This window comes from Phymastichus coffea, unplaced genomic scaffold (genome assembly GCF_024137745.1).
Source record: "Phymastichus coffea isolate CEN01 unplaced genomic scaffold, Cenicafe_Pcof_1.1 PCOF00040, whole genome shotgun sequence".
In the NCBI taxonomy this organism is placed as follows: Eukaryota; Metazoa; Arthropoda; class Insecta; order Hymenoptera; family Eulophidae; genus Phymastichus; species Phymastichus coffea.
In genome coordinates, this window is record NW_026706851.1 from 1,592,448 (window position 1) to 1,664,536 (window position 72,089).

General features: G+C 41.5%; 1 long non-coding RNA gene across 1 annotated transcript; it reads left to right on the forward strand.

Annotated features, from left to right (window-relative positions):
• The first annotated feature begins 18,839 nt into the window (after positions 1–18,839).
• On the forward strand, positions 18,840–21,039 carry LOC131664111 (uncharacterized). The gene is made up of 5 exons (XR_009301912.1): positions 18,840–19,095; positions 19,412–19,521; positions 19,589–19,769; positions 19,932–20,101; positions 20,164–21,039. It is a non-coding gene; the product is annotated as an uncharacterized LOC131664111 (long non-coding RNA).
• Positions 21,040–72,089: the final 51,050 nt, after the last annotated feature.

Below are 72,089 nucleotides of genomic sequence, written 5' to 3' on the forward strand. Positions count from 1 at the left end.
CGCTCACAGTAGATACTTCATATAGCTTAATCAAAAATTGTATGTCAACTGTTACTCATAGAATTTTTTCATTTTTTATATTTGAAATTTTACATGTCGTAGGTATCAATCTTCATTATGGAAGTTATTAACGCTGTAGCTCATACCCCATCCTACTTGCCAACGAAAAAATTAAAAGAATTCAATCCTTCAATCCTCTACACAGTCACTAGCATGAAAAAAGTTCAAACAAAATTCGGAGCAAGAGTTGTCGTCGAACTGGATGCTGAGTTTGACATTTTCCTTCCCAGCAAACTGAGCGAACATTTCATTGTGAACCCGGAATCGTACAATACTCTGCTCGATCAACTTGAAAAAAGAATTGTTAAGATTAAGTATCTTGGCGGCAGCTTATTAGAATTTATATAAGTTACAATAATTCAATAAATATAAAAAAACTTAAAGAAATTAAGCATTTTCAATTTACTATTTATCATCCATTCATTACCTTTTTTTATTTATTTTAACAATGAGCATTGATGTGTTTGGACGCAAGCTCAGAGGAGCTGACGAACTAAATTTGAAAACTTCACATGAGATTCTTTTAACAGAGATTGAAAATATTAAAGATTCTATTTTAAAATTGAAAGCTGAATTAAAAGAAACTTATACACTGATTGATCTTCATCGAGAAAAACTTGATATGAAAATCATAGAAGTTTTATCTGACATTCATAAGTTAAATGAGTCATTTACCCTCTCCAAGACGCAGTTGCCGTTACAAAAGGAGTGCCATTCATTCGCTGCAGCTTATTTGCCATCTGCAGCAGCATCAGACACATTATGAATTCATTAAGTACCAAAACCGTACAATATGGATGATTCTATGATTCAAACAACGATGAATTATGTACAGTCATTCATTGACGAAGGTGCGGACCTGATACATTTTTCTAACATTTTCAACCTATCAACGCATGATCTCATAATAATTGAATATTCTATAGCCTTATTGAAAGGTATCTGGTACATGACAAAGGATAAGAAAACGAACAATTTATCTGAATATTCAATGGGTCTTTGTCATAAATTTACTCAGGAAGATATTCCTAGTTCTAGAACTGATAGGTTAGCTACAAAAGTAGTGATCAATGTTAGTCATTCCATACTAAACGTTTTTATAGAATATGTTGCTGAATGTGTTCGCATCACCATTGACAATTATCTCCGAAATGAATTGGTACTGGATGTACATTTTATATTCACAGTTTTATATCTACATCGTGAATATACCAATTCCAATCCCAAATTCAAAGTTAAACTTTTCAAAGTGAAATATATTCCTGTTTACTCGGCTTACACATATCGAAGATGGTTCTGCATAAAAGTGCTACAACCTCTGAAAACCATGATTGAAAATTATCAAACACAGAATCCAATTTACACTCTTGGCTGTGTAACTAACGTAATTGTCAGCTGTTATAAATAAGACAACGCAAGGATCAGATTATTCATCAGCCAGCATTCGAATAAAATGGACATTATTATATATATTGACGTTATCCGTCAGTCAAGTATTCGCGTCTTCCCCAAGAAGACTCAGATGAAAATAAAAAACAATCTACATGGAAACAAGTCACTTCCAAATTTTCAACCTACACTAGTCAATTTCCAGAACAAAAAGGCTACGAACAGTTCGACAATGAAAAGAAGAAATACAAATAATCAGATTACAAAACTTGTATAAGTATTATAATATAATAAACATGTATACTTTTTTTATCAAATAAATGTTTTTTTAATTTTAAACATATACAAAATTTCGATGATTTTTTGTTAATTTTTCAATGATAATAAACCCTATCTCCCACCTCATTCCATGAGATATACCGACTGGGCGCGTCATGCCTGTACGCCACCGTCGATAATATTCCCCCCACTTAATCATATATCTTTTTTTCGATCAATCTGACACATCATCGATCGATCATCGGGAGGGGGATATGGGGCAGGGGGCCTGCGGGGGGGGGGGGGGGGGGGGCATCACCCACGTCGACAACTACCGACCGGCCGAACATACACACACATGCACATGCACGTGCACATGCTCGGTCGGCTACAATGCAAACCGTCGATACAAAATCGGCTGATAAAACATTTTAGTGGCCGGTAATGCAGGATTAATCATGTTACCGACTGCTGGTAAGGGAGGAATGAATACTCACCTGGTAAAAGTGGCTTAGAACCCTTATAGCCTATACTACTTGCCCCATTTCGGACCGAGTTCTCGTTTTCAACTTCCCCCGGTCGGTAGGTGCTGTCCTCGCAGGTAGCCACGCGATCGAGACGGTAGCGCAAACCGAACGTTTACCGTCACAATATATATAAGTATTTAGACGCTTAACTTCCACCTCGCGTTGTCTATTATTTTTTATTACATAAAAAAAGTAGTACTCACTTTGTATTAATAAAATAAGTATAATTTGGTCCAAAGTATTATTTGATTAGTTTGTGAGTATGATCTTTTTTCGAATCTAGTGAAATTTACTGGTCCAATATATGTATATATTTTTATTCAATACTGTAGCAGTAGATCAGATAGGGATGATTTCTATAATCTTCGTTTATATAAAAGAAAGAAATTATCTAAATGATTGCACTCAACACCTTTTTTTAATATTCTATTAAAACTCAAACTCAAAAACTTAAACTCTGATAAACTCAGTTAAAGATTTTATTTTTGTAGGAAAAATTGCAGCCTTCTTAGTTGGGCACTCACTCCTAACTACCGGGTTTTGCTCTCGCAATTCGTCTGTGCCTTTTACCTCTCTCATTCCTCATACTCCATCTCTCTCTAATGCATGCGTTTTAATTGTTTCGTATTACTTAGGCTAGAACGCTGAGTGCAGCATGCTGTCGCAGCATACCGCAGCTCAGCGTCTCCCACTCGCTGCCGCCAAGGCGCGCACACGAGTGTGTGTGTGTGTGTGGGGGACTCCCGAAAGCGAAAGCCTAATCAATCATACGGTTGCACAAAAAAAAAGTAGAATGGTCCGTCACGTAACATCCTTCCCACCTTAGAATCGTTGCCGTCCACGGTAATGTTTAGGAAGGGTCCAATTAGGGTAGTACAGGAAGAGAATAGAAAATAATAATAATATATATAATAATAATAAATAATAATAAATAACGATAATAAATAATAATAAAAATAAATAATAATATATATGGTCCTCTTTATTTATGTATATAAACAAAAAATTAACGGAGAGAAACAAAATTTTATAGTCATGGTCTTGCTTTTCATCTGCGCAAGGCAAGTTGGCGGGTATCTTGTCCAGCTGTTAAGTCTAACCCCTCTAAGTCTTGTAGATAGGAAGTTTGATATTGTAGTAGTAAATCCTGGTCCTTAGATTTGGTTGAGGGATTTTGTAAAAATAATGTTAACTTGATGTTCTCTTCCCTTGTGTAGGCCGATGTAGTTGGTTGTGGCGTCAATTTTACAGGGTCTATTTTCTCCTCCTCTTCGTCCTCCGTAAAAGGGTCGTCTGTATTACGAGGAGAAAATCTCCTACGGTGTACGGGAAGAATTTCAGGACCGCAGCAAGGTAATCATCTTTTTGAAGAAATTTTATTATAATTTCTCCTTGCTGTGGGGAAAGTGAAGATAATATTGTTGTAATAGACCGTATGGTCCCCACAGTACCAAATAATTTAATGACCGCAGCCTCTTGTCGAGAATCATCATATCTGACTCGCAGTGCGGTAGAACAATCATTTACTGGTCCAACAGCTCGTAGGCGAATGCCGTTAATTTCTTCCATCCTAAGGTAAAATATGGTCCAGTTAGTGGCATGGTCGAGGGAAAGAAAGGTACATAGGTTTAAGTGTTACGTCTCGTGCATAAACTACGAATAGCAAATGTGCGAAACGTACCAATATAGTACTAGTGGCTGATTGAGGCTCACAAGTAATGAATAATATACGATGTATGAATAAGAATGAATGTGTTTATTTATTTTGTTGTATTTACAGTTTCTAGAGTACTTTCAGTATCGTAGATCTCGGAATTTGGATAGGTTCAATAATGAATTTGTACGTTCTCACTTTTAATGGATCGTGTATTTATTGAGATCAAATAATGTAGTTTGACAGGTAATAGTTGAATAATTAGCCAAATTGTCGAACAGGCTTGCACGCGACTGTAGCGTCAATACGTAGAGTTTATTCGTCAATTGTCGAACTGACGTGTACGGAGTAACGATAATTGCTGATCACCTTTCGGGTGGTTCATCTTATATATATAAATTTGTGCTCAATTAATCGCTGATTTTTCTGTGTAGTTGAGTAACTTTCCTTTTGAGTTCAATGTGCGTTGTGTAATGCTGAGTACGGTCTTTGTGTTTTGCTGCCGTATCGTTTTCTGGTGGACGTGTATATAGTTTTGATTTTACGAAATTCGGGATTGCACTTTTAAAGAATGTAAATGAATAAAGATGCGTCTTGAGACGTAACACCTCGGGGCATAAGATATTGCAATTAATATGTATTGATTGCAATGGTTGGTTTTCGGTGGAAAAGATTATTTCATTATGTGCATTTCCGAGTTTCGGAAGTTTTGGAATTTGATTGCGTCGGTGGGATCATTTTTCTGCAAGGTGTACAAATTATTTGGTATATAAAGGCTGCGTCGCTTCAATAGTTTACAAAGTGTTCTCTGCGCTTGTGACGAAAATACAGAATTCAACATGTATGGTTTCTCGAGAAAACGCCATTTGATGGTTTGCGTAAGTATTTTACAATTTGATTTCTTATTCATTGTTATTATTATCATTATATTTCTTTATTCTAGTTTGCGGATTGGCAGTATTCCCGTGCGGTAAAGAAAGCCAGACGGGAGGGCTTGCCTTTACCAGTCGCACCTAAGCCCGGGACCCGAAAATATGTGAGAATAGATGTAAGTGTTTTACAATGTATGTTTGTATATTGGTATATTGATATGTCTGATTAATTTGTTTCCTATTTGTTTGTTAGTTTCAGAGATGGCAGTTAGTGCGTACTCTGAGGCATTGCGATCGAGTGACGCAGACGGCCTTCTTCTTTGGGGAGTATGGTCCAGATGAAGATACTTGGAATCTGCGCGAACTATTTTTTTATGATTTGTTAGTGTATTGTAATGGTTTTCGTCGAGTATGCGTGGAGGTTTTTAGTGAGTTTTACAATGTAATCATAGGTCCAAGTGTAGATCATCGATACAATTGTAATTGTATATAAGTGTAATTATATTTGTAAACATAATTGTAATTTTGTAAAAATATATTTTTCTTTTGTTTTTAGATAAGGAATTTGTTTTTAATTTAGATTCCTAAAGCGAATATCTCGCTTCCCTCCCCGCTTAAAATGTAGCAACATTTGAGGAGTGTCATGTTTGTATTAGTTTAATTCTAGTGAAAACAAATGTTTATGTGTAGTTGAAAGAGCAGTTTGATTGTTGAAGGTAAAAGGTGGTCTGTTTGGTAGAGGAGGTGGTGTTATGCATCTAGGTGTTGAGATAGGTATTGTGGGGATAATCTTGATTTCTTGCAGTTCTATGTGTTTTTCTTTGTCGTTGTCTGTTCTGTTATTGCTTGGTTTCTCGAGTTTGATGAAGAGGTGTGTAATAGAGCTGAAGATGGCTCCGAGTAGGTGGAGCGACCAGCCGTAGATTGCGTGTAGTGCGTATCCTCTAATTATTGTATCTATTATTAATTTTATTGTGTTTATTAAGATCAATGTCATAATTATAACTGAAGAGATTGATCCGCAAGTGATCATTTTGTTTATGATCATATTCCAGGTGCTGACTGCAATGTTTTTTATGGTATTTTCTGAGAAGATGCTCCCACTCGTTATCACGTCTCAAGACGTATCTTTACTCATAAAGAGAGAATCTCGTATAGATTTCTAACCGATTTATTAACTCAAAATATATATAAGGGAGGGATTTGCCGAGAGACTTTCGCACGCTGTTTCGGTATAACAAATCGAACGGGGAGAGAGAGAGTAAATCTCGCGGACTATTCGCTCGCATGCTTTTAACAAATTCGCCGCGCACGCTGCGCGGGATCGTACGCTAAAAACAAATCGACAAAAGTGCTGTGCACCTACCGCTAAGTTAACGGGGATACGGTGGCCAACCGTATCCGATTAAAACCGTTGCTGATGAACTGCCTCTGCGGCTGCTGCTCCGCGGTTGTTGTTGCGTGGCTGCAGGAGTTGCAGAGGTTGAGCTCGCTGAAGCCGAGGTCGCACACGTTCAGCAATGCGCGCACTCGGCACTCCACTCACAATTGTTATTATCGGCGACGGTATCACACACGTTGTACGGTGTGTGCACTCGTCCCACCGCACCGATTGTTGTTGTCGGTCGTTTATGCACACGTTGCGCAGTGTGTATTCCCACCTCACAACTCGCTAATAATATACACAGCTCCCTGGATCTCACTCGTAAATAAAAGGACTCGTTGTTGCCTCTGACTCGTCGATCACGATGTAGCCGGACTGAAGAACACAGTCATACTGGCTAGCTAACTGTCCCCTCCCGGTCATTGCCCCTAACGCGCCCTCTCTCTCTCTCTCTCTCAAACCGATCGCGGCTGTTACGCTCAGCCGCTTAGTAACCCACGCGAGTCTAAACGATTTTCGGCAATCGTTGCACAAAATATTAATTATTAATAGTTAATAATATATACCTATCGTTTATTAATAATAATAAAAAAGTAAATTCGTCTATTTCACAGAAGGGAAATATTTTGCAAACGCCCACATCAAATTTCAACGATCATTCATGAAATAATATCCCAAAGAAATTTTGCTAGGCCGCGTTTCAAATTTCACGTTACCAATACTAGTCGGTCAGCTAAGCACAAAATGTGGGAACGGTAGAAGCACGCACTCGATCTCAGAACCAAAAACTCTAATTACGCTTACGCGACCAAAACGAAACTCCGCTGAATTCCAGAGCGTCCGATCGTATGAAAAACAATTTTTCCACGTCTCCGGCGTGGCCTTTAGCCTGCTTGGAGACGAGCGTCTTATTCACCCGTATCGCACTTCACCAGCACAAGAAAGAAATTATATTTTTTTTCAATCGCGATTGTAATTAAATATAACCTAAATATTAAATTAAAGGGAAAACAATATATGAATTAATGAATAAAATAAATAAAAATAAAAATAAATAATATTAATAATAATAATAATGACAGCGGATTAATTAATATGTATTAATAGTAACCAATATGCGTCAACATATATTAACACTACGTAAAATATATATGTATATTTCACACATCAATCAACACGTATAGTGTATTAATACCAATTGCATTAATACACGTGCTACCCAATATACATATATAAATAAATTTATAAGGTCATTCGATAAATTATTGAAAATGTCATCAACGCGAGGGAAAAGTGAAAAGACCAAGCCTGATAACCACGCTCTGCTACCAATTGATAAGTGACAGTTCGCGCGAGCCGAACTTATCCCGTGAGTAGGCCTTTTTAACAGCCGAGCGGCCTTTGTTTCGGGCGGCAATCAGGCTCTCGGGCACCCCGTCCCGTTCCCGCGTCGATAACGAAGTCTTTGTAAATTCGAATCCGGGCTCCCGATATCGCGATCGTGAGATATTCGTTCGGACGTAATCGTATTTATTTATCCGTACTCGGTTATATGTATATAATAAGCAATAACGGGGAAGCATATGGATACACTTAACGGGCGTTTAATAGTACGTGTTAGATTTATTTTATAAACATTAAGTACATGAATAAATGATAAAGCGGAGATAATAAAATGATTAGAGCTATATAGACGCGTGTACTTCGCTTCGCGTTGTCTATTATCTATGAACAATATGGTACTTACTTATTTTTTGAAATAAGGTTATTGACAATCGGTCCTATATGTATATATATACGGTTCTATTTATCGGTCTTCTCTCCTGTCTATTTCAAATTAAATCGTATGGTCCGTTATTTGTATATATCTATATATACTATAATTAAATATCCAGTACTTTCAGATAGCGTGCACAAGAATAACGACTTTGTTTCCTGGACTTTTATTATTACTATATCTCTGCAGATGTGTACTGATTTAAGCTTTTCAATTAAATTTTAGTTTACTAAAATTATGATTACTCCGAATATTATTTCAGAATAATACTGCACGAACGGATCAAATTGAATATACTTCAAACGGTGAAATGAATTCAGTACTGCGGCCTAGTAGCTCTAGCGCTCAGCTCTGACTGACTAATTCTAACGTCGTTGTTTTCGCCGGTTATATATCCTTTGTCCCTTGCATCCGTCTCTCTCTCTCGTGCATATGCTTTAGACGTTTACGCTTCTCGTATCGGCTCGTCTTACCTAGCTAAGCACGCTGACCGAAGCATGCTGTCGCAGCATGCTGCCGCAGCGTGAATCAGCCTCTACCGCTCATTCTTACCGAGTCGCGCACACGAATACTGCTAGCTATACTATGTCCAAACGGAAATCTCGAGAGCGAAATATTATTCGATAAAATACAATTATAACACAATGAAGCGTCACGTAACACAAATATGTTGTAATTTTTAATGTATATTTTGGATAAAACAAATTGAGTTGCTGTACGAATTTAAATGCTGTTAATAACTCTCTAATTAATAATAATAATATAATTTACTTCTACACATAAAAAAGTCTAAAAAAGTTTATCTCGATTCTCACAAACATTTCTTACTTATTTTTGCCGAATAGTATCATCACCGTCTGAACTGTATGAAGAAAGCATCACTAGCGAGAGCCAGCGAAGGCAAAAGAAAAATTCTATGTTAATATCTGAAAAAAGACTTCAGTGGATAAATAATATTTGGGCCTCTCTTGTTATGATGAGAGTCCTTCTGTTCCATACGATCGAGTATAGTTTAATCGTGGATTGCTTGACATGAAACTACGATGCTTGTTTCAAAATCAAAATTCGTGCCGACGATGACGTGTGCCTGAATGTCTTAATTTTCATAGTGTGTTTCTATTTCAAATTTTTCTCTCTTTGTCCCACGATTCATAGCCAATATACAATACAAATATACAAAAACCGATAAGGCCTTCGCTCTCGAATTTACGACTGTACGATCAAGTGTCGCCGACACTCGAAAATTCTTTGGAGGAGAAAACAAATTGAAACGAAATGTACATGATTATGCCATTTTTTAATATTTGTCTCTGCGTCTTATTAGATTAAGTTTGGCTTGTAAAATGGCAGGTTTTTTCCTCTCAGACGGCGAGGTTTTTTATGCCGGCCATTTATTTAAGTTTAGTTTAATTTTAAACCTTTTCACGTTTTCTCTGCGATTATATAACTTGTGATCTTCGTAAAATTAATCAACTAGATATAAGCTAAACGAGCGAGCGCAATCATAATTTGATTTACAAAAATTGTTATAAACCGAGCGATTGAAATTATACAGAATGATGCCAGCCGATGCAAGTCGAATTATAATAAACATAGTGGAGAATTTGATCGAAAGGAGAATTGTACAATTGCCACATGTCAGTTTGAACAAAAAATACAAAAAGCTACTGTCACTTGCTCTCAAGCTCGCAATTCGAATCGCATGCACATCCATAGATCGGATGGGAGCCCTGCATACCGCAATATATGCAACCTCGAACATTTATCGTGCACAGGCACACCACCTTCGAATATTTATCGTGCAAAGGCACATCATCGCTGAATATTTATCGTGCAAAAGCACACTCTCATTAAGCATTTTTAGCGTGCAACAGTACACCATTATTTGAATGTTTTGAAAGACCTTGCAAAGGCACACGATCAATTTATAGAGCTAGCAGTATGGTGTGTTTGGCTACGCGTATAATTTCAATGATAAGCTAAAAACGAAAACTGATGCTTTCCACCTCGAGATCCCTTTGAGGGGAAGAAAAGGATGGAGGAGAGTAACGTTTTGGTTGCTCGGCTCATTCGGCAGGCATCATTCATGTATAGTCAGAAAGCTTTTGGCTACCAGCGAGGCAAGTTGTCATTTTGCTATTACATCGACTCACGCGTAACTTGTAATTTCCGATTGTCTAAAGATATTGTTTATTTTATAATTTGACTTAATTTGGTTTTATTTATAATCAATAAATTATAATAATTTTATTTATAGTCATAATAAATTAAATATATTTTTAAAATAATTTTTTATTCACACTAAATCTTATTGTGAACAATTTGGTGCCCCGGGTGAAGAATTTGCGAATAAAAGTGTGTATAGGAAAGCGTTTTTGTGAGTTTAAAATTTAATTCTGATTGATTTGTATCTCCGTTGCATCAATGGCTCCAAGGAAACGACAAGCATCAGTGACAAGCGCGGTTGCCAGCGGTAAGAGAGCCAAGCAACCACGCGGAAGGTCGGCGGTACCCCGTGGACGAAGCAGGAACACACGCAACGCAGCACGTTCTGCACTTACGAGCCAAGTCGCAATAGGCCAACAGAAAGTTTGGTATCGTTTCCGTCCATGGAATATCGTCTGTGGCGATACGATGGGCCCCTTTCCAAGATCGCCTCACTTACTCATCTTCATGGATATTTTCACGAGATGGATAGAGTGTATTCCGATCCGTAATGCCAATGCCAAAACGATCAAGAGAGAGATCAATCATCGCATGTTTTTACGTTTTGGAATCCCTGATAGGTTTCTATCAGACAATGGCACGCCCTTTAAAAACTCGTTAGTTGACTCTTTCTTAGAGGCCCATGGCGTCTTTCATGGCACATGCGCTCCTTATTCCCCCAAATCGAACCCGAACGAGCAAGTGAACCGCTCCATTAAAACTATGATCGCGACATTTATTGTAGACAAGCATAACAAGTGGGATGAACATATTGGCGAATTTGCCTTCGCCTACAACACTGTCATCCATGTGATCACTCGCTCAAGTCCAGCCTTCTTAAATTACGGACGGAATCCAGAACCACCGTATAACGTTCGACGCAAGGAAGAGCACGCTGCTTTACAGCAGCTAGAAACTACGGCTCATGAGGAATGGTACTCTCGCATGCAAAAGCTCGACGAATTACGAGCCGATACCCGCGAGAGGAGTGAAGTTGCTCGGTTGCGACAAAAGAGGTACTACAATTAGAAACATCACAACATAAATACGCTGGCCTTTTTGTTGTAATATCTCGCCTCGGTATAAATTCTTATCAGCTTCGGAATAAGAATGGAGTCGATATAGGAAAGGTCGCCATCTGCGACATGAAGCCCTGCTTCGATGCCGAAAAATTCCCTTCGGGCGCGACACATGACGAAGGTGACGTCTCGTAAGGGGAAAACTTAGAGTTTTCTATCAATGAAAGTGCTCAAGCTGATCCTCTACCTGTGGTAGATGAATCACTAGTAGTAGCTTCTTCTGCGCCCGTGAATGCCGACACGAAGACTCAGCTGAGTTCAAGCCAAGCTCCTCTGGTACCGATGGCTGTTCCCCTTCGGAAAAGAGGCCGACCATGTGGCACCAAGAAAGCCGTACCGCCACCGGTAGCGACCTCGTCTCGGCGGCTGCGCCCTAGAGGCAAGCTTGACGCTTAACTTACTACTCAATCACACACGACACCATAACAACACTATCTTACACTACACGACACCATAACAACACTGAGCCTACGCCATACTCTTGAAGACCTTTCACAGTCTCTTCTGCCCTTGGCTTGCTCACTGCCTTGCTTCCGCTTGCGCCTTACCGCTTTCAATTTCTTTCCTCTGATTGCCCCTATTAATTTCGATGAATCCTTTACAGAGAATACTACCCGTCAAGAAAGCCAGCGAGGAGTCCGACGTAGTCCAAGTGACTATCCCCCGAAGCCTGCTGGCCCAATTCGGGGAGGTCGCTTCCGAGATGGCCAGTTCGCAGGTTTCGCTCTTGGGCAGAACGCTACGACGCCAAGCGTAATCCATTACGTACTTATGGTAAGGAAGTAAGGCATCAACCACTGTTTCAATTAAATTTAAAATTATTGCTAAGAATGTCTACAATATTCCAGAATTACTAAAAACAATTATTTATACACATTCCACAAACTTCAAAATAACAGATCAGCAAATCATTACGCTCAACAATAAATGAACGATTTATAGAGATAGAAAATCCTCAAAATTGATCGATTTTCATAAAAATTAGTCTGCAGAGGTTTTTTTTTATTTTTTCATTACTAATTTATCATTAGACTTCAAAAAATTGAAGATTGACAATCCAATATGGCGGCAAAAAATTATTAAGATTTTTTAGGTCGTTTATTAGATATACTTGTTATTTGATCAATAATGTTTCGATAATTTTTGTAAATCCGTATTTTAGCCGTGAAATCACGTTGTCCAGCTCTCACCACGTGGAGGTAAAGGAATAATAGAGAATCTCTCTTTTTTTTTTTTTTTCTTTTTTTTGTTGTTTTTTTGTTCCTTTTTTTCTATTTAAATCTTTTTTTTTGTTTCCTTTTTTTTTCTGTTCTTCGAAATCTAGTACAAGAAAAACAAATAGGTACAAACGATATTGCTTTGGAACTTGCCAGATACTACCTTGCAAAGTCAAACGTAAATATATCACATAAATCTGTCACAGTAAAGTCAAAGAAAAACTATGAAAATTTTAAAAAATGTGCGACGAGAACTCAAAGAATGTGTGAAAGCTGCAATGTTTATTCTTGTTCTGCTTGCTTCCAAACTTTACATAAGTAAATAAAAAGAAAAAATATATACGCGTATCTATTATATATTTATTTATTCTAGTTATAAATAGTGAATTCAATAAAAACAAATAAAAAAAAGAAAAAAAAGAAAAAAAAAAAGAGATTCCCTATTATTCCTTTACCTCCACGTGGTGAGAGCTAGGCAACGTGATTTCACGGCTAAAATACGGATTTACAAAAATTATCGAAACATTATTGATCAAATAACAAGTATATCTAATAAACGACCTAAAAAATCTTAATAATTTTTTGCCGCCATATTGGATTGTCAATCTTCAATTTTTTGAAGTCTAATGACAAATTAGTAATGAAAAAATAAAAAAAAAACCTCTGCAGACTAATTTTTATGAAAATCGATCAATTTTGAGGATTTTTGGCCGCCATATTTGATCCGCCATTTTAAATTTTCAAAATCTGACAACAGATTCTTGATCAGCGATCAACAAAACCCCCATATACGAATTATCATAAAAATTGAATAATTTCGAAAATTTTCAGCCGCCATATTGGATCCGCCATCTTGAATTATCTAGATCTGATAACAGATTCAATATCAGCAACTCAAAAAACCTCCGAAATGCAACTTTAATAAATTTTAGAGCATTACAACTAAGTTTATACACATATATCTAAACGAACAAAAAAATTTTGGCTTCTGGCCGCTATTTTGAGTCCGCCATCTTGGAAAAAAAAATTTTCTACCCCCACATTTTAAAGGTGGGGATCCATGGACGCAAAAAATTCACAAATTAGATAAATCCACAAACATTTTCGATGTGAAAATAAATAATTAAAAACTTTTACCGTTCGAAATTTCATGTTTTTTGTTAAATAAACAATCACAACTTTTTTAATAATCATTTCTTCAAAATTCTGGCTGCGCCAATCAAAAGAGCGGACAATTTTACGTCGACTATGACTATTCCTAATTTTTTTTGCAACCGATTTTATATTAAATAAAATCGTTGAAAAATGTATAAAAAAAACGTCCGTTTGGGCGGTAATGGATTAATGTGCATTTATAGCGTGTAATGGGGTAGTTAATCCGTTTTTTTATTTCGTTATTTCGCGTTTATTAGTCGGAGAGCAGAAGGGGACATGAGTCAGTCAACCAACTTACTACTAATAACAATGACGACCGTAAAATTATCGTTTCGATCAAGCGTGAGTTAGTTTATTTTCCAATAACTCTACAAGACGGTTGGCCCGCGTGTTTATGTTTATGCGGCGCGCGCGCGACAATAACATGCATCGCCAGATCGTTCGCAGATTTTTGTTCGCAAAGTTAGTTTACATGCACGCTACCGATTTTTACAGAATCGCCGGTACAAAGGAATAGTAATTAAGCGCAGTCATACATTAGAAATCGCGGTATTAAGCTGGCCAGCTTACCTTAATAAACGGTCGTACTATCGGGGGGGGGGGGGGGGGCAGGTTCGTATTGCCGCTTTCGGTATCTCAGGTTATTTGAAAGAGGGAATCCGCGCCCTCGATATCGTCTACGATGGCAAAACTCCACACCCACACACACACTCCAAACGGTAGCGACGAAGGTATAAGTTTCGGTAAGAACTATCAGCTGGATCACTTCCGCACTCTTGGAAAACTCGTGTTGCCCTTGTAGGCAGTTGTATGTTCGGATTGCTAATCCTCGACTGGTTCTTTCATATTCGCTCGCGTTCCGTCCCGTCTCGTACCGAGTTCCTTTTTTCTATTTTCCTCAACCGGTAGGTGCAGCCCTCGCAGGTAGCCGCGTGATTGAGACGGTAGCGCAAACAAGACGTTTACCGTCACAAGCGCTAGTCATTAAATATAATATAATATGCATAATAGTTCTGTAATAATTGGAAAAAAATTGTCTTTTAATCAAAGATACAACGTTATTATTTAATTTTAGTAAATAATTTCTTAAATTTATAATAAACGCTTTTGATGCTAAAATCCAAGTCGATACAATTTTTATAGATTGAAGTAATTCTTTTGACTGTGTTAACCATTCTCTTCTCTCTACTAAACTATTCTTTTATGGTAATTTATATCTTATTTATTAAATCGTAAATATTCTGTTAAATTCCAACAATTTATCTCATATTCATATAGCGTATTTTCAGGAGTTCCTTAAGCTTCACACACGGGTCTATTATTTTTTATAGTTTTCATAAACAATTTAATAACTAAGATTAAATATTCAAAAAATTCTTTCTATGCTGATGATACCAAACTATTTAAAACCGCTGTCTCTTCTAGGGATGCTCCAATGGGATCTTAATTGTTTCTTTCAATGGTGCTTTAACAATGGCCTTTCCCTCAATATCGCTATCAAATGTGCTATCCTTCTTTTTCCTAATCGAAAAATCCTCTCCTTTTTAATTATTCTTTCACTAATTTTAGGATTAGTCGTGTTTTAGAATTTAAAGATCTAGGTGTTACTTTTCATTTGAAACTCACTTTGGTTTCTCATATTAGCTATTCATGTCTCTCTGCATCTAGAACCCTATCCTGTCTTCAAAAATAATCATAACTTACAACGCCCAGGTACATTGATAATTTTATATTAGGCCTTTGTTCGTTCTAAACTTACTTATACTTTTGTAACGTACCACTTTATAGAGTCTATTTATCAAGACTAGAGATTATCCAACATCGCTTGATACGTTATATCTTACTGATAGATTTGGTATCAGAATGGATAGGTTTCATCATGACTATTCATTGGCTGCCCAATCATTGAGCATCTGCTTTATTCTTCTTTCATTAAATTACATTCGGTATTATTTATATATAAGATTGGTCAATGCCTCATTGCTTCCTGCTACGTAACTAGTCGCATCTTTTATTCTGTGCCTTTTCGCCTTCTTCGCAATAGTGTTAAAACATTTTACATCCCCACCCGTAAAGATGGATTGAATCATCTTTTTGTTATTGAAGGATCATGCGAAATCATAAATGGCCGTAAATTACCTCTAGATATTAATTTTATTTCTATTGGAAACTTAAAAACCATTGTAAAAGTGCAGACATTATCCTACACTTAGTCATTATTAGCTGAATTAATTAATTAATTAATTATAAATCTATATATTTATTTTTATTGTTTTACTGCTTATTGTTAGACGTTTATTTGCGTATTATTTTTATTATTGTTTCTATTATTTTGTTTTTCTATTTTTTAGATGAAAGTATTCTCCTGTATAACTAATAAAAAAAAATTTTTTTTAAATGAACTTACTATTCAAAATATATTTATATTCCTACAAACTTTTAAAGAATCATAAATTTTCATGGTGAAATTTTTTTTTATTTGAACAGAATATTTATATAAATGTAATAAGCTTATAAATGCATATTTTTTTAAATCCTATATGAGATCACAGAGAATAATTCATTTTTTTTAATTCCATGTAGGATCTTATATGGGATTCAAAAGGCTTAATAATTTTAAATAATCCAATGTGGGATACTATATTAGTTTTCATAGAAAAAACTCATTTTTTAGGAATCCCATATGGGATTTTAGATTATAAATTTGATGAAATTCCTTTAAGAAATACTATATAGGTCCCATGTGGGATCTCACGAGGAAATTTCTAATAGGGTATTCATTCTATTGAGAATCTTATGTACTAAGAGCAAATGGTAGTCGAAAGACGTACTAGGTAATTTGTCGTAGCATCTGAGTATAATACATCACTGGCTATCCGTACCAAACATGTTGAGTAGTTCCAGGACGAAATGGGATCATCAAGACCAGAGCATATATCTGTTGATGAAATAATTCATTAGGACATGAACAAAGATAGGTATTATGCAGAATGAAAAGTACAATTAATATAGCATAAGAGGATATTAATTTGGTTAATTAAAGATGAATGCAAAATAATGACAATTGAGAATCTAGGTGAAAATGTATCAAGAGCAGTGTGTAAGTTATAGATGATTGAAAATTCGAGGAGACAGAGGGAGAGAAAGAGAAAGCGAGAGAGAGACAAACAATTTCGTTTATTTTTGGTTATAAGTATAACAATTACACAGGCCTGCAAGGTTTTGTTCTTTTGCAACTGAGGGTCATTTCCGAAGTAATTTTTGGCGTAGAATTCGAATCCGTCATCAGAATTTCTCCATCACGTCAGGTTTTTGAGTAATCGTCCCCTAAAGGTCGAAAAAACACGTTTTTTGGCCATATTCAAGGCTTGATTACATCGTGAGTTTATATTCTTTTCAAAAACGGTTGACGGCATCTTAAAGAAGCACTCTTACCCTTCAAAACCCATTTTTCAAATTTAAGATATCATTTTTTTTCATCAAGATATCATCAATGGAAATTTGCCATTTTTAAAGTTTCACCATGAGCTTAAAAATTCGGCCAATTGTCCTGGAAGAATACGATATATAAAAATGATTCTAGAATCATTATAAAAAAAAAACTAAGAAATATATCGTATTCTTCCAGGACAATTGGCCGAATTTTTAAGCTCATGGTGAAACCTCAAAAATGGCAAATTTCCATTGATGATATCTTGATGAAAAAAAATGATATCTTAAATTTGAAAAATGGGTTTTGAAGGGTAAGAGTGCTTCTTTAAGATGCCGTCAACCGTTTTTGAAAAGAATATAAACTCACGATGTAATCAAGCCTTGAATATGGCCAAAAAACGTGTTTTTTCGACCTTTAGGGGACGATTACTCAAAAACCTGACGTGATGAAGCAATTCTGACGACGGATTCTAATTCTACGCCAAAAATTACTTTGGAAATGACCGTAAGTTGTAAAAGAACAGTGATGACTCTCTATTTTGCAGGCCTGTGTTATGATACATATCACATCGCCAAGTTTTTCATCGGAAAGCTAGCTAATCAATCATTCACGGTTTTTATTTCAAAGTATTGTAAATTGTAGATCCAAAAAATAATTTTAGAAAAAAACTGAAAAAAAAAATAATTTTGTTCGGTCATTACAGAATGAATTAACAGATGCAACATTGTTGTTAATTAATAAATTTATTTATTAATGAGAGAGAAAGAAAGATTTAATGTATACTAAAACTCCTGGTAATGATATTAAATAATCTCGACCTAGTAGTGAGTGGTGGTGGCAACGAACCTGGTGGACCTGGTAAAAACAAGTCATTCAAGCTCATTGATTTTGATTTAGCAGCCGCATTGTATATTGATGCCGGGTTTCGGTACCATGAAGAAGAATAAATAAACTTTGTGTACTGAAAAGCAAATTTGTATTATGAAGATAAGCTTTTATAAGTTACAAGCTCTTTCAAGCCAATCAATGTTCTCTTCGTCTTTACTAAGACGATTATAATTAGTTGCTGCAGTCGCTATGGTCATAAGGAATTAGACAGTCACTAAAAACAAAATTTATGACAAATAATATAATCATTGTTTTTGCGTTGCTGAGCAACTTTCGAACACAACAATAATATAAATTTGCATACTTCGTTCCATAACAATATATAGAATTTTCATAGGAGACTCACTCAATTGTCGATATTTTTTTAATCCCACGTAAAGTTCTATTGTAGAAGTCAGTGCCGAGTATAAAAATGCAATTAATAGTTTCTTATCAATATTTTGTCTTTCTTCTTCTCTGTTCTTTAGATAGCGAACAGACAACCTACTCTATTAATTTATCAATTCTTGCAAGCGTCTAGATCAATTAACTTTAAGACTAGCTAAAAGCAGTGTTAGAGTCTTCCAACAAATTGATTTATTTTCGCAAAGAATTATGTAATTTTATCGAATTGCAAGTAGTTTAACGCTGCTTCAAGCCATTTACGCGAGCTAGGGTACTGATTGATCGTTGTATCCAATTTTTATGACATCAATAATGACATCAATTTATGACATAAATTTTTACTATACTCCTATTTGGTTAAAACTTTCTTTACGCTTTTCAAACTCAATCATAAATTATACGCACATAACTTTTAAATTCCCGCGTGTTGCATAGCTTTCTTCTGTACCGATTTATCGACGTGCTGGGTATTACATATATATATACACGATCATTTATGTACTGCTCGCTTTGCCCTGGGTGGAGCAGTAAGACATATTGTAGCAGCAACAGCAACAGCCGATAGCCCAGGGACCGATGTAGTAGCAATGATGAGCGATGCCAGCGCGATATATTTGTTTTTGTTTATGTTCTATGTCCTGGTTTGAGTTTGTTTCAGTGTTTATTTTGATTTTGTAATAATGCCATATTGGTAAACATAATATAGTATCGGTTCGTTGTTAAAAATAAAAATTTTCGAATAGAGAGAAAACTCTTTGTTATATGAATCAGATGTAACTGAAGCAAAAGTTTCCTCATGTATGCTGCATTAAGGTATAACCTCCATAATTGTTTATTTGAAATTAGAACAATGGTACTACTTTATTTACTGATAAAAATATGACAATCTTAAATTATAGTATTAAAAACGGATAGTGTTCATGAAATATAAAGTGTTTAAATTAATCATATTACAAAATATTTATAAATAAAAACAAATTTATTATAGTAGGCTTGAAATTTAATTTCGATAGAAGATGATAGAGATAGAAAAGCTATAGAACACCTCATTCACTTACAGGAAAAAATTTTTATCCATATTTTTAATTATTACATTCTAAAACAATTCTAACTAATTATTTTCATGTAGGTATAAAATTAATCTTGGAAATGCTGTGTGACAGATGAGTACATCCACAGAGACATGGAAGAGAATCATCAATTGCAAAAAGATTTGGCTCAAAAAATCCCATTAAAATGGTAAGCTTATAATCATCTAATAAATCTAGTACTTACAACTTAGTAAAGTGTTGAAGTTTTATTTCAGTGGTACATTTTTGTTCAGGAGATATTATAAAGAGAGAAGTTATCAATTATCTAAGCTATCCAGATAATTTGGTACAAAAACGAAGACAAGAGCTAGAAATAGAGATATTAAAACTACTTCTGAAATTATTACTTTTTCAGAGGATGGTAGCTCTGTCCAACTTGAAGATTATGACACTAAGGTAGATGACATTTTATGTGATGTGTGCATGTGTCTGTGTTTATATATGTAAAACTTATAACTTATTTATAACTAAATTTAATATAAAAATATAATATAAAAATGATTTATAACTAAAACTGAATATAGATTTATAGTTTACTGTGTATAATTCGAACTATAGTTTGCAGGATATCATCACAGAAGATCGTGAAAGCAGTTCAGAAGTTATATTATTAGATGGAGACAGTGGAAGTGATAGTCAAATAGATAGTCTCCAACATAAAAAAATTTGGTTATTGAAATAACCAAAAAAAATTTATAAATTACTACCATAAATTAATTAATAATAATGTAAGTATGTCTAATAAGCATTCTTCTTTTCTACTAGGAATTCATAAACGTTTATTTTCCAGTTTGCTGTATTACCACTCAACCAATGATCATAATTATTTTAGAAACAAAACGAGACAGAAATTGTAAAACAAATATTTTGGACACAAACCATTACTGATTTATAAAGAAGATTCTATGTAAATTTATACAGAAGAACTATAAACATTATATAATATGTTTTGATTATAATTTAGTTAAATTCAAAGAGATCGATATAATAGTGTGAAGGCAAAGAGTATTTCAGTACCTGTGGTTCATAATGAATTAATCATACTTAAATTTGAAATTATTGAGTGTGTTTATTCAATTTCAAATGATAACATAAGAAATAACTTTAAAAATGTTAAATTATGTTCAAAATTAATGATTGTTAGATCTGATATATTAATAAAACACGAAATTGACTACTTTGAATTCACTCATCTACCTCCATTCAAAGTATAAGAAGATGAAGCTGATATAACTTGCACTATGATTAGTGCTATGGGTTATATAAATTATATAAATTAAGTTATATAAATTATATAAATTTATATAAATTAAGTTATATAAATTAAGATCTAGCTTTAACTCTCTAGAATAACCAATATATGTTCCAAGACTGTAGAGAAAACAAAATAATAAATGAGAAATATATTAAGATGTCTAAGAGAAATGTTTTGTTACAATACTATTTATAAATCTTGAATTATTGTTTATTTGAAAATCTGTAACGATTTTTACAGCTTGAACAGTTTAGCAAGTAAAAGTTCAGATTGAAGCTTGACTAAGAATGTCTGCTCTTCCCAGCAATACAATTAAAAAATATATTTTATAAAAAGTAAAAACATGTGCAAGTACAATCAGATAGAAGATTTCTGTATATACAGATATATCGATAGTAATTTCTTCAAATTTAATGTTTGTAAACTATATAAATGTTAATACAATTTTAGTGCACTATTATTAAATCTATATTATCAAAACTTAATTGTTTGGCGATTGTTTCAATAAAATTATACTGCATATACCTGATCACGTACATATCTACCATAACTGATAAAGAATTACAATTTATATTCAACAATATAAATATTGAGAAATGAATATGTAATTGGAAATGGGTTTATAACGATTTTTTCTACCCTGCAGATGGTAAAGTAGATTTGGAAATTGGAAAAAAATGATTCTCGCTCAAAAGAAAGCATAAAAATTGGATTGATCTTTAAAAGAATAAATTTTCTGAATAAACATTAGTAAAACCACAACAGTGTCGGAAGCAGAAACTTATCTATAAGACGTAGGTTATTTTGAGCTGCTGATATAAATTGATGTTTGATGAATTGATATGAACCAGTCTCACCACTTTAGGTTTGAAAAGTAAATTTGAATTCAGATAATAAGATAATGTCTGAATATTTCTTAGTATAGAAATTTTATTATTTACACTGTAGCCCAAATAGCGTTGAAGCTAAAGGGGGATGTCGTAGGTGTAAAATGGTCAACCCAAGAGATTTTCATGTCTTCCGGTTTGCTTTGAATATACGAATTTCGAGGGTGACTGACATGGTCGAAAAGTTAACAGGTAGTTAGTTATCAACAATTTAAATGTTTAAACGACTATAAATAGTTTACCTGTATTCTGAAAGGTCACACATTCTTTATTGCATAAATAATAAAAGTTTTCTTTAGACTGGAAAAATGTTTGACAGCTGCATTATACGCTCGATGAAACATTTGAGATCTCACTGCTTATGCCGTTTTATGAACTAAATTATAATATCTCGGATTCTATGCAATATTTTACAAATCTAAAAAATGGTACTCTTCATTGTAAGTGAACGAGTGCATGGCATATTTAAAAATATTGCTGAGATCATAAATAAGCTTTTACGATCACTTAAACAATTAATTTGTTAGGTTAATAGCTATTTATGCGTGCATTTCACGGTAAGCTATCGTAAAAATTCGTGTTATTACAATGACCACATGTTATCAAGCGAAATTTCATAGAAAATAAATGAGTCGCTAGGCAAAATATAATAATTATATTATTTAATATCATCAGCAGTTTGCGAGTCATACAATTATAGAAATAAAAATTTAATACCTCGAAATCTACTCAACATTTTCCAAATTTTCAGAAAGCATTCACAGAAACGTTTGCCATTAAATAAGAAATAACTTTATTAACAAAATGTTAATCGCAGATTAAACAATAGATTTGTTAATAATAAATAATCTATCAACTTTATATTAAGCCACCTACATGCTACTTATGTATTTTGATCTGCCGAACACGGTTTTTTCAGATAACTTATCGACAAACGTACCATTAATTAGTTATTAACAATTCAATTGCTCAAATAATCATAAAAAATATATTTATGATCTCAGTGATATTTAAAAACTTGGCATGTATCTGGTATCACGTAATGAAAAAGTGATATTTTTCAGATTTGAAAAAAATGGCATAAGGCTCGAAATATTACGATTTAGATAACAAAACGACATAGAGCCCAAATGCGAACGTTAAATGCGTAATATATAAGCTGTCATACCACAATTAGAATATCTTGAGTTCTATCAAATATTTGTCAAATCTGAAAAGAAACCTATGTATTTTTTATAAAATAAAGAATGCGTTGCTGTTTTCAAAATATAGGTGAGTCTATTAACAAACTATTTCTAGTTGCATGAACCATTTGACCCCTATTAGCTAAGACCCTCCCTCTTGTCTCTTATATAAAGAAAAACTTTCACTTAAATCTCTGATCTATTGTGTTTTAAATCAGAAACTCTAGTTTTAGCAAATTGGAGCAATAGGAAATAATAAATTTACTATATAATAAGTTGCCAATATCAATCTGAAAATGTTGGTCTTTATGTAAATACCTTAAATATTTTTTTTATGAAGTTCAACAATGATCAATGTAGAATATAAATTATATCCTTAAGTAGTAACCAAAATCTATTTTCACTTGAAAAATTAGCCTAAATTTAATCTTAGAAAAACCATAAATATATTAATCATTTAACCACAACAAAATAAGTAAAAGTATAATAGAAATCGATCAAGTGTGAGTTAAAATTTTACCTGAACATAGTTATTAATGTAATAATAACAATAATAACAACAGCAATATAGGCTACCGATGAAATATTTGAAACTTCGAAAATCCACCAACGTACTTTTCGCAGCTATAATTCATCCTATTTCTTATTTCTTAGCATTTTGCGTTCTTCTTTACTTTCCGGATATAAGTCTAGAAGACTTGTAAGCGCAGTAAGCGAAAAGGGTTTCTATCCCTCGCTCTACACTTTCGGTTAAGCCGATATGCATTCATTATAATAAGAAATGAAAGAGAGCAAGGAAGGTAGCTAGAGGCGCCGAGTGGAAAGTTTGAATACGTCGCTGCTTATCAACTTCTTTAAAACTTACTATTTGAGAAAACACATACTATTACAAACATACATTACAAATATACTCTTTTATCTCAAATACTAGATTTTTGCCTTTGCAATTTAAGAATGAACTTTTCGATTTCTGTACGTATGGCACAATCATATAATATAGCTATTAAGCGTGTCAATCTGTTAAGTAACAAGAAAATGTTTTGCTTATATTTAAAACAGTATTTTTATTATTTCATTTTAAAACAAGACCATCACGTTCTATTAAAGAGATCAGCCGGTGTTAAATACTGAATATTTAAAGTTTTCTTTGCTGTCACATGAAAATCGTCCTAATACAGGTATCGTTACGAAAATTTTTTCATTTAGAAGAACTCAATATTAGCTTTCATTTTCTTGCTCATGAGTCCTAAAATTTTAATTAGAGACTCTAAAAAGTTCCCTGAATCGTAACATCTTCTTTTTTTTAATTGACGCAACATCAAAATCAACGAAATCACTTTGAAAGGGCTCATTGTTTTTATTAAGATCTGTACTATGGAATGAACTGAGCCGATTTTCAAAAAAATAATTTTTTTATGTTTTTCAATTAGTGTCCCCGAAATTATAAATTGTTTTTAATTGTTTTAATTATAAATTTTCTAATAAACATCGAAAAACGATCGAAAAATATGAAAAACAGATCCTAACAAAGACAACGAGTCCTTCCAAAATGATTCCAGTTTACTCTAATGTTTAGAAAGGTGTGGTAAAGTCAATTTAAAAAAAAAATAAGATGTTACGATTAAAGGAACTTTCTATAACCGTTTAATAAGATTTTGAAACTCATAAACAAGGAAATGAAAGATCATACAGAGTTTTTTAAGATGAAAAAAGTTTCGTGACGATATCTTAATTAGGACGATTTTTATACGCTAACAAAAAAAAAGTTCGATTTGTACTATTTAATACCGGCTGGTCCTTCTGAAGTAAAAAATATTGAGAGAAATTCAAGCGCTAAAAAACTTTCAGTGAGGAAGTTATTTATCAAAATAATAGAACTTATATATCAAGTTTCAGACTGTTTTATAAATAATTCGTCAAAATACAGCGGTTTCAGTAAAAATATACGAGCGATATAATGCAGCGCTTTAATATGAGAGGCAGATAATTTAATTAACAAATTTCTATTATTATTATTTATTTATTTGTAAATCAACTTAGAATTTGGAAATTACTTCCTTCTAACGGTCAAAAATAAATTTCTTACATAAACTTTCCTTGATACTTTTTTTTAAGATTATAGAACGTGCTGCTGCCAATTGAGTCAACTTTTAAATTGAATAATAAAATGTTATAATATATTATGAAAATTTTTTTAATCCAATCATCAGCGGTAAACTATTTTTGATTTAAAAAATTTAAAACATTTCAATACTTAAGCAAAGTTTTAGACTTAAGAAACTAAAATATTACGCATCGCACAAGAAACGTTTAAACGCTTATATAATGATTTATATTTATAGATTAGCAAAAATATGAAAAATATATGCCGTTTAAGAAAATAATATGACTGAATAATACCATAAAAATAATATTTTTATTAATTGTATTCATTTTTCATTTAATTTTTGTCGATCATTTACATTGTCGATAAGTTTATTAAAATTGAATACAATTTTTCTACTCGAAAATTAACATTTGGAGGAATACATAATTACATAATGTACATAACTTCTATAAAATATATAAGCAAATCCCTAAAACTTTGGAAATTTGTTATAAAAAAAAACGCTTTTTTCAAGTACAGCTGTGGAAATATATTTTCCCTCGTAGTTGGCTTTAAAAGCGTTAGAAAATATGAACTCATAATTTTGTCAAAACCTTGTCTTGTAAAACAGCATAATTAACGTAAACTTAAAATTTTTTTAAATAAAATCATTTTTTGTAGGTGAAGATTGTTAGATATTGAAATGAAAATATCATTTTTAACATTTAATTTTATAATGTTAATAAAATTTTATCATTTAATCAAATCATTTTTAACAACAATTAAACTATTTATTTTGAAAATTTTATAAATAATAACATAACAAATTATTTTAACTTTTTCTTTTTCTTTTCTTCACTGGTGAAAGTAAATTATTAAAAAAAATAAGTAAATTGTGAAAAATAAAATTTTTACAACACTGAATTTTCCGCGCGACATTTTTGCTGTTCATTTACATATTTCAGTACACAAAAAATTCACTCTATTTATTTTGAAAAAGAAATATGAGGTATACGCATCACTGTGAATTCACGGAAAATTATTCGTTGTATTACATTGATATTAGATTGCTATAAGTTTTTGCGCTAATTGCGTTCAATCAATTATGGCCATGAATATGCAACTTTAGCACCGTTTAAAACGTGAATAAATAGAATAAATATAATTTGGCTTTGAATTATACAACAATTGAAAAAGCATTTTTGTTGTGCCAATAAAAAATGCCTCTTTTTAACATGAGAGGTTTAATCGATATATCGAGTATCTATGTATACTGACTACAAAAGTCTATAACTTAGAGTATTTTCAAGGCATAGAAATAAAAATAATTGTGTTGGATTAATATTTTAAAGTAGAATATATACTCTTTATTTATATATGAGTTACAGAAAACTTTTTTTTTTAAATAAAATTTATGAAGTTTTCAAGTTTTTACAAAAAGAGTAATACTTTTATTTGTATTTTTTTATTTTTGCGTAGTAGAGCACATTCTTGAAACTCATTTATTTCAATAATATGCGTTAAAATACGTAACATAATGTCTTGATTCCCTTATAGTTTTCTTAAATAATAAATTTTGTAATAATGGAAATTGTAATGTGCATTGTATTGTAATGTGACTGGCTATGAGCTATTCGTTTTAGCATATAATAATTTGACTACGAGAGAAATCAGCCTGAAAAGGTTAGCAAATGTGCTGACAAAACGTTGCTGAATATAATTAAAATTAAGTGAATTTCCATCTCTCACTATTTCCCTTCTTTCCATTATTACAAAATTTATTATTTAATATGCATTAAAACGTACCTATAAAAAATTTCAAAGTTATTTGTCCAAGACCTTTTTTTACAATGATAAGAAAAAATTTTTTAGTTTTATAACTATAATCGATGGTCCAAAATAAACTAGTAAAGATTATTGGTCATTATTTTTCTTACAAAAACAGTTTGGAAATTTCGATTCACCCTTTTTATATCATGGAGTAACTAGAATTTTTTAAGTTTTGGGGATTTGCTCATATACATAACATATGCATATTATGTATTAAGTACGTAATTAGTTTAAAACATTTATGTGCACAAAATATTTACGAACTTCATTTGTATATTTTAGAATATATATGTATAAATAAATAAATAAATAAATAGAAGACATAAAAAATACGTACATAATTACGCATGAAATTCGTACGTATTTTCTATGTATTTCGTTTTAGTATGAATATATTTTTTTTTTTTTTTTTATTTTTAACGTCGCTCTATTTATGCTTCATCAGTGCTAATCAGCGACGGAGGCTTGCAATGTGTTTGAGAACAAAGCACATGAAACTTTTTTCAGTGGTGCTTGTATCAATCAGCAGGAACTGGGAATCGAACCCGGGCCTACCGGGTGCGAGTCCGTCGCCCTACCGACCGAGCCATTGCAGGCCTCTGAGTATGAATATATGTCGGAATTATGTACGAACCGTGAACAATAACTTTTAACAGAGAGTATGCACTCCACGAGTAGTACTCCACAGTAGTCTCCGTAAAAGCTCATCTATTGGCTGCAGCTATTGATTTCAAGTCTCAAAACGTTGAAATTAACTTGTTAATGCAATTCCATTACTGCAAATTGATGAATGATATAATCTTGAAAAATATAGTTATATTATATTATTTTCATTGACCCGCAGTGAGCGTGCGAAGCTTGAAAAATCCGTCTCCAAAACTATATAGTTATTATATAAATATAGACACAATAGAGAATATTCGAAGTCAGGAAATCACGTTAATAGTATATTTGTTGCATGGCAGTTACGTGAATCAACATTATGTATCTAAATACTTCTAAATCATAAATGGTTTAGTAAAAAAAAGGAGGTAGATAAGAACAAATGATGAAGGTCATTATAAACAATATTTATGCGATGAAAAAAGTAGTTATATGGTTTAGTTTTGGCTTAAGCTTCTGTATCTTGAAAATATATCGTAATCGTAAAAAAATATGTTATGAATAAATAATTAATATACACACATGCACGTCAAATAATTTTTAGATGGGTAATACTAAAACGTCAGCGAATCATTTTATTTATTAAAAAAAAATGAAAATCAAGCTAAGTTTACGTGTTTGTACTTAAAGTTGTTCTAGTTAACATTTTTTTAGAAATAGGTTACAACGTTGTAATAAGTTTCTATACTTTATAATACGAAAGTTTTGAGCCTATATTTAATTTCATTAACATGTTTCTGGTCTAAATTACAATCATTTGATATGTCCTTTTTTATATTATAAATGTTCCAGGTTTGCCTAGTGGAGCACACCTATCTATAAAGACTCGATTTCTTCGGTAGTAATGAAACCTAAAAATAACTATCATACCATAACATTATAAAAAAATAGAACATTTTCAGCATTTTTTAAAATATGTAATGTACCCACGCCGATTAATTCTGTCTACCTAGCTTTTTTATAAATCATCTGGGTGGTAGCATTGTATAATTAGTTGGGCAAAAGATAAAATTATATATTACTGTAAAGAAAATAGTATAACAAGTTTTGTAGCATTTCTTGTACTGAAGGAAATGAGCTATAGAACCACTATTCCAGTAAAAATGGAATACGTACGCTTGAAACCATACTTGAAAAATAGCTTAATGTGCTTATATACCAAGCAAAAATATTGAAAAAAATTCTACTGGGGTTTAAAATTATTATTGTTTTATGAAGAATACGCGTGCAAAAATCGAATAGTCTAAGAGCGAAAATAAACTGTGATTTCGAGTCAAAACCTGTCTTTAAAATCTCAATAAAATACAATTGATAAAATATGTTAGTTATTAGTATAGATTTGTACAAAAAAACATTAGTTCTGTAAGATATACGACTGCACTATGCTGTCCATTTCTGAGCGCAGTTTGCTTAAAATCAGAAAAAATGTAATTGTTGTGTTATTTCATAGAAATTTTCTTTGTTCAGTTCATAAACCGAAGATTGGTTTCGCTCTTGATGCCATTGGCTCTCCGGCAGCCTATAAAGATAGCACTGTCAAGCGATTTCGAGATTATATTATTTGAAATAGAAGGAAACTGAAAGAAGGGAATGAAACGATTTGCCAGTAATGACGCGTCGATAGAAGTTTAAGGATGGCATGATGATGTAAAAATCGAAAATGCGATGGGCGTTGTAGGTATTCGAGATAGGACATTGAAGCAATGACAGGTGGATGAAATAACAGGACAGAACAGGCGTGGTGGCTAAAAAAGCAGGGAGGGCAGCTGAGGAGAAGGTAAAGAGCGTGCTGATCCTTAGTTGATGTGACAGTCTTATCCCCAAGGATCTTTGATCGATCCATCATGGCTAAGGCTGAGGCGCATACGCGTCGCGGCGACGTCCGAAGCCCGCTCGCTTACTCGCTGTCACATGTTTCGATATAACACCTACGCGTCAAAGCTGTACATGCATGCCACCCTATCCAAGTCGAGTCGCTCGTTCTCCTCCATCCTCTCGCTCATTATTATGTATTACGATGTTCATCGGCCCCTACTCGCACACGAGCCTACCGCATTTCCTCCCAATTACCTCATTTGAATTATTCTTACGCGTCGCTCTCATCGTCCGCTAGCTTTCATCCGCGCTGCTCACCACCCTCGCCAGCACTAGACTTGACAAGAAACACCTTCGAATTGCTTATACGTATGTGCCTGTGGCTTTCGCCAAATCCTCAAAGATCGCCGTACGAAAGAAATGCATAAGCGCAGCTAGTCGACCGGAATCCATATGAGCGGATATGTCCATTAAAAATAATACTGCTGTCTCTCTCGACAATTCTTAGCCGTCAGCTTCTCTATGTGTATTTCATTGACGAGAGAAATACGAGCGTTGCATATATATCGTGTGTTGCAGAAATCGATCCTTTTGAAAAAAGCTTTTAAAAGCTTTGAAGAGCTCGTCGAAAAAAGTTACGTAAAGCACAGTCACGTTCGCGAACGAGCCGGCCCGGAGGCTCTTTGCGATTCACAATGTAATCCGAAAGCAATATATCGGTGTTTAGCAACCAATAAATGGATCGCTCAAAGAGAACTTTTACGAGAGAGAAACGATAAAATAGTCTACTGCACCCACCGCGCATGCTTGCCTGTATAACATCTAGATATTCGTCAGGGCATTCATGTACGTTTCTTTACGTCATTTTTTCTTCTTTTTAGCTAGGCCATTGTATTTTTTGCATCATTCAATTTTAGTTAATCAATCAAATCATTTTATTTTTATGATTTTTCCGATCGCCCGTCATCACGATGGCAAACTTAATGTGTGAACCATCGAGTTAGACAAAACACTGACAATTATCACCGACTTGGATAACACACAAACGTTCGGGTGTTTACACAAATGAACACGCAAATGAAGAACTAAAGAAAGAACAGCGAAGTATAAAGTCATTTCAAAGATTGTACTGGGATGTCAACTATGTTCGGATATTGACTTTTTAATACGGAACACAAATTAAGATTGAATTGTTCGCAAACGCAAACGGTGCATTTAAAAGATGAAGAGAATATTTTCATAAATTACTTCATGTTAACGGTTAATTGACAGAAGCCAATTATGTCAAACTTCATATCGAGCAACCACTAATCTCATCATCTAACTACTAGGAAATTGTTGAAGCGGTCCTGGAACTCAAAAATAATAAAGCGTCGTAAATAGTCAAAACCACACGTGAGCTATACCAATACAAGGCAACGAACGGACAAAATTATTTACCAACTTATCCAGACAATGTGAAATAGTAAAAAAATACTAAAAGAACATGACGAATCAATAATTATTCCAATTTACAAACAAGGGAACAAAAAAAACTGTGATTATAATCGATGTATTTCGTTTCTCCTAACCTGAAAATACCATTTATATGCCATTTTTTAAATCCTTTTTGTAATAGTGCTAAAATCAATCAAATATAGATATTTAATGGTTTTCTATAATTTAGTGAAATAAAAGATTTTGCTCGAACGTTCGAGCAAAAAATAAACTGAAATACAATTGCTAACGTATTTCGACACAGAATTCGAATTTAAACAAATTTAAAAAAAAGAGGTACCACAACCATGTCCCGTGATGAGTCCAAGAATTTTCAGGTGGATATTTTATAGAATAAAGGAATAAAAAAAATACACTATGTAAATTAAGTTAAATTAAGTAAAAACGAATTCTGCTACTTTTTTTATGAGATTCCTCATCTACCACATTTCATGAGATATTAAACAGCTTTCAATATTTTCGACTTTTTCTAAAGCGCCAAGTTCGTCAAAAAAAAAAAATTTCTTTTTTAATCAAATCAAAATGAATTAGATTTATAAAAAATGTTACACGTTATGTTTTTGATCGCAAATCTTTTATTGGATTTTATAAACATCTATAAAAAATAACGTTTATTTTTAAATCAAAATAACTCTTTAAGAAATAAGTAAGGGATTAAGTTTTAATGAATTAAATAGGAATACTATTACTATAAGAGTCAAACAATGTGCTTATTCTACTGATGTAAATTGTAGACTAGTAATAGTTAAAGATTATAAAAATGCGAAGTACTAGTTCAATATGAACATCTCTATCGTAGCTAATGGCTAATCCGCATAAGTGATAATTAGTATAGCTTTGCAGACGTGAAATAGAACAATCCTTGAAAGAACAATAACAATAACAGCCTTAACTATAACTTCACGTTGATCATATCAATATGACTCTTTACCTATCTTTTAAAAAGTTATAGTTTAAAAACGCAGTTAATTTTCTAAGATTAAAATTGGACCAAGGGACAAGCTCTCTTTGAGGATTCTCTTTATTGATAAACAATAAATAAACTATCAATTACTGTACACATGCATGTCATTCAAAATCCTTATTCGTTCTCTGGCTTGAAATATTGAGAAAGAACTGCAGTTCCGTGTTATTTGTCTATAAATCAGGATTAAACTGATTAAAAAAGTACTTGAGAACTTGTATAGTTTCAATCGAATATATAAGTTTTGATTGGGACTTGTCTGGGAATATATTGAATAGGGTAGACATGCGAAGGCAGTAAAAAATTGAACGAACGATAGCGACGAAGTGGCGCAGCTAAGAAGAGGATATAGGACTGACTCGTTGGAAAAATACGCTCGAACGATCAGGAATCGTTGTCGCATACAGGTATATGCACGTATATATCGCGAGCGTTTAGATTGCTTGGGATAGGATGAGAGAGACAGAGAAAGAGAGAGAGAGAAAGAGAGAGAGAGAGAGAGAGAGAGAGAGAGAGAGAGAGACAGACAGACAGAATGAACGAGAGAGCTGTGCTGCAATTTGCGATCGTCGCAACGAGGTGGAGATTCAGCCGACCTCCTCTCGCTGGCGCACATCGCAGCGCTGGTAGCGAATGTGCTTGCGTAGGTGGGTCGGCTCTGGAGCTTTCTATCTCTTTGTCTCTGTCTCTCTTTTGCCGGGGCTAAATTCGCTCTGCCGGCAGAGAGAAGAAAAGCGCCCGGACACCAGCACCCCATTGGCCGGCTAAGCTGCGGGGCTCGGCCAATCCTCGGTTCGCCTGATAACGCGCCCCGTTCCGCCTCCTCAAGACGCAACCTCATATCTCTCTCTCTCTCTCTCTCTCTCTCTCTCTCTCTCTCTTTCTCTCTGTACCCTCGGATGCAGCCAGCCACCATCTTTCTGTCCTGCACTTCTTCCTACAACGCTGCGCTTTATGGCAGCTAGCGACCGGAGCTTGCAAGCTCTCTGTATTGCGCCTTAGCGGATATGATTTCTTCAATGCCATGAAATATTTGGCGATATCTATATTACCACGAATGACAGAAGGAAGGAGCATGGCGTAAGACAAGCAAAGGTAAAGTCCATTGGAACGTCGATTGCGTTGTCAAGTGAATGGAAAAATAAAGGTGAAAGATCGACTGAGACTAGGTGAAATGGTGTCCGCTTGTTCGATCGGAGGAAACTGCGCATCGAGGATGCGAGCGTGAGCTAGCGCCCAAGCTAATTGGAAACGAAAATGAGCATAATGTCGACCGTGCAGGTTTATGCTTATCGGCGTAATGGTTGATAGCGAGCTGAATAGAAACATAAGCAATGCGAAGTTGATTAATTGCCGGCTAGACAAAAGCCGCTAGCCGATCGGGCGAGACGGCTCGCGGCGACTGGCCGCGGAAGCGCGCACAGTCGACATTTGTAATTGTTGAGCGGCCGATGAGAAATGGCGCTGACAAGCAGATAAGCGCCGGAGTGCGAATTCGCGCGCGAGCACTCGAGCGGAGACGGTCGAGATTGGCAAGAGACTTGCGCGACTGCGCTCGCGACGCCAAAGCAAAGCAGATGTGAAATATATCGGCGCGCGATTGCGACTGGCCGGATAGCCGGATAGCCGGATAGCCGGATAGCCGGATAAATGGTGTGGCGTTGCCGAGGCCAGCTGGCCACGCATCAACGAGCAGACGTTCCGCCTCGACGCATTAATCGACTTATTAATTATGTAATCCCCGGCTAATTAAGCTCGTAATCTGCTGCAGGCGCCACATGCGTCCGCCGATAATTTATGGCTCCGTGACTCGACCTGTCGATACAGCCTCATTATGACAGTTCATTCGAAATTTATGCCGAGCTTCGTTCTTCATTTTCCTTCGCCACTACCGAATTGAGCGTTGTTCATCGTCAGCTGGCACAGTCGCAGCCAGACGACGGCGGCAATGCTCACGTCGAGCTACATCCGTATAATCAACTTAATCTTCCCCACTAAAGCTCAAACAAGCGAGTGTTTTCTTGGGTTATTAGTGTGGAACGATGAGGCGTTTTGCCCTCGTGAATGATCGAACAGCGCGGGGCCGCAGGCGGCGCGAGCAAAGTTTGCACATCAGGCGGCGCACATTAATCAGTGGTATAGAAGCAGGAACGCCGCTCGATCTCACGAGGCAGCAGCCATTGAATTATGTTGATTTTATTCTACTTCATATATATATATCTGTAGCTACTATTGGGAGGAGGGCTTTCTCTCTCTCTCTCTCTCTCTCTCTCTCTCTCTGGCGCACTGCCTCACTTTTATTTCGACCTAGCTCCTCGATTTACTTCCGCGAGCGCGCTGGATTAACGTCATTGCGGCTTTTAAGCAGGCAATTTCCTAATTCGACAGCTCCATGCCGCAGCTTGATTTATCGTACCAGTGAGCTTACGTATACTTCTGTCTACTGCAAGATTTAAGATTTTCTTGCTGTCATCTTGTCCTTTCCCCTAACTCTTTACTTTTTCATGTTATTTTTAGGAGGTTCTCGGCGACAGTCTAATACGTAGATTCCATTCTATGCTAGCTCTTGCGTAACGCACGTGGCTCTTTTTATATTAGCCATACAATGGACTGAGCTTTGAAGTAAAATCACTCTGAATAATGTTACGAATAAGCGCTGCTATAGATCTATAAAAAATACATTGCATATTTCAAGGGCGACATTGCCATCGGAATAATGCTTCGCTAAGCATACACGTAGGTGTGATTCCTTGTTAGCGGCCAATTACATCTTGGGACGTTAATTGACGCGTTGCCTGGCACAAATCGTGCCCTGATATTTACGAGCTTCCCGATCCTTGTCATCTCTAGGGATCTGTTATCATTCCGAAAATGAGGTCCAATTTCTCGATGATGATTTATCTTTAGTTCTCTATTAATTTGCGATTTTGATTTTGGATTTCTGTCAGTGACTTATATTTGTCGAGTTTAGCTTTTTGCTCATCATATTCAATTAAAACTAAATATTTGAATAATTTCTGTAACTGTCTTTATTTCTTTCTTTCTGTAACTTTCTTTAAGATTTTTTTTCGCAAAACACGAAAACTGAAACATATTGCCGCAAGGACTGCTCCCTCAGAAAACCATCCAAACGAAGATTTCTTCGTTAAAATATGTAAAATATGCACAAATATTGTAAAATACAAAAATAGCGCATTGTGCAGCTTCGCTCGATAACTGTTAATTTTGCTCGATAATGGAAAACCCTACTTGCAAAAAGAGGACTCGTTTTCTGAGCACCACTCAAAATTTTAAAACGTATTCATCTAAATATGCTATAAGATTAATTAGTTGGCCGTAACAATGGCATGAACGTGATCGAAGAATAAGAGTTATTTTACTGCAATTGTAAATATTTATTTGACTCGACTATCTCCATATCTATAGCTGAGCCTGAAACAAAACCAAACAGACTATGTGAAATTAAACTTATTTTTGAATATATATATAATAATTATATTCATCTTATGAAACAATACATTATTTTATTTCTACAAAGATTTGTATTGATTTTAAACTATCTGATAACTTATATCAATATAAAAATGATCTTTGAAAAGAAAAAGGGTACTCATTTTCGCAATGTCAAGTAGACGATATTGTTTTATTTATCCCCTATTGAAATTTTGCACTTTAATAAATTATAAAATAATAAATAATAAATTATAAATAAATGATCAAATCTTCTGGCATTATCACGTTATCTGACTCACCGTTGTTACTATTATTTAAAGTCTACTGCAGTATGTAATCGATCATCATGTTTGTATCGATTATCTAATAAGTTTGTGATTTATATTTTGATTTCATCTATAGCAATAGTTCTAGCAGATAATATTGCAACATTTACTCATTTTATTAAATTTTTGTTCACGCTAAAGTTGACCGAATATGCGATCAATAATGCTTAATTACGAAGAAAGTATACAATCATCTGGAATATTAATGCTAGCTTCTTCATTTCTTCATTACTTAATGCTCCACTTCCAATATGTAACAAAAAATTAGAAAATTCATTTTCATTTTATAAAACTCTCAAATTAGTAATGAATCTGTAGGTTTTTAAATATCGCCATAATAGATTATATTTACAGAAAGAGATTGAATTCTATTATACGAGAATCGGTATAAAAATAACATTTTAAAAATCAACTAAAATTTAAATATTCGCGTTCGTAATCATACACCATACGTAATCATCACGTGAGACTTCAATTCATTATTCATGAATTAATTGACCGTATGAAGCTAACATTTAAAAATCGCGACAAACGTCATCGTCACGAGATATTTGCATCAACAAATCGCGATCATTAGAAGCTTCAAGACTGTTTTTTAGTACGTGAGATTCATTAAATGTTATTCTTACATTTATTGACAATTTTACAGTATTAATCTAAAAGTTTAGCTGCTTGAGTAATGAAATAGCACCTGCCAATTTTTCATACACTTTTATCATCTTTATCTTGTTTGAATTTCCATTTTTAGTTTAATAATAACCGGAAGTTTTTTTAACGATCGTGATAATTCATGCAAGTGACAGAGAGTCAGATCTTATATACAATTCCATTCCGGTATACAAGTATGTACTTTTCAGTTCCTGAGTAACATTGTTGAGCTATTAAAAACATCGTGTATCCAACTTAAGTTACAAAGTTTATTATCTAGTTATGTCATAATGGACTATTAAACGTACTTTATGGCATATATGTGTATAGGTAATAACTAAAATGAATTGCAATATGTGTTGTATTATAATTAATATAAAGTCGAACATTACGGTGCCATGGTGGAGCTATAGAAATTGTAAACGAAGCATTCTTGGATAACACACGAAATAACGGAATGAGAGTCAATTTATAATGCTTTTGAACTCATAAAAAATTATGAATCAGCATTTTTCGATTCGTGGTATATGTTGACAGTATGAAAACTTATAAAAGACAATGGAAAATTTTCAATAAATTAATTCCAGTCATATCTATTAGGGATATAATTGACTTGCTTATAGTCTCGTAGAAGTATTTTACTGTAATCAGATTTCATTGTAGTTTCCGCTGTTTTTCTCGAAATCAGATTTTTCGAGTTTCATAATCATACGTATCCCCTTAATTGTCTTTATTCAATAAGATTAAAAAAAATATTTTTATGATTTTACATTGTGTCTTCTCTATTGTGGGCTAGCCTCAAAACTAATAGATTCGAGAAAAAACAATGGTAGAAAAGTTTCTCTAGAAGCAACCCCCCTCGACACAGGCGCAATCATTGCCGACTTTTGACGAGGGGTCAGACGTAGGGGAACGTTATTGCCATTGTATTTTCTTGTTCGTTATGAATCAAAGAATGCACAACATTTTTACTGAATTCTATCTAGGTTTGGGCCAGGCAAAACTTTTTTGTCACAGCATTTTCTTGTTAATTACTACAAACCATAGAAAACATAGAAACGAAAGCACAGAAGTGGGTATGAAGATCGTCTAACGCGATTCGGTCGTTGCCAGATAAAAAGTAGAAAAGACGCTCAACTAAGATCTAACTGTTCTGTGGGGAGGCGTTTGGCTTTAGTATGTACTATTATCATTGATCTTGGATATTGGATGACACATGCTTCTTACGTGGCAAGCTCTTAGACTAAGCAATTTGGCCTTCAAGGCTTACTTTAACTACATTTCAAAGAAAGAATAGAACATAGAGTATACTATGAGCTTGCAAGTTTTTAAGACATTTGCAACCAATCAGAGAATAGTTTCACTTTTGCTACAGTTTAATTTAACAATTCAACAGTTCAATTGACGATAACCTCGTTTTCATTATGGATATATAAAGTGGAAAATGGAGAAAATATGACGTTTAATAGTAAAGAGAAAGGCTGCGATTTTCCCTTCTGTCTTGTCTGAAGCGAGATTTGAACTGGAGGAAGTGAGCTTGGCGAAGGACTCCATCGATAAAGCCCAAGATGCCGGGGCGTAGGAGACGTAGTAAAAAATGCAGTTTAAATCTGTGCTCGCGAAATGGGCGTGTAGTGAGTATTGGTGTTTGGGCGCGCTTGGCGATACGTCGCTCGTTTGCAATGCAAATAATTGAGTGCGATCGCTGGGTATGCGCTACAGCAGACACTTGGACGAGCTTCTCTGCCGGCCTGGACCTCTGCGAGACTGACGTTGGCGTGTTTGGCCGGCTGCCAGAGCGTATCTACGAGCCGTACGGAGATCGCTCACGCAAGACATTTATACATATATGTATATCAGCGACACCTCAACTCCTGCTCTCAAGTTATTAGCAGCTATCGCAAGCTCTTGACAAACTCGCGGTCAGCGAGTTATCCACTATAAAAGCTGTATCGAAAGTAGCATATAGATTATAAGCAAATGACAATGGTTGAAGATATTGGTTGAGATTCGTCATAGCGATAAGATGATTTGTAGAAAAGCATTTGCAATATGTGGACGAGTGAAAGGGTCGATGACGAGAATTGAGATGCATGAAATTGATGGCGGCTACGAGGCGGCAGTCAGAGCGGGAGAAAGAGGCAGATCGATTGGTCGTTAGCGATTCCACGCAATCATATTCGAGCAAATAATTCGTTAGAGCAGAGCCAGAGCAGAGTGAGCGAGGAACTGGGGAGAGAGAGAGAGAGAGAGAGAGAGAGAGAGAGAGAGAGAGAGAGAGAGAAAAGAGAGAAAGGAAGGCAGAGAGGGAGGAAGTCGCGTTCGTTAGTATAATTAAAATAAATTCAAATGACTTCCTTGTCCTTGGACTTTGGGTGCGCTGTAGAAATCTGTAGCGCCGAGTGCGCGGATATAGAGTGGCGTGGTGCTGCTTAAGAGCCGTTGATTAGTGCAAAAATCCAGCTACAAATTAGATAAAACCCCCTGGGCGCGAGCGAGCGCTCGTAAAGTACACTGACGCAGTGCGAGGAGGCTTGGCTCCTCCTCGGAAAATAAAGCCCAGCTTATTCCTCTGGTCTTTCTGGAGCTGTGCGCGCGGCATTTCTTCCGCAAGCACGGGTTAGAGTGCTGCTGAGCGGCGCCAAAGTAAAGAAGCGCGGATAAGAATGGCGCTGCTGCGAGTGTTCGCGGAGCTATTTCCGTACGTTAGGCCTTTCGTCCAGACATTGATAGTCGCGTGTGCAGCAATTTCGCTGGCGAAATTCAAGGACGAGAGTTGGCAGGTTCGGTGGCAGCAGCCGTAGCAGTACAAGACCAAATAAACCTGGCTCCCTTAATGAGTGTACGGAGTAAAGCTTTCTTTACTGGCGGCAGCAGACAGCCTCCGAGTCGTCGAATCGGATTGCCTTGTGGCCGTGGCGGACTGTACAAGCTTCCTTTCTCTTTTTTCCTCTTTCTTTGTGTTTTATTCTTTTCCCTCTTCTCCCTCGGAGCCGAGGATGCTCTCGAGCTGAAATGCTTCCTGTGTAAGTAAAAATCTAAAGTGACTACCGAGATCTAAGTTTTAATTAGTTTATCTTGGCCGCGTGACTATTGAATATTTATAAGCGCTCTCGGGAGCCTTCACGAGGCTGCTGTTTCCACCGGCGCTGGAGAGCGAGCCACGCCAAAGACAGCAATAAGAAAAAGGCCAGGCAGAGAGAGAGAGAGAGTCTGCGGTGAATAAGGGAGCAGGCAAACCGCACAACTCGGAGAAACAGCTCGAGCCTCGCGCTGCGCGATATCAAGAGGGAAAATGAATCGGAGGAAGCGTAGAAGCGTACGCCAGATGTCTCAGACCCTTGGCATTGCCTAGCCAATACGCGACCGATTCGAGCCCGATGAGTCCGATGAGCCCGATGCTGAGCCCTTTGGCTTTCCCGTTGACGTTTCCCGTTCCCACAGACGCCCAACGGCCGTCGAGGAGCAAGTGCACCCAGCACTTGCTCCTCGACGACGAGCCAAGAGTACAGCAGTAGAACCAGCGCTACTCGGCTGGTCACGAGGGCGAGGCGGCTAATGAGACGGCTCGGGTGGAGGTGGGCGGTATTCGGCCGCGGAGCTGTGTTTTCGCAGACGCAAGGCGTAACAAAAATATTGACGCAAGCCCGTGGAAATATATAGGCATAAGGACTGAAAGCGAGCCGGCGTACCTTATTTGGTATATATTTACGGGCGCGAGTTTTGCCTGCGCATGAGCGTAAAAATGACTGGCTGCTGGCAAATGTGGCCGCGCGACTGCACGCAACAACAGAGGGATCAAACGCGCGTGCACGCGCGCCAGGATCAGCCATCTGAAAACGCTTGTTGTTTCAGGTGAGTCAGCTCTCGTCGCTCGGTTTTCCGCCTCGCTGTCCGCTCGATGTGGCACTGCTCGCGTCCGCGGCACATGCATTTGACGTTGCCGAAATGCCCTCTCTCTCTTTTGTTTTTTTGCAGCCTCGATGGCTCGACGAGCAGCGCGCTCTCTTCCGTCGCTCTTGAGCCTCCATTGTTTGCCCAGCGCGACGACACATCGCGACCGGCTCCGGGCCGGCTCCGCTGGTTTTCACGCACTGACTCCGCGCACGGCAGAAGGAAGCTCGGGCGAATCTCGGCTGGTCCATTAGCGAGCGATCAGACGGCCGGGCAATTATCGCGGGCATGCTTGGCCAAGGCAGGGGAGCAGTGGGGGGGGGGGGGGGGGGGGCGAGCGCGGCGTGGGCGAGGAGGCGCGGAGAGCCTGCGATAGCTGCGTCTGGCCGAGGCCTCGTTTATCCGCGCAGCGCATTCAGCCAGCGTGTTTATACGTAGCGCCGATCCGAGAGAGGCGCAAGCGTAATGGGAAAGCCGTGCAGCTTTGCGTGCTCGCCACCCGCATAAAATTAACCCGTCCGTGGCCGCTTTTAATTAACGAAACACAGCGAGAGAGCAAGAGACGCGACACGCGCCCGCCCATCCGCTCGCTCTCGCCTCTCCTCGCCTCTCCTCGCCGCTCCTCGCCGCTCCTCGCCTCTCCTCGCCTCTCCTCCGCGCGGCCCATTATGCCCTGATCGATGCCAGCATCCGAGATACGGAGCTGCAGCTGGGCCTACCGCCGATGAAGTCTTCATCGCCAGTGGGCCGCGGCACGTTTTCACACGTGTGCGCATGTTAAGTGCAGAATCGTGCAGGCTGGCGCCGCCGTCGGCTAGAGGTCAGCCAGTCACGGACTTAATTAGAGTGTGCAGTTGCACGTTGCACGAGCAGCGAACGCGGCCGGGAGGCAGCGAGGAGAAGAGGGCCGATATCAATCGGTTCTGTGAACCGAGACGCCAAGCGCGGCAGCCGGCAGCGTAGCCGGCAGCAGCTCTCTTTCAATTCCAGCCAATGCGCCTCACGACAGCCCGCGCGCCCGATTTATCGCTCCGGCTGCTTACCTCTTCATCGGCCGCTCGCTCTCGATCGACTTGCGCTTACGCCTGCACGCCACCGCTGCTCGACCGGCGGCAACATCCAAAGACGGAAAGGCGCTGAAAAGCTGACAGTTTGAACGAAAGTGGGGTAGCCGGGTTGTCGCTGGGGCTGCGCGAATGGCTTGTAAATGGAAGAAATGGGGATCAACTAGTATGCAAATCGCATGTAAATATCGCGGCCTCGGTCTTCAAAGTGCGACTCGTTGCGACTCTCTCTCTTTCTCTCTCTTTCTCTCGTTCTGTGCTTTCCACTTGGCGTCCCGGCCAGGCCGAGCGCAGCTCGCCCTCCGATCTCTCTCCACTCCGAGGGAAGAAATCAAAGCAGTCAACAAAGCGAATGAAGAAGCGATCGCGCGCATTTTTAGCTTTCCTCTGTCTTTGTTTTTCCTTTTTAGAGTTGCGCTACCCTCGCGACGGAATCTCATTACAGGCGCTTTTCGAGGGCATTTCAAACTCGTCTTTCAAGTATTGCGCGCGTCGTTGTCGGGAAAAGCCTTTGGCTATCGATCAGAGCTGCTGGCGCGGCGGCCAGACCGGGCTTGCCAGAGCAAGAAAGAAAATGGTGAAAGTTCGATAAGCGAGAAAAGGTCGGGGCCGGAGCTGAGCTCGCTAAAGCTCGCATAAGCTCGTCGCCGTCCCCGGGAACGCCGGCATTACTCGCGGAATTATATAAAGACTCTCTCTTGTCTTATTTGCAGAGCGCGCACAGGGAGCGAGCTTGAGCCTGTAGGTGCGAAAGACGACGATGTCGTCGCCGTTCGCTGCTCCTGGCTCGCTGCTGTTGGCTCGCGGCTCGTGGATCTCGGCTCTCGGCTCTCGGCTCTCGGCTCTCGGCTCTCGGCTCGTGGCTCGTGGCTCGTGGCTCGTGGCTCGTGGCTCGTGGCTCGTGGCTCGTGGCTCGTGGCTCGTGGCTCGTGGCTCGTGGCTCGTGGCTCGTTGCTCGTTGCTCGTTGCTCGTTGCTCGTTGCTCGTTGCTCGTTGCTCGTTGCTCGTTGCTCGTTGCTCGGCGACGTTGAGGGGGATCGGTAAGACCTCTCTAACTCCGCAGGTATTTTCATCTCATTGCCTGCGTCTTACTCGGCAACTCGCCTCTTTGCTCACCTTCTTCCTTGTGCTTCTGCCGTCCCCCTCTCGAGAGTGGCGACCGGCTTCTCTTTTCCACGGACTTTGTTCCCCTGCAAACTTTCCTTTCTATCGTCGCTCGAGCTACTTGGAATATTCGCTGCCAAAAAAATAAACGGGAATGGAGCGAGTAAAAATACAACGTGCAAGCTCTCGCCATGGCTCCGTCTGTGCAAAACAGGTTGGAAGAGTCGCTTCACGGCCAAGTATATACGTACAGATGGCACAGCAGGCTAGGAGGGAGATGCGACAAGAGAGACGGTTTTAATAATGGGCGCAGCGCTGCGCGTTCGGCTCTCGCAATAAGAGGGACCAAGTTTTAACGAACATTGCGCCAGATATACTCTTAATTGCTATCCTTTGGAGCCTTTTCGCTCGCGACGTCGACTCTCTTCGTTGCCGTCGCACTCGAGCTGTTCCCCGCGAGCTTTCAAGATTTGGACCATCGTGTACGCGAGAGCCTCGTTAGCCACGCGAACACACGCAGAGTCGGATAGTCGTTAAGGCGAGGAGGGAATTAATGGTTCGTTGCAAGTGGACGGGAACAGCTTGGCGACTTATATAAGGCGTTGAAGGTGCGCGTGAACGTTGACGTAAGCGGTGCTCGCAGCCGTTGCGCGCACTGCCCGCGATGGACAAAAGTTCTGTTTGACAAGCAAGTTGACGAGGGCGGATAACTGGAGGCGGTGGCGCCGTAGCCGTTGAGAGACAAAGGCCGCGCGGCGCTGCGGCGTTGCGGCTTGCAGTGTCGCCGAGGAGCTGCCACCTCGGCAGAGGCATCAATACCGCGCGCGACAATGGAAAGCGAAATCTAAGAATCAAAACACGTTGATCCGCGCCACGTGGCGCTAATCTGACGCTGGTATACGAGCGCGTGTGCAAGGCAAAACAGCAGCGGCCCGATTGTGCGCGGGCTTTAGCTTACCGGCCACTCTTTCGGGCCGGCAGCCTGCACTGGAGCCAATCCGTTCGCGCGCGCCTCAGCCGCTCCTTCTGCCTGCCTGGCGCACGCTCGGCTTCGGTCCCACGTGGCCGATGCTAGTTCGGCTCGGATCCGCCTGTCCTAGTCGAGCCTCCGTTCGAGTGCTTTCCTGCTCGCGCGCGCGAGGCAACGCTCCGCCGGCTCGCGGCACGCCAAATATTTTCGCTCTGCTTTGGCCGGTGCAGCGCCGAGTGCACACTGGGAACAATGCTCGCCGAGCGCGGAAGGGGCTGGCTGTCGAGGGATCGACGCGAGGCAGTGCAGCGTGCGTCGCACTGACGGCTCATCCATCCGAGAGCGAAAATCCATTCTGTTTTCGATGATTTTCCAGTAATCCGCGGAAGGTCGGAGATGCGCTCCCCTCGAGCGGGCGCGCAAAGATCGGCCAGTGGCTGCGGAGCACAATGGGTGCGCGCGCGTGCAGCTAGCCCCCCGCGGGATCGACGTGTCAAAGGGAGGTATTTAGCGACGAAGGGTCAATTTAGCGGGGTGTGATTTCCAGCCGGTTGGCCCCGGCTGCGCGCGCTCCGCGCGAGTCCGATGACACGGGATCCGTGCGTACAAAGCGCGCGCGCGCGCGCGCGCACACACACGTGCACGCCGGAGCGCAGCCAGTTTTTGGCGAATCGATACGCGCCGCGCGAGCGCGAGCGAGAGCCGCGCCTGCAGGGGGATATATCCTCGGCATGACGGGCATGATTTTTCCCGCTCCGCCGGTCATTGTATTCCATTCTGCCCGAATATCTCCTGCTAGCGTATATCCTGCGGCGAGTAACAAATGGCCTGCCCGATTATTCCGAGCGTTTTTATAGCTCGCTATATAAAAATAATTTCCCATAGACCATAGTCGATATGTTGCGCTCTCTCTCTCTCTCTCTCTGCAAACAGGACGCCGCTGCAGTGTCCAACGCGCGCAGCCAGCCGAAAATCAATGCTATCCCGTTGTACGTCTATCCGTGTTTTTCACCTTTTTCGTTCGTCTTCCTGCTTCAACTCTTTCCCAACAAATACTCGCGCAATAACCTCTCCTACAAATAGATTACCCAAGGCAAAGGCATTTTCATTATTCTTATCTAATTTAATTTGGCAATATCGGCGTACTGCCGCTGGCAGCTGACTAAGTGATTACCTCCAGCAGATAGCAACTTATCGGATCCTATGGGACACGTAAATTACCTTTGCAGCATCCCCATCCAATGAGGAATTGTTCGAGGGGCTTTACAGCAACGCCCGCCCTCTATTTCTCCGACTCTTAATTATTAATCATCTTTTTAACTGAACCATCTCATCTGTGGGGTCGCGCTTATCACGCAGATGACTGATACACTTTCTTCTTAATGGCGATGACTTATTCAGCCAAATGGAATGCCTAACCGCGCTGATTTATAGCTTTATTCCACTACGTATTTTTACACCATCAATATCATCGGCTACACCCACCTAACTTTTCCTATTTTCAATTCTCCAAATCATTTCTTCCGCGTTTTCAAGCAAACGTTTGCTTCTTTTGTTAGACGTCAACACACTTGCATCAAGGACACAAGTGTTGCATGAAAACAGTTGTACTAATCAAACTCGTAAAAAGACAGATGTCATTTACGAGAATGACATTCGGTTGTTTTAGTTTCACATTTTGGCTTTATATGTATATCACGATGTCCTTTTAGAAATCATCATGTTGTCCACTCAGAAAGTTATACGCCACTCAAGTAGTACATATCTTATTACTTTCAATTAATATAAACACTTAAGTACTTCATTTCCAAACAACTGAAAAAAAATAATCGATTTCCAAAGATGATAGCCTTAAGACTTTTATTTACTTTTCCAAAACCACTATTTTATACATTATTATTTTAAGCCAATCTCTTTATTTTATGACGTGTTTATTATTACTTTATTTTTAAACATATTACCGCTAATTTAAATATAATTCGATCGATATTCAATATATTTTGGCTCAACGTATATCGACTTTGCCTAGCGTATTGACTTTGAAATTGTCCTCAGCAGGTATAATATTTGAAAATTCTTTGCTAATATCGGCTTTATGCTATTGCGGTTTATACTCGATACAAAGCTGCAGTCCTAGATTACTGACAACTATCTATAGCCATTGATTATATCAACAAAGCAGGATAAATTCATGTTATTCAATTATAATCAACAACGTTTTCGATATACAACAGTCATGAATTTTATTGACAAGTTATCTGACAATATATTACTTCGGATGCTATTAAAGCCAATCAAACAATAGTCATTCTACGATAACATTGTGAATAACGATATTCACAATGTTATGAACAATAGAATTATGGCTGAACGTGGAAACAGATTCTTTTTTTGAAATTGACAAAAAAATCACGGATACGTTAATAGATTAAAATTTCATTTAGTATTTCAATCTCTGGAAAAACTGTAAAAATGTAAGACATGTAAAGTTGTAAAATTAAGATGATAAATAAACAGGTATCTGATAATCGATATTTAAGAAAAGTTGCACAGCTCAGTACAAAGTACCTACATAGATTTGTTGGTATATCATGCAAGACATTGATACAGCATCGACAAGCGAGGGAAATGTCATCGGAAAAAAGATATCGATTTTCATATTTTGTCAAGATGCCGCTCGATAGAGCTGGCGCGTATTTGCCGCAAGACTCTTGTTAAATTGATAGTTTGAGAATTTTTGAGCCACGATTCGTTGCTGTTATTGATCAACGGCATTCGAAAATATTCACTATGTTAAATAGTCGACAACTAGAAGCACGCCACTGTATTCCATCGCACTACAGCATAAACCAAGCAGGAAATAAAAAGAAAACATTGGAATTGATAATGATATAAGCCTTATGAATGTGATTTAAAAAAGACGTTATAATAAAAAATACAATTAGATGATACGTAAGCCATATAGAATAGATTGTATTCGTATAGGGCTGGAATAAAAAAGATACATGGAAGCCAACAATTGTTGAATGACAGAGCAATAGAAAGATATGAAAAATGAGATGATGGAATGAATGAAACACGAAGGAAGAAGAAAAGGATGAGAGCAGCGAGGGCAGTCGAGATTTGCGTAGGCAGGATGCAAATGGAAAATCAAGGGGGTGCAAACAATGCATTGGAGATTAAGCGTGACGCCAAGCAAGTTGTAGAGTCATCCCTCGCCTTCGTTTGTCTGGGGTAGCAGCGCAGCGCGACTGGTTCGCGCTTTACGTAGCTGGACGGCACGAAAGGAATTCGAAGGCGGCGCACTGTCTTTAGTTAACGAGGCAGCGTCGTCGCAACTCGACGAACAAGTCAATGAGGCGGACGCGCGAAGCTACGGCGCTGCACGCTGCTGGCGCGGCAAGAAGAATAGGTGCGTAGACGCGAGTGATCAGGTGGATCCTGCGGATCAGAGCAGAGCGTCGAGCATCTGGCGATTGGCTTGCGGAGATAGAGGCGAGCGTTAGTGGGCGACGAGAAAAGGCCATCGCAGAAAATGGCGCTTGTGCGTCGGTGCTCCGTTTCCCCGCGCCGATCGCGCTGATCGCGAGGCGGGGGACCGCGCTATACCTATAGGGAGGCTCTTTTAGCGCGTGGCTTTTGGGGTTCTTTATGCTGACATAAATATCGCTTATGCCGGCGTCGCGCCGCTGTTTTGCTAACCCGTCGAGCATTGTTGGCTTGAAAAAGAGCTGGCTGACGCGTGCGGAGCAAACAGAGGGCCGCTCTTGGCTTCTTCCTACGCATCCTACGCAACTCTACCCCCGCTGCTCTCGTCCGTCTCTTTTCTCGCGCCGCGCGCCATGCGCGAGGCCTGTGCGCCTGTATACCTAGCAAACAACCGTCGCCGATCGCCACGTGCTGCAACGAGCTGAGGTCGCAGCTTCGCCGAGACGACCTCTCCCCTCACTTCTGCTCCCTGCGGATTTGCTCGATCTATACGCTCGGCTACGCGCTGCCAGCTCGCCACGGCACATCGTCAACGTCATCTTTCCTACTTATTGCCAGCGGCCCGAGCATACATCCGCTGCACGGTAGCCGGCCAGTCAACTGGCCGCGTTTTCGCCCTGCCGATGTCTCGATTGCCTAGCAAGTGACGAGCGGCTCGGCTCCTTTGGCCCGCGTTTAATATTTCGTCAAGTCTCACCCTAGATACAGATTCTTCTTTCGACATTACGACGTCGGATGTTCGGCTAAAACATAACTCCGATTTTACGATGCGTATTCCAATGCTTTCGCAATCTTATTCGAGCTTGCTGCATTCCAATTGAACGAGTGCGGTGCAATGCGCATGATGGCAGATACGTTGGAAGCATCGCGCGGGCAGCTCGTCTATCTGACGGCGGTGTATCTCGCGAGTATAAGCGAGAAACAGAGCAGGGCTTGGATCCGGAATACTCGGTTGTCATGCGAGGTTATTGATGGGCCTAACTGGTCGGCTGCGCGCTGACCGTCGACTTTGAAAACGGCCTCGTTTTCGAGCTGCTGCGCGTATGTCGCCGCGCAAAGCCGCTTGCATCGCCCACTAACGCGAATATAATGGCCGCGGCTGCCTTTTTCTGAGCCCCCGACCCCTGACAATATAGTTTTCATTTTTCCGGGCAAGGGTGCGTCATACTCACACTTCTATACTGATATAGAGACAGACAGGCAGCCTCCCTCGAGCCACGACGCCTCCTTTTTTCGCGCTTCTTTCCCATACTGCGTTCGCTCAGCCATCGCCTCTCAGTCCACTTCTCCCGTTCGAGTGCAGGATTCAGTTTGACGCGCTCGGGAAAACTTGCCTCGGTGCTTACTTGTCCTTCGGGCCTTCGGGCTTCGGAGGTAATGGACTGTACAGCCGAGAGTCAGCCGTACGCGCTTTCGTCACGGGCTATTTTATGTCGCTCACGCGGCTGCCCATGCCGTCGTTATTTATCTCCTACTACACACTCGGGGAGCTTGGCTTTTTCTCTCTCTCTCTCTCTCTCTCTCTCTCTCTCTCTCTCTCTCTCTCTCTCTCTCTCTCTCGCCCGCTTGTTACTCACTCGTACGAGGCAGCTAAATAATGAACCGACAGAGCAAACAATTCACTGCGGTAAAGTCGCTTTTTGGGGGCCGTTTGCTAGCCAATTCTTTTTTATTATATCCATCGTTTGAGCGGCACACGCGCACACATACTTTTCCCTCATTATCATGAAAAACGCGACCAAGCCATCGCACACGTGGAAAATATTGCCTTAGCTTTATATTCTATTTATCCAGACCTTTTGCTAGCTCTCGCCAGTGTGCTCCGCTGCTTCCTACAAGTTTTTGATATATCGCGTTTATCTGTTCAAACACTCGCAGATCCTCGTATGTACTTTCGGTACTGCTCGCATCCTCGTCGAACCGTAATGTTGCAAGTCTTTGCGATGCAGTATGCGCTACAAAAACTTTAGCAATGTATACATGTTTTCCCTTTGCCCCTTCCGAATCCTATTTTACTCTTGCCAATATGCTACTTCGGGTTTTTATTTTATTAACGAATGTTCGCGAATTTGTTTTATCATTTTAACAGTGTGTCGTATTGTTTTCTTTTTACATGCAACAAATATGTCTTCTAGGCGGCCAATTATATTATATTTAAATAAGGGTTAGTTAACTAAATATATGATGCGCTGAATATTTCCAAATAGTTCTCTTAGTTGAATAGGTTTTTTTCACAACTTTACAATTACAATTACATTTTATTGTAATCTAAATGAGTAAGTAATCCTTTAACTTTTCAGTTCTCCAAAACTTTTGTAGAATAATAATAACATATTACAGTATTTGATCACACTGGAAAATGTGAAAATTAAGCCACGTGCTTACTTGTTAAGCAAGTGTAATATTCTCGTTTAGCATGCAAAGTTTAAGCTTAGATTAGATGAATCGATGTTACTGCATCGGCATTATATCCTGCTATATTGTTATGTAATTAGATAACAATCGACAAAATGTCTTGCTACATTGGTTAAAGTAGTTACTCGTTGACAATGATTATTATGTTTATCACGCTCATTTCCGTTCGAGAACCCAGAAAACTTTTAGAAAAGAAGGATACGATCTTGTCATTATATTTCACACAACAGTTTCCTCACGAGATATACCCCATAATGGGCTAATGATCGATATAAGCGAACGCGTATTTTATTTGGCCTGTGGTAAAACAATTGTTAACGAGCGAAAGTATAAATTCAGTGCAACGCAAAATAAATGACTTTATTTTATATATTTTATAGATGACAGGATTTTCATGAAAAATTATGGTTTATTTGATACTTTAGTTTATTATTGTTAACAACAGAATATGCATTGCTATACTTTCGATGGCGTCCCTTGCAAAGTTATCTTTTTATATCGCATCCATGAATCCTTGATAAATTATTAGTCGACTGGATGGTTAAGATTAGATTTATTTATCAACATCAAACAATTTGGTTGACTATCATCTTGCAAGCTCTATACTTGTATTATTGTCTTGAAAGTTTCAACTCCAATATTTCCTTATTTTCATTATTCATCTGAAATTGATGCTTCATCTAAATAGCGACAAATAATTGCATTATTTAATGCACCATTTGTCATTGCGATATTTTAGTTATTTGTTTGGAATGTCAGTGATCCGCAATAGAATTTCTAAACAGAGCTCAAGTTCGCCTTATTACCTTATAATGATTAGGAAAATTTGTAAAAGTCGGTGACAGTGAGCCACGAAATAGTCTCTTTGGCGAGTAGCTGTTAAAAACGGGGAGACATAAAAAAAGGTACCGTCGAGGCACAGTCGATAACATTGTGAGCAGACGAGAAAAGGGCTGTTGTGAAAAAAGCAGCAATGTGCGGTAAAGCGAGAATAGGACATCGATCTTCATCCATCAGTTGCCAATGTGAATGAGGTGAGTTTTTTCTACTCTTGCTCACCTATGAGAGTTTAAGTTCTGGGTTGACTGATGTAAAAACGAACTTGGCTTTGTCAAGGGTATTGGTGAAACCGCCGGAGAAAGGGCCGGGGGAGTTGCGATAACGGGGTGTAAGACGAAAGAGAGAGAGAGAGAGAGAGAGAGATCTTCGGCGGGGCGGGAAAGGCAAACGCAAAGCACGCGAAGCGCCGAGGAGCAGAGCTGCGAAGTTGGTCTTGTACGTGTCAAACGAAGAGCTGAGGCGAGCTTGGCAATGAAAAGCGAAGCTCGGTCGAAGAGAATCGCGCGTGGAGTGGAGATGATTAATTCCGAGACGAGGAGAGAAAGCGCGTGCGGAGCTCGTGAGAGAGACACGCCCAGGCGCTGGGCGCGGGCGCGAGACTCGGCTGCTTTTTGCCGCCGAGCCGTGTTTGCCTTCGGTATTTTAGGGGCGCGAGTGGAGGCAATTGATGATGAGGCCGTTGTTGTACTCTCTGGCGAGTCAGTCGCATTCTCGCTCGGCACGTCTATTGTGAAGGCCACGTGTCCGTCCACGCGCCAGGCGAGCGATCCGAATCTGCCGAGAGAGAGAGAAAGTCACTGCAGAAGCGGAGTCGCATTCTCCACTCGGCTCTCGACAATCGGCTGCTCCGCTCTGTCCCCCTCCTTCATATTCTCCGACCATTTCGGATAGAGCTCAAATTAATTGATCACGCGTGATCTGGCATGCAGCCTCGGCGCTGCCAACCCTTCATAGGCCGAGCACTCTTATTGTGACTTGGCCCATTGTACCTTCGACTAAGCAGCCCTTTCTCCGACTCTCACGGCTTCTGGTCCCCTCATTGCACGACATTTATTACTTGCATTATCCGCGGGACGCATGCGCCGTCGATCTGCTTATCGAGCTCCTCGGCTGCGATGCGCCGAGGCGGCGGCCGCGGTGCGAGAGGCGCGCGCGCGTTTTCCGCCAGAAATTAGCAATATTTATTTATAAGTCAAAGTGGTAGGGCTCGCGCGCGCGCCTCCGGCTGCTTTGATGTCTGTACACGCTCCCGAGCACATGGAGTGGCTGCTGCAGCAGAGAGACCTCGTGGCGATTCGTGGCGAAGCGGAAACGTGTGACCGGTACAAAGAGAGCCGGCGTCGCCACTTTAATTCCGCATCGATAACTCCGAGTTTGCTTAACGACCGGAGCTTAATCTCCGATTGGCTCTATTTGCGCGACACGCACGTGCGCCGGCGACGACTAGTGCGTCCGTCCTCGGCCCCCTGCTCGCGCACGCGCGTGTTCGCAGGCCTGCAGAATGAAAGTTTGCATACATCGAAATTGAAATCTCGCAAACGCGCGTTGGCGCGAGCAGCGTATTACCGGGAGAGAGAGAGGGTATATATTATAATGGGCTGGTAAAAGTCGCGGCGCAGCGTCCAAGCAAGACGGTTGATCGACAGGCGCCACTGCCTCCGGCTATAAGGTAAAAAGCGCCAGGCGGCAGGGCGGCAGGGCGGCAGGAGATTCATATTGGAGTTGCATCAAAGTTGTTGGAAAAAATAATCAAAGTTTGTGCGCGCGTGCCCGAGTGAGTGGCTCAATCTGGCAGCAGAGCTGACTGACGCGGCAGCAGCGATGAGAAAAAGTGCGCGCAGCCAGGCCCGCAAAGACACGAAAGCAGGCCTCTCAGTCGGTCTAACTTAATAAAAGCTCCTTCAAAGATGCCCGAGAGGCGGACGCGGAGGCGACGCCCGACTCATTACGTTTGACAATTATGCGTTAATTTGCGCGCAGCGATACTTCAAACGTTTTTATTCATTGCGCGTCGAGGCAAAACGAAGCGCGAGTAGCCCGTATATAGTCTCAAGTTTGGCCCCGGCTGCACAGCCTGCTCCCGCGTAGTAACGAGAGCGCGCGTGGCAACTTTGACTTGTTCAACTTTTATATAAATTTTTGCAGTCTCTATCGAGCTTCAGTTTCAGTTCGAGAGAGATCCCGCAAAAAGTCACTGCAGACGCAAGAGAGTTTCGTCAAAGGGCTTCGGATATGATAATCCTAGAGCCCCGCTGAATATGTAATGAGAAAGTCGAATGAGAGCGAACGAGTGTAGCACAAGACCCCGCGCGCGACTCTGATTACTTTCGTTTCTTTTTGACGTTCCGCGCTCTCGCACCTTTTTTCCTCGCGCTCTCGCCTGGCTGTAGCTATACCACGCACCACTCGCAGCTTACCTCGGATTCATAAAGCCATCGGCCGGCAACATACCAACTTTTTTACTCGTTGTGCCGTTCGCTCCTATTTTTAACAATCGATAGCAAATGAAAGCTGCACTATTGGAGACCAGATGAGCGGAGAGTTGCTGTATTGTCAAGAGCACAAAGGATGAGAGAGAGAGAGAGAGAGAGAGAAAAGCGTAGTGTGACCGGTTTGGACACACAATGTTAGATCGGAGACAAAAAGGCGCGATAAATGCAGCAGAAAATAGGGAAGACATTTGTGGCGTAATCTCTTTGGATATAGGAGGAGTTTTGGCAGGCGAGATAAAGAGAAGCGCGGAGCGAGCGTGTAAAAACCTAACAGATTGGAAACCGCATTCGTTCGATTTGCAGCTCTGCTTCTCCGTCTGCGTGCCTTGGTAATTTTCAGTAGGTGTAGCGTATTAACGTCCCCGCAGGGCGGACGAGGCTATTAACTAATGCCACCCCTGGCCGCGCCATACGCCTAGCCATCCTCGGTGCTGCTGCATGTGGGCCACGATAGAACAGACATTGGAAGCACGGGACAGTTTAAGCCTTGATATATCACCCGGCGACACTCCCAACTTCTGTCGCCTGTTTCGCCGCTCGCTGCACCACCACCCGAGCTTCTCTCTTTTTTGCGTCGCCCGGCCCGGGCTCCGACTGTCTCCACTGCTCACTGACCATATGTCCACGCGCTAGCTGCTGCCGCTACATAGAGCCCAAACTACGCGCACCGCACTTTACACTTTGCAACGACCTACTTGCAAATTAATCTCTCTCCGTTCCACCCCTACTGCAGACCTGTTACATTTAATTTCTCTTTGTTGTCCTGTCGCTCTATAAACAAATTCACCTCTCCACTTTATTTATCTCTCCATGCAAGTTTCTTCCGTTCCGTCCTAACTGCCTATTGCTGCGAGTTTACTACTCTTTATCATTCAGACTTTGCGATCTTAGTATTTTTCGGGCTAATTTCTAGCTATATCGATCTACCGTTATCCGTGATAAACTTAACTAGAAAACTGCGCATCTATTTCAGAAGCATTTCGACTATTTTTATAACTATATTATTGACAGCTAAAAAAATCAATTTGACCGAGTAGGATTTGCAACTCTGGCGTTAGCGTACGTAATCAATCTATGTAAATATGGTGGAATTAAGTGTAGTGGTTAATAACAACTGTATTCTATTCACTGAAAACAGCTGTAGTTGAAAGGTGTTCGAAGTTTCAGAAAAGCATTGATATCATTTAAATGGCTGAGGTGATTTCATATTCAGCTTATAAATGCAAACAAAATGTCGTAAACTTGAATAATTTATATTTGTGGTTTAGAATTGCAATGTATTATTGGCATTATTTTATTCGTATATTTATTATCAGCATTAAAGATTCGTAACTTTGATGGTACTTTTAAATAAGAATCGTTTGCTCATAATACAATCGTCTGTGAATAATGAATTTCGATGGATAGTTTGAAGAAAATTCTGAATATTAACTATTGACTGCTAGGCTAGACCAACGTTATTGATGGGTCATTCGATTGGCAGACATTTCATAAAGAAGCTTTGATTTGGAAAGTGTAAAACATGAAATTGAATGAGCAGGATCATTGAGCCGAGAGGCAATAATTTCAGGATCCTAATAGGTCTTTTGCTTAGGTACTTAGTGATAAACGTGTGGACAAATATGCACAGCGGGGGGTGAGGTGTGGAATAAGGGAGAGAGTGAAATAGGGAAAGCGCGTGCGTCACAGTCAGTGCCAAGCATGGCTCATCCCATTTTCTCGCGCTGCGCACACGTAACAAATGATGCCACATGTTCGCATCTTGACTCCTGCACGCTCGAGGGGTTACTTATTTCAACTCGCTACTCGATGCCAATATATTTACGTAAGAGCGGGCCCCGATTGCGCACCTAAGGGAAGACTTTTGGGGATAACAGCCGCTCGGGGACCATTAACCAACAAAAAATTGCACGCGACAAACTCGTGGTCGCGCTCACTTACTCACTTAATAGCACCCTGCCACCCCCTCCTCGCTTTCGCTTTTCTGCCTTTCTTTCAACCAAGTATCTAATTAACCTTTTCTCTGCTAACTCTTTGTATTTTTGCTTTCCCCCTTTTTTATTCCACTTTATTATTTTTATGCGCTGTTCATTCACGGTATTCCACTTAGTGCTAGGAATCTTCCCATGGGCTGCAGACAACTTATAGGTGTGTCAAGCTGCCTGCCTCGTGTATCATTCATTGAAACATCAACTTATCATCCGTCTAGCGTAGTGCAGCTAGAAGAAATAATCAGAGCAGTAGTACGTCAACACTCTTTTGTGAAGATAAATAATTGAAACCATTGATCAAGGATCAAACTGACTGATGCTAGGATCGTACGAAGTGGCATCTTTTTAACCGAAAAACTCTCAAAGCACAAGTGAGTAAAAAAGCACGAAATGAAAAGAATGATGCAGGTGCCGCTACGTATGAGTTTTGAATAACTTTAAAAGCATGTAGAGACAAAAAGAAAGCGATTTTGTGCTAAGACGTACGACGTCGTGGACCCTCTTTTCTCTCAACAGCGTTTGTTAAGTGACTTTGGTACGTGTCGGCGTTAAAAAGAGGCTTAAAGAAGAAGAAGAAAAACGTATGTTCACAAAAAGAAAAAAAAAACGGCGATCACTCAAACAAGGTGAAAATGGTCAGCGTCGGTGGCACGCCACGACATACACACATGCGTGGAGTACAATAGCGACTTGAGGGAGCCGCTCTGTCACGAATACACGCTGCCATTTGTCGCGATCAGTTTCGGTCCCTTGCGTCGCTGCCGCCGCCTCGACTTTCAATTCTTTTCCTTTAAACACACGCATCACTTTGGCTTGGAATACTTATTTCTGAAGAGATGCGTGCAACACCTAACTCTTTTCACCAAGCTCCTTTTGGGTTGATTTATACATTGAATTTCCAAGAGGAATACTAAATAAAACTTGTCAATATCATTTTCAAGATTGTCACACATTTTTGCCTTGAACTGAATTCTTATAATCTAAGTGAAGAGCTCTCTTGACAACTAATTCAAAATATGGTTCATGAAAAAAGACAAAGTTCGTTTATTACGAATTAAATTTTATAGTTTTTTACAAATGTACATTGAATAACTACTTTATTTCTACTGAACGCGTAGGCATTATCAGTCTGGACTAGAGTTTTATTATTATCAAATTTCAAGAATGTCCCTTCCGCTGACGTTATTGATGCTGTTTGCTTCTCGTTTATTAAAAGTTGAGATACTTCGCAAATTTTAAAGAAAAAAATGCACTAGAGATACATACTAAAGTAGAGAACGTTGTTTGTCTCTAGATTATTCTATAGCTACTCCAAGTTGGCTTTTACATGATATATAAACCAGTGATTGACGCTGCTGAAAAATGATTAGCTTCCTAAATGTTGATGGCAAACGTTGATATTGTATAGTTATGTAAAATATAATTGATGGATATCAGAATTGCTTGCATAAGTGTGAAAGTTTGAAGGCAAAAAGGATGCAGTTGGATACAGTGATTGTTATGGTGCAAGCACAAAAATGGTCTAGATAAAAGGAAATGCGGTATAAATATAATAATAAGATGGAACCTGCATAAATGGGCTAATGTAATAAGCTGAGAGAGACAAGAGCTGTTAAATAAATCAATCAGATCCACATAGGTAGAGAGAGAGAGAGAGAGAGAGAGAGAGAGAGAGAGTGTGTAATCGGAGAAACGGGCCAAGTTAGTGGTCGGATCCCCTCGTGGAACGAGAGAGCTGCTGCTGGTCGTTATCAAAAAGCAAACATAAATCGCATGAGCAGAGCGGTTAGCGGCAGGACGAGGGGGAGGGGATGGAGACGCTTTTGCAGGTCGAATAAACAATTCCATTATATTTATCAGATAATGAAAAGACAAGGATAAAGGGCGCAAGTAAGTAGTACGCCGGCGGTATAGTATACGGCGTTAGCGTAGTGCTCGATCTCTCTCCGCTCAGCGATAGCAGTAGTCGAGACCTCGTCCTCGGCACAGTGTGCGCGTAGAGTGGATGAGGAAGCCGCAGTGGCAGCGAGCAATGCTTTCTTCTTATGTTCTTCGAGCTTCCCCCGTTCTATGTCATTAATAGCAGGCGACTGTTACATATGGATGAGATGGGAGAAAGCTCCTCGCAGAAGCGCGACCGAGCGAGCGAGCGCCAACCAGCTCAAGCACCGCAGACCCAAGCAAAGCAAAGCAGAGCAGAGCAGAGCAAAGCAAAGCAAACGGAACGGAACGGAACGTAACGGCATGCTGCTACTGTTCTGCGCCAATCTCATCGGCTAAAAGCATTTGCCCAAGACCAAAGTCATTCCGCCTTTATTCCTAACTCTTCGCAGCTACTTCCAGCAGCGACTCTGCACAGACTTGCAATAAGAGTGTGCGCCACTGCCTCTCGTTGCACACCTCGCCGCCTCGCCGCCTCGCCGTCTCACTTATCGCATTTTCCTTGTCCTCCGTCCACATCTAGCTTACGTCAGCCGTAAACTCCGCCGCTTGTCTTTGACACAATCAAGACTAGCTTGCTAGCTTATCAACGTGTCCATTTAGAAATGGCGCGACTCGAGCGGATTTTTTACGACTTGGTCGGTTTCCAGCGAAACGAAAGGTCGTTTACCGAGTTCTGACTTGGTGGCCTGTGCACTTTGTCTTTCAGTCCGACCAGAGCTGAATCTGTTCTAACAAACGAGTAAATGAATTAAAGGCTTCTGCGGTGAAGGGTACAGCGCACGGGTATCATCAATAAACCGGAGAAGTGTCGGGCCAGTGGGCAGGATTGATACTCGGCGGGAGTGGCAAAGCATCGTGGCGAGCTGCTTAATCAATGAAGTGGTGTAAGATAGGTGGGATCGGGACCGATCAATCAGGGCGTCGAGAAGTTAGAGGAGCTAGGAGGCTGGCAGGTGTCTAGGAGCCGCGAGCTTGGGCGCCTAGGTGTTGGTGTTTTGCGTTGGTGGTCCGGGGAGCGATAAATCTGCACGCGAGGCGGTCAGCAGCAGAATATATATCTTCGAGGGTGGTGGCTCGCTTGGCTGACCGTGGCTCGGCAATATAGCTAATGTTCCGGCTGGGCTACTTAACAAATTGCTACAAATTGCGGCGAGCATTTAGCGTGGCCACGAGCGCCCGGCGAATCTGTTTGGGTATGGCCGTACACACATAAGAAGGGAGGGGGGCTTCCTCGGGTGGCAGTGCTGCCGAGCCACATGTCGTCGCTGCCCATATGTCCGGCGCCGAGCCCTCGCCCTATCGGTTTAGCACTCTCGCTCGACACTCGACGAATCTTGGCAGGAGGATCCCCGCTTTTAAAGCCGGCCGGGCGCGCTCGCCGCAGCTAAACGCGGATTACGCTTCGGCCGGCCGCGGGGGTGCAGCCCGAAACTGCAGCTCTTCCTCCGGCGATGAGCGATTGGCGATCGGCCGCTTTCCGTTATACTCGGCATGTCCGCCGCAATCGCCCGCAATCGCCGTATCAACCGACGACATGTACCATTAGCATTCTGATCAGCCACCGATGGATATCGAATTGGCGGAGTACACGCGGAGGAATGAATAAATGCAGCAGGATGCCGTATGAACGAGACGGTGGGCGCCGACCATTCGTTATTGTCCGTGGAGATGGACTCGATTGGGCCAGCGATACTTGCGTTGAGCGGCCAATTTCCAAATGACGCACCGATCGCGTGCGCGTGCTCGCAGCCCGAAGCCGCCGCCTCCTCTGCACGTGTTAATTTCACGGGTATTTAACGCGATTCGCGCGACAATGATTCAATCAGAGTCGCGCGGATACAGCCCCTCGGACCTCGAGGCGAACGCAGTGCTATTGTGCTCGTCGATAACGCCCTTTGATTGCAGAGCGCCGAAGATGAGCGGCACGAGCGCAAACTTCCGACGAATGATCTGCGCAAGATGGATCGTCATTCGATTGGATGATAAAACCGAGGCGCACCAGTGCCGGCAATCGGATGAGGGCGCCTAACGAGCTAACGATAATAGCCTGCGAGACGTAGCTGTCCGGCGAGCATCGCGGCCATTGGCGCGAAGGAGAGAAAGGGCTGGCGCGGTCTTTCCGAATAGGCCTGGTCGCGCGCGAATAATGCAAATCAGCCGAGCCGTGGGAAGGGCATTTTCACGCGCCAGCCAGGCATGTGCAGGCGTGCTCCGCGCCTGCCGATTGCCTGCCGATGACAGTGCGTCGGATGCAAAAGAAGGAGGCAAAATGGACCGAGCCTCGCCGCGTCGCTTGGCAGTCTCTTTGTCTAGTCGTCGAGACAATTTGGCGGGACGGAGGCGCGCGCTCGCGTAGGTGCGCGGTGCGCGGCGCGCGGCGCGCGAGGCAGCACGGGTCGGGGGTGAATGTTGTCAGGCAATTTTCTTGGCCAGTGCCTCTGAATGGGGCTGCAGATTTCCATCTAGGCCGCGAGCGAGCTGCGGCTCTGTCCTCCGGATGTGTAGTCGGGTAAATACCCCCTTCGTTGCTCTCTGACCCCTAACTCGCTCGCTTCGGGGCTAACCACAACTGTGATTATCATTCGTGCGCGCCGCAAGCGCGCGGGCAAGGGTGGCTCTCTCGCTCGCGCAGTCCGCCAGCCAGCCAGCCAGCCAGCCAGCCAGCCGCATCTCTAAAGGATTATGCACGCGGATTTAACTGATGAATCACATTGTCGTCTTGATTCGCGCTGGCGTTAATTTTCGGGCTTTCCCCTCTAACGCTCTATCCGCACTGCCTTTACATTTCTATATAACGTTGCCGCTTAGCTGCCGCTCACTGCCTCACCCGTCCGTACAGTTGACTGCCGCGACTTTTTCGTCGTCCGAATGCTGTTCAGCAGTCGCGAGACTAGACTTCCTTAATTATCGCATCGATTGCACTTTCCAAATTTTCAGTTAGTTGACAAGCACGAAAGTGTACCGAGGTAAGTGGACCTCCCCAATCGTTCCAATTGTTCAGAGTCGACAAATCAGCGCGGCGGGATCGGGCAAAAAGGAAAACGAGCGCGGATAATTGAATCAATTCTCGGGCCTGAGTTTAATGTCGCGATCGTTATTACATTTAGCGTGTCGAGTCTGCCCGGAGCAAAGGGGGAAAACGGAACGGGAGAGAGTGTGGAGGCAAGCTCGCTGCTGAATTAACCACTTGCTATTCTCGGCGAGCCACATGCTCGCTTATTAATTTTCCGGCAGCCGCCGCGCTCGCACCCCGTAACTCGCGTGCGCGGGCGCAGGCCACAGTCAATCTCGGTATTAGCTTCGCAGCGGATCAAATCCCTAATCGACGCGGTTTTTCGCGCCTCTTCTCCGCTCGCCACATGCCGTCTCAACTTTAATCGAAGCCCCAATCGACCGCGACAAAGGCTTTGGCGGCGTCGCTGATGCTCGGTAGGCCTGTATCAGGCGCATTTCCATCGGACTCGGCCTGGAGAAGCTGGTCAAAAGATTGCCAAGGGAGTGGAGAGCATATGCGAGCGGGCTCGTAAAAAGGGAGCGCGAAGGAGGAGACGGGCGAGGCTATCGGGTCGAGGATACGAAGAGGAGGCTGCGTGGCGGAGGAGAAGACGAGAGAGCGGAAGATCGTACGTGGAAAATGCACGTGCACGTGGCATGTAGCCGCGGGCGTGGACGCGGAGCCTGTCGCGCGAGAAAAGGGAAAAAAGGGTCGGCGAATAGAGAACGAGAGAGCGGGAGAATCGAGCAGAAAAGCGAGTAGTTGAGGACCCGCAGCAGAGAGGGAGAGAGAGCGAGAGAGCGAGAGAACGAGAGGAGAGGAGAAAAGAGGACAACCCCCTCTTCGGCATGCGGCAGTGCGCGACTTGAACGCCCGCGATATCTCGACCAATCAAACCACGCCGTAAGCTCCGCCTTTTATCATTATTTTACTTGTTTTCCCTTTACTTCTCCCTCATTGGATGACATTTACAGAGGCCTGCGACAAAAAACCATTCCTTTCTGGCAAAAAGAACAAGGACGCGGCTCGCAGACTGAGAGACCGAAAGAGCTCCGCAGCCTCCTCGCCTTCATAATTCACCTATACTCCACGTCTTTCGTAACGCATTGATTCCGAAACGATTCTCATGTTATTCAGCGCTGTCCGTCTCTCGCTTGCACGATCTATCTTGGCGATCGAGCCACTGTCGTTAAAATCCTTCGGATGAACGATTGCAAATCGAACAGGGCAATGCTAACAGAACAGGGCACCAACCGATTCATACCGATATACCATTTCTCCCTTGCTATGTTTTTCTCTTTAACCGCCCACCTTCGTTCGCATAGTTACATATCATTTTGGAGCCTCGGATAAGATCTCGCTTGTTTTATAGTTCACACCTAAAGACAATCTACGGAATACTCCTCGGAAAACTTCAAATTCACGTTTCAACTTTATTCAAATAATACTAATAATGCAATAACATTTAACGACATTGTCGTCGAAACTAGAAATACAGTAAAACAACCAAACCCCATAGTGCATTCAAAGTTATTCTACATATCCGTAGTTTTCCATGTCATAAGAACGTTCAATCCTGGTTTAGATACTCCCATCCAAAATAATTAAAATACGAAATGAAAAACTCAAATGTAGCTTCACGTAAGCAAAATAGAATTAAAGGCTTAGGAGATGATTGCACACAAACATTTAGACGTACAAGTGTGCTTTTATCGTACGTCCAGTTGAGTACAATCGTGTAATCGGCCACGTTATAACGTAATAGGGAGAATGTATATCATGAAGATGTTGTATTGGAATAGGTCAAACAGTACGAGGCGAATAATGAGACGTCGTTATAGATGCGAGTAAAAGTTTGGAGTTTGGAATGAAAGTAAAATAGAAGGGCAGTATTGGACTGAAGCTGGGGCAAAACATCAAAGGAAGTGGAGAGGATGAAACGTCGTTGGTTTAAAAATGATTTTTAGGCGAGGCTGGGTACAGAAAGGGTGGATTTGCATAAAAACGCAGAGAGCGGCGCGAAGAGCGCGCGGGTGCATCGCAAGTAGCGGGAGAGAGAGAGAGAGAGACTGAAAATAAATTAAAACGCGATAAAATAAAGCGAGTGGCGCTACGCTGGCGATACAAAGCGCACGAAAGCAAAGGAGCGCGAAATCAAGAGCAATCGGCGAATGTAGGCGAGCGAGGGCGAGAGAGGACGGTAGCTAGTGGTCTTGCGTGGGTCTGCGTCGGGCCGCGGGCAGGGCGGGTCGGTTGGAATATAGCTGTGTGCAAGCTGCAGCGGCGCGACGACCGCGGCAATGGCAACGCGGGGAATCGGATATAGCGATTTGTTGGGAAAGCAATATAGTCTGGGGGCGAGCGTGCACAAACGCGCGCGAGAGCTTTTGCCTGAAATTTGCATGAGGTATTAAAGCGCGGTGGCTGCCAGCAGCCGAGTTGCTGTTTGCCAACAGCCAGTGCCGAGGATCAAAGGAGCTGCAGCCCGTCCCCCGGCCAGAGCAGCCCGAAAATGGAAGCAGCCTCGCTCGAGCTGCCGCCGTCGCCGCCGTCGCCGCCGCCTGCCGCGCCACTCCCTTTGTGCACGAGCCGATCGCCTCTGCCCCGCGCCGTCTTCGCCCGCGCACCTTTGCCTCCAAGACGCGGCTGCCGCCTGCCTGCAAAGCTTTCCACGCCTTGGAGCAGCTTTGCATAAGCACACGCTCGCGCCCGATTGCTCTCGCTACTCCCCGCGCAGCCGGCAGACTGCTACCAACACCAGCCAACCTGCCTCGACACGCGAGCTACTTTCTCCTTCCACCGAGAGGAAGAAGCCATCCTCCTTCTTTATTCAATATCGTTCCGCAACATTTCCTACGCTCTGCCGCTGTTCGCACCTACAATCGCATTCGCCATCGCTCGCCATTTTCGCCTTCCCCGCTACTCCGGTTCAACCCATGTCCTTCCGCATATTTTCCCTACGACTGCCACGATCACAGCGAAAGGCTACTTTTCAACCGACGTACAATATTTACTCGTACATCTATTTGCATGGATTATTATTGTATATTATTCCGAAATTGTAATCTGCGCAGACGATTATTCCGAAGTTGGCCAACGAATGAGCTGGTAGCATGCATTGTTGAACGAAGGAGAGAGAGAGAGAAACCATCGTAAAAGGCGGCACACTTATTCCGTATAATTATTATTGCTGGCAAGCTGCTTGTAAGTACAAGAAAAAATTCAAGTGTTTGCATTCAATTTGTAAAGCTTACACGCGAATGAATATATAAGCGCGGATGCATCGTATCGTTATGCTTTTATAGACTAGAAATCGGCGAGCGCTATAAGAAAGTAACATTTATCAAAATAAATGTGCGTATGTAATGCGTGCCATAAATCAATGTGTGAATAGCAGCAGCTTTGTTATGCGTGCTCGCGCTAAGAGCTGTAGCTTGATATGCGAATCTGAAATCTGCATGATGTAAGGTATAGAGAGAGAGAGAGAGAGAGAGAGAGAGAGAGAGAGAGAGAGCGCCTGTGTACACTGCGCGAAAACGTATCCTCATTATGCAAAAAGGTTATCGCCTTCGAGATACACGAAGTGCATAAATTACTACACGCTTTATCGTAATGCTTGGGCAAATTACCCTCCACTGTGTGTAAGGATTCCCGACAATTTGACTTTAATTATGCTTCACGTACTCGCGATGAAGACGTGCGTATAATAGTCAATTTCATTCAATTGATTCAATAATAATAATTCAATCTGTCCACGAGTGTAGGTTTTATCGGCCAAGTAGCGAATAAATGTTGCAGGTAGAGGAATCGCCAGGAGACTAATGTGAACGCGGCTGATACCAACTCCGACATGATTATAAACGAGTGCAACAGCTCTCGTCGCGTACAATAATAAACGCGAACACGCCGGCAGGCAGGAAGAGAGAGGAAAAAAAGAGAGTCATATAAGCGGTGAGTTTATGAGTGATTTGCATAAGGGTGCGAGGCGAGGACTTTATATTTTTGTTGTTTCGTTTTTGCTCGTTGGTATAAGACTCCAGAGCGAGAGAGAGGGAGAGAGAGAGAGTGAATGAGAGCTCTCAGTGTTGTATGTGTGTGCATTATCTGTATCGCTGCACTTGGCAACGGGATGAGCGCGTATCAGAGAGGGCAACTCTCGGCTGTCGGCTTAACTCCGTGGAACGCTGCGACCGTGGCAGCCACTGCGAAACATGCAAAGCAAGGCCGGTCCGCGCGCGCGACGGAGAGAGAGAGAGAGAGAAAGAGAGAGAGAGAGAGAGAGGAGAGAGCGAGCGCGGAATGAGACGAATGAGATATGTGCTGCCGACTGGAGCGCGAGCGTGGAGGGAGAAAGAGAGCGCGCGGGACGAGTCTCGCGCGTTTTACAAATTATTCAATTAGTCTCGCGAATTAAGGTATACATATTCATCGCTCTTGATACGCGAGCGCCTCTCTCTCTTCTTGACTGCTGTATACGCAGCCTGTCTACTGTACACACACACAGCACAGAACTCTTCCTCTCGTCCTCTCTTCTGTTTCCGCGCGTTAAATATACGGCGCCAAGCCGCATAAACAACTTGACCGAGCGCGCAGACCTGTTAGACGCTCTAACGAACGCGTCGTTCCAAATAAAATATCGGCTTTTCCGAAACGACATCCGCAAACGATCGGCGCTCACTCTCGCTAGTCACTCGTAGTCGGCATCTTTCCTTCTTTTCTTCTTTTCTTCTTTTCTTCTTTTCTTCTTTCTCTCGCTAGTGACTGCGCGATGCTCGTGTGCGCGTTACATATCATTGCACAGACAGAAAACAACCAACTTGTTTACTGTGAAAGAGCTCTTTCCAATCAGTGGCGTCAAGTCCGAGATTATATCTGATTAGGGGCTGCTAGTAAACGAAGGCCATGCCTGACGCAGCGCCAGTCATATTCGTCGAGGATTCAACTGGCTATTAGCATAAGCGGACAGACACCAAGAGTCGAGAGCTGCGGTTTTTGCGATATTGCGAAAAGCTCGTCGGTCGGGCAAAGCGTCGCGCGCTCTGGCTTTGATTTGTCGAGCTGGTCGTCGATCCTACGGTAGCGACGAGCGCGGCAGATTCCTCTTGTAATGACGGTAAATTTGACGAAAGCAGCCGGCAGTTGGCGCGTAATTAGAGCGCGCGGGCGTGCCGCCCGACTCTCTCGGCAGCTCGGCGGCCTATCGTCGGGCGATCTGCGCGGCGTGCTTCCTGCGCTTTCTTATCTCGCACTCGGACGCTGCGCCGTCTGTTGGTCGGGTAGCCCGCGCGCCAGGCTGCCGCAGGAAGATCAAGTGCAAGAAGAAAAAGAGCCAAGGCTGTGCCGCCGGCTGCCGGCGACCTGCTCTCCGCTCGCTTCGTAATTCTTGATAAGGCTTAATAGGAGACGTGGCGGCCGGGCGACATGCATAAAAATGCAAAATATCAAATGACGGCGCACTATTACGGCCGCACACCCGCGGCCATATCCCCTGCAATTTCGCGCCTTTCCGCCAGACAAACAGCTTTACTGTGCTTTCTTCGGGATGTTGCCGAGTGGCAGCGGCTGCCGATCGCCTTCCGACTCCTTCGCGCCCAGCGATTACGGCAAAGACCACATCACTGTGCCGAGCGTAATTGCTTGCAGCCGCGCCAGCTTTTCAGCATTACACTATTAATTGCTTTATGATTTGCCGATAAAGCAGCCGCCACGCCAGAGCGGCGCCCATTCAATTTTTCTCCCACATTGTCACCGTTACGCACAATTATCGGGACTTTGCCAGCGCACCTCTTCATTTTATGAATTTTCATGAATCTCGCGTGCAATCTTTTTTAAAGTCTCGACGTAGCAGCACGCGTAACGAGCAATTAGCCTGCTTGAAATATAACGAGCTCGTCGCTGCTTGACAATAGCCAAGGCCAACTTTGATACAGCAGGCCTGAAAAGTCATCGGAAAGCAGTCAGACAGCGATCCAATTCTCCACGAGTGCTCGATTAGCCGAGTTGCCACGCGCCTCGGGACTGACCGGTCAAAACAAGCGGCGATGGGGCCGCCTCGGAGACCTACTTAGTAACGCTATTCTGGAAAACTAGCGGCTAATTTTATCGACGACTTCATTTGGCGTGACTCGTCGAAAGGGCCCTCTAAAAAACAAAACGAAGAACAAAGAAGGCGGCGAACCGAATCGAGGGTTTGGAGCGACGGCTCGCAGTCGTTGATTAGCCGCAAACAAGTGTGGAGCGATCCACGCGCGGATTAGCTGCGTGGTCAAGGTGGCCCGATATCAAGATACGAACAAGAGGAGCGACGCGTGCCAGCTCGGGCGTAACGAGCAGGTGAGAGAGAGAGAGATTTCGGACGTCAACGGCCGTGAAAGCGCGCGCTAATAACCGTCGCGCGCAGCAGCGGCGGCGCTCTACCTAATTCCTTTTATCCGCGCCCTAGCAGTACGGCAATTTGATATATCGCCCGAGAAAGGCCCGGCGACTGCACGGCCGCACGCGTATTTCCGTTCTGCTCTCTCTCTCTCTCTCTCTCTCTCTCTCTGGGACAGGTGCAACTTGTTCTTGACTCGAGTAGAGCGCGCGTGTCTGCAAGTGCACCGCTCCAATTGCCTGCCGTATAGCAGTCACACTTTCATTGCACCTGACTCGAATGCCTGTTCGTTAATACTCATCCTTAAACTCGACGCTGCGTATATACGTCGCGGTTCTGCTCTCCTTATCGGGGTGTTAAATCGACTGTGTACGTTCAGCGGTTATACGTTTCTCCTCTTTCCCCCCGCGCTCTACCATTGCTTTTTCATTGCAGCACTGAGACGTTTTGCGAAATTCGTTGACCTGTACGCTCTTTTATATATACTGCTTCAGTTACGGCAATCAAATTAGAAATGATGATAATCGGGCTCTTGACTGATTTAACGCGACACCATCAATTCAGCGACAAGATTAACACCTCCGGAAAAAGAGGTAAAGTCTGCCTCAATAAAAATCTCATGGAAAACTCTTAAATTTGAGATTAGAATCGAACGTGAAAATTGAATAAACACAAGCGCAAACGGAGGCTGACGCGGCCCTCGATGACAGCTCATCTAAAGCATGCTATTGATGAAAAGCTAACCGGCAATAATAAGGCTGACAACGCGAGGAGTAATTGTAAAAAATGTACAGCCTTAACGAGCCTCACGTGCAGTTCGCTGAAATGCCGAGGATTAATAATTGAATCGGAATATAATCAGAGTTGTAGAGAATTGTGATTCCGCTAATGAATAAACAACAGATGAAATATTTATGTTTAGGTTGGAAGGAAAGGATGCGCGCTTATTAATCAAATTTGGCGGCGCGCAACGAGACGTGAAAAAGCGCGCTCGCGGCATGACGGATTAATCGCTTGCTCCAATTTGCACGTTTCTGAACAATATGAAAATGTATTGTTTGCGGTGCCTCAGCCACGGATTTGGTTGTTAGGGGGCGCAAGTAGCTTGACTGTCGAATCCGTGCCCTCTTCTTTTAATCTTATCTGCGCGGGTAATTTGGTCGCTCCGGAACAGAGTGAACGAACGAAAGTAGACGGGAGGGGGGCGGCGACGGACTCATATCCAAGGCTTATAGGGCATAGCAGAGAGAAAGAGAGAGCGCGCTAATGCTTATTACTTGCGGGCGCTCAGGCTCTGTGCTCGTTTTTTCTCGTGCCTTAGCAGCAGCCCCTTAGCTTACACGATCCGCAGCACAGTAGCACTTTTGGGGCCTCGTGTCTCTTCCGCTCGTTAGTCCTTTTCTCGGCGCCGGGCTGCGAGCGAGCGCAGCTTATGCTAATTTTAAGCAGAGCCGCCGCCGCCAACTTGCTCATTCCTGCTGCCTGCTTGCGCGCACGCAACCCATCCTGCTCTCCACTTTCTAGCCGGCTAGCTCCTTCCTTCGTTTCTTCTTTGCTAAAGCTATTAGCCGATCATCTGCGGATTATCTCGCAGCCTCTGAGTCATCCACCCACGCCTCGGCGTTGCCGCCACTTTTCAAACTTTTCTCGCAGGCCACGTCGCCGAAAGGCCCGAGAAGCCAAACTTACCGAGCAGCATCCGATTACGGATGTAACCGATATTCCTTGAGAATCACTTGTCACACTGCCATTTAGTCGTTCAGCTCACGTGCCCGTTCGTTTGCCCTCGGCACAAACTCCAAGTTTCATCGGGCTCCTTTTTGCCAGCGCTTCAGGTCGGCTTCAGTCCGAGCTACCATGGAAATCGGCAGCGAGAACCGCTGCGCGGCCTACACAGATAAGAAAGGCTGAGCGCGCGTGGCACGCGTTTGCTCGCCAACCTGCGTGAGAAAGTGCGTTTTCTGTCAAGGCCAATGAAACCATTGTTATAACTCTGGTTTTTGCAGGCTGACGCCTATTGCGCGCAAAATCTACAGCGCAACGCACTATTAACACGTCCGCTTTTTGCCCAGCCTCTTTTTCATCGACTCGCGAATAACTTGGCACCAACAATTACACCGATGACTACGTTCTCAGCTAACGCTACGTCGACACCGCGCCATTATCTCAGCAGTGACAAACGACGGGCGCTTAAGCGAACCAGCACTCGTCCGCGACATTCCATGTATCGGATCCCAGTTGATATCCCAGTTGAAATCCCAGTCATCGAACGGAATTGGCAATTGTCGGGTATTGCGGGATACAAGCGCTAAAATTGACGAAGGCTGGCAAATCAACGGATTTCGTCGGCTGACTTTTGAAGCGACGGCGGGAGCAGAAACCGCGCAGAACTCGAGCGCCTAACTGTGATTTTGGCGTTGCGAAAAGGGTGTAGAGCTGCTTGTGCTCAGGCCGCTCTCTTGGCGCATAATGTTTATTTGGCTTACGAATTCAAAAGAGGGCGAAAGAAGCGAGCAGGGCAGGGGGGGAGAGGAGGCATCGAAAGAAACGGAGCCCGCGCGGAGACATTGACGGAATATAAAGCGAGTTTGGCGAGCGAGAGACGGGGGCGTGAGGCCCAGGCAAAAGCTGCGCGCGGACCGAGCAACCCAGAGAGGATGCGTTTTTGCAGGACGCTGGTGCTGCTTGCCTTTATTTGGGACAGCGCGCACGTAGGAATTCGGTTAAATGCATTGATTAAAGTTTGGGACGAGCTCGGTGGTCAGCTCGAGCCGTGCCTCCTTCCTTGCTGCCGCGCTTGTACGCGTATCCGCAGCGCGCGCGTTCTCAGCTGCCTCGGGCGCTTTTTGCCGACGGCCGTCGCTCCGCGCGCGCGTTCGCTCGCCTCCAGTCAGCCCTGCTCGTACCGCGTCGCCTTGTCCTCTTCTTTCTCTTTTTCTATCTGCTTCTCCTCTCCTCCGGCATGATTACTTTTTCAAAATTTTTATTCATCCCCAACTGGTTTATTATACGCCTTTTACTTCGTTCGTCAATCATTTGTTCATCCGATCACTTTTCATTTGCTTGTTCCCTTCGTCTAATCCATTTTCAATGTCAACTCGAACGTTTACTCATTAATTTTCTCTATGCAATAGATGATTTTTTTTTATTACAGCTAGATTTTTCCAGAAACGACCTTGCAATCACGTATCGCTTTTACTTTACTCATCTCCGCTAAGCTTTTCCGATTATCAGTTTGTTTTCATTCTATTTTATTCTAACGAGCTTCATGGGGATTTTCAATTCATGGAGTTTTTCAATTTTTTTTTCAATGCCCTTTGCCTATATCATCTTTTCGACTTTGAGAAGCTTGCTTCATTTGCCGGTAAAAACTACCGCATATATCAACTTATTTTAATCCCTTCTACTATTACTGTCAGTAATCCGCTCCACTGTACTCTTGTTCGATGAATCCTTATTCGTTATTAATCTGTTTCAAGTGCTGGTTTGTTTATTCAATGAAAGTAGTGTAAAAAGTCTATAAATAATAGATCGAATATCATTTTCTACTGCAGAAGTTGTCTGACAAATGATTATATAAGTTTATTTACTTCATAGGCTTTTCTGCAACGAGGAGTTTTTTTCAACGGACAGAATTTTAAATATTTTTTATGAAACGAGTTGTTTTGTCAGCTTTTTCACTCGAATATGTGAAGGCTATGTTGTAAAAGATTAGCACATTTTATGATGTGCTTTGAAACCGAGAAATATTTTCGTGTTCTTTTGAGTACGGCTGTACTGTTACAATATGAGTTATACAAAATTTTGACAATTCAAAATGCCGCAATTTAAAAGAATCATCGCAACAGAGAATGAAAAAAATACCGTATTACCGGATGGCCTAATGCTTAATGTTAAATGGCTAAATGTTTGTTGGAATAGATTAATACAGTAATACAAATAAGAGCAGCATTCTTGAAATAAAAAGTTATATTAGGATAAATCTAAGTTTTATTGTAAAGTCGAACTTCTCTGCTTAGATTTCATTCGAAAATGCTCTTTCCACGAGTAATTATAGCCCACTGCCTTGATGATATTTTGAAGTAACAGTATGAAACTAGGATAAAGTGAAATGGACAGATTTTACTACATGAAAAGGCGATTCAACTTGATTTATTCAAATGGCTACTTTAGGAGCACGTTTTGGGAGCTAATAAAATACTATTAGTATGCTGCGTAGTAGAGCGGTGCTCTGTGAATGGAAATTGGTAATAAAGTTTTTATCCGAGCCCGATTTCATTGATAAAATAAGCGTGGTTGTATTTTATGAATGGATAGATGTAAGCTGGCGGCAAACAGCTGACGAAGAAAGGTATAATGTATCGAATCAATGAATAAAAGGACGTTAAGTTTTATTGGATTTTTTGAAAGAATAACGAGTTGAGAGAGAGAGAGAGAGTGAGAAAGAAGCCGCGACAAGGTTGGAGCACGCGCTCGTGTATCTGGCCGCACGAGGCCGAGCCGAGGAACCATCTACGGAATTGGGTCCAATGATTGATGGCTGCTGAGTAGTCAAAAAAGTCTCGTTTGCTGCGGTTAAAAAGAGGCCCACGTGGCCGAGCAACAGTGCCATTGCACCAAGGAGCCACCGGAGCAGCGTGCAGGACGATTGTTTTTGGCAGACGCGTAAAAACGTCGCCGTGCGCCCAGGCAGATGCGAACCTGTTCTGCAGGCGCATACCCATCCATACTAAGTAAGTCGTATAACTGCGGCTCTCCCTCTCGGGCCATGCGTCGCACAGTCTTGCTCTCTCTCTCTCTCTCTCTCTCTCTCTCTCTCTCTCTCTCTCTCTCTCTCTCTCTTTCTCGTCTGATTAATCGCAGGTTTTGGATTCCGCGAGCCGCGGTGCAGATATGCGGTAGGTATATGCGCAGTACTCATGCGCAGTGTGCCCCTGATGGACAATGCTGACAGGCACATCGAACGATGGACACTCGCGGCGCATCTGCCCAATCCGTTATATATATATATATATATATATATATATATCTCATCTTGCCTCAGGGCGTCAATTCCTAATTAGCCTTTTGGCGTTCCTCTGCCCCACGAAAATGCCATTGTTCTTTATTCGGTTTTCGCAGCTTGACGTCTCTTATCAATTGTCGGCAAGCTGTAGTCTTTTTTTGCCAATTCCACGATCAAAGTCAAAGAGAACAAGTGACTTTCTTTTTCCGTAGAAAGCAAACATCCTTTTCAAAAGCAAAAACAGCAGCAGAAGCAACAGCAGCAGCAGCAGCAGCAGCAGTAAGAGCAAATGAAAGGGTTGCTACTAGGAAGTGTAGATCGCGTGTCTAGGAGCTGTTGGCCGACTTGCCACGGCCATCTTCCGTGGCTGCATTTGGTATCGCGACTCGGACTCTCTTGATTCACTCACACACACCACACGCGCCCGCGCACTCGTGCGGCAATATCTTTCCGTGATCAGGGATCATTAGAGGGCCTGAAATTGCCATTAGCAACTGGATCGAGGAGCTGCTGAAGCAGCCGGGCCACGAGAGCGACAGTGGTACTTGACACGATAACATCGACTGGCGATAAGCGAAAATCCGAGGGTTTTCGATTGGTCAAAATAAAATGGGCAGTGGCGGTTGGCGGCAGCAGCCGTACATCGATGTTTTTAACTCGTTTTTATTTAGAGCCGCTGGATTTCCGCCAGTATTTCGCACGAAAGCGTTCTCTACGTTTGCTCGGCTAAACGTCCATCAAAGTTTGAAGCGACGGCTCGTCGACCCAGTTACGCATTACGCCTCTGAAAGAAAGCCCCCGACAATTGTAAAAAGTCGGGGAAATGCAGGCGTGGAAAAAGGCAATAAAGGCGCTGGATGCGCTCGTCTCGCGGCGGCCGGCAGCCCACACCGACAACCGCGGCACTGTGATTGTCGCTAAATTAAATAAAGACGGATCCGGCGAAAACGGAGACAATGGAGGCGCGCGAAGAGACAGAGCCCGCATATAGCAGTGTACGTCGCAACAACAGCTGCCGCCGACGCGTCATTCGCGAGGAATGCATCAGCTCTCGTCGACTCGGCTAATCATTATTCTACGGGCGCTCGCGCTCGGTGCCCACGAGATACGTATAGCCGCCGCGCTCTCGCCTGCCTCTATACGTATACGCACGTGCGTATTTCAGCCCGCGCGCGCTCTTCACCGCTCCCATCCGTTTCGCTTTGCACACCAACTATTTGTCTTGTGCGCGAGCTGCCACGTCTCTCGAGTTTTCGCGCCTTCCGCTTTTATCCAGCGTTCGTCAAACCTACCTCGATGAAACTCGCTGGAAAAGGCGCACTCTCCTTCGGAAACCATGCTCCGCAAAAGGAGCACGAGAATCCTCCTCGATCCTCTTTCCGTTTCAACGAATAACCCTGTTTGCCCCTGCCTGTCGATTCTCAAGCTTTAATGATCACGCTCTCCGACAACTAACGCAAGCCCGCTGAATGCCTTTTTTTGAGAACAACGAGGGCTTTTGAGCGTTTAGGTCTGCCGATTATTCAAGTGCG